This window comes from Cucumis melo, chromosome 4 (assembly GCF_025177605.1).
Source record: "Cucumis melo cultivar AY chromosome 4, USDA_Cmelo_AY_1.0, whole genome shotgun sequence".
NCBI lineage: Eukaryota > Viridiplantae > Streptophyta > Magnoliopsida > Cucurbitales > Cucurbitaceae > Cucumis > Cucumis melo.
In genome coordinates, this window is record NC_066860.1 from 10,093,148 (window position 1) to 10,165,236 (window position 72,089).

Genomic DNA, 72,089 nt, shown 5'->3' on the forward strand with positions numbered 1-72,089 from the left:
AGTGATCATCTTTTGAAAAAACATTGTGAGATAATCAAAATATCCTCTAGCTAATTCTAAAGTAAATTATTGACGTAATAGCTAGAGGGACAGCAGAAGTAAATAACACGAAAAACTTTAGTAACCTAGTTCGACAAATACCACCTTTGTTTAGGGAGCTTTGTGATGGAAAAACATCAAGAGACATGTTGCAGCGGAATAATAAGGATCATGCTTTACTTTATATGCATCTAAACGATTTAGAAGTTGACATGCATGTGCTATGCGATGGACCTAAACGAAGAGCATAAGAGGTAAATGATGAACTTACCTATTATAGTTCTAAACTTCTTCTTCGATCCAAAGCTTCTTCTTTGCCTGAATATCACGAGCAAGGACAACCACTAAGTTGACCTACTAAGCTCAGGACCAAGAACGGAGTTGTGGGACTCGGTTTTGTGAAGTAAAACTTAGAGAGAAAGGAAGGAGGTGTATCGTTTAGGTGATTTTTTTAGCAAGACATCATCCTTTCTCATTCTCTAATGAGAAGTTTATATATGAAATTTTACATGCCAATTGCATGCAAATTATTTCATACATTCTCGACACCTAATTAATCAATTAACTCTTAATGGAATTAGTGGCCACATTACCCATTAACTTTTAATTAATTAAGTAATTAGTCAAAAGGTCATTTTGGTCATTTGACCAATTAAGTCAAAGGCAAACTTTGACTTTTCATAGTCAAAACTCAACTTTTTGACTTTTTATTATTTTTCCCGTCTTGACTAATTCCAACCTCCCGAGTATGAATCCGCATTCATTTTTATAATTCAAATCATATTTGAATATAAATCCGGTCAAAGTTTTGTTTCTCAAAGTTAAAAATCAACAAGTTGACTTTTACAATTTTGACCGTTTCAAAACTTTCAAAGCTTCTGAATATGAATCTATATTCATATTTATTTAAATCATATTTAAACACAAAGCTTAAAGTTTATATCTACCGACTTATATCATATATAATTGTCGGTTTCTCTCTCTTTTCTTAATTCGAACAATTCGAGTTACTTCAACATATTGTTCTTAGTTGAATCTATATGAGCTAGTAGGGGAACCTAATGGACCAATAGATCATAGGCTCCAATGATTCGAGATTAACTGGCTAAACTCTTTTAGACCAAGCTTAATCAACATTCGTTAACTAAAGAGTCATTCCACTAAAGACTCTTAGTTACACTCCCCCCACTATAGATATATTTCTATCCACCTGATATAACCATGATGAGTAAGTTGATCCTTCACAGGTTGTTCGTAATCTTGGTTGGGTCAAAATACTGTTTTACCCCCAAGATTACATCTTGCTCATTAAGACCCACTGATCCACTATTGAACAATTGGTTTAAGATCCAACCTATAAACCTGAATCCTTCTCAGACCAATGAGAAGGTGGGGCCCCTTGTTCAAGACTTGGATTTAGTTCTTAAAGGAACAACCTATCTACTATCCCAAAAATGGGTAGGAGTGAATTTTGTCTTGCACCCTACGTTCTTAGCTATCCACTCAGTCTTATCCCTGAAATGGGAGGCTTATTGGACCAGCGATGATGAGTTGCCCTTACCTATGCGGATCTAAGAATACTACCAAATGAACAAAAGTTCATAGTTAGCTCAAGATTAAGATCAAGTTACCTAGGTCATCATAATTGAAATAGTTAGTTTATAGTTTACGGTGTTATACAAAAAGTGACTATTTCGTGGTTCCGGTCTTATGCAAACCATTTACATAGAATGCCCCCACTCCCATGTCTCTACATGAACGATTCAGGATTACATCGTTTGTACTAACTACGGAGCAGGCCACATCCATAGTGTTTATCCAAAATAAGGTGTCCAACCTTATTCATACACTATAGACTATTTGGGTTATTAACTTGAACTTAATCCATGTTTATGTCTCTACATAAAGTTCAAGTGTATTTGACAAACTCAGTAAAATAGCCTCGAGATCTTAACTTATTGGTTTTAAGATTATAGCATTCAATAATAAAATTTATTGAATCAAATAACAAAGTACAAGTTTTAGGACACAAATTCCAACACTTCGTAGCTTAGATAAGGAATATTATTAAGATTCAAGTTGTCAATCAATATAATAAGGAACATTCTTCTTATGTATATGATCATCTTTAAGTACAATATAATTTAAAGGATTCAAGCTCCCCCTGAATTTATGGATGTATCTTCTTGAAGATAAACTCAAGCTCCCCCTAAATTCATTAACCGCAGTTCAACTATTTCAATCTTCTTCATATTTTTTATCAACTCGTACATAGTAAGATCACCAGTAGATCTTCAGTAATTTGTTATCATAAAGAAGATAATTGATGTACCTTCGAAACCTTTCTCTCGAAAGAATGCTTTCAAATTGAATGTTCAGTAATACCACAACGAACCAAGCATAGAGCTTCAATATATAGCCACTCTATCAAATCTTTGAGATATTTTTTAAAAGATATAAAAGATTCCTATTTATGAGAAAGATCTTTTATCTTTTAAAACAAATATCTTTTTAACTTCTTTATTAAATAAGGAGATTTTTCATAAATGTAACAAAACACCAAACTATTTACGGTCTGTGTAACAAAGCCCACGAAGTTAGCCATTTTTTAAATATTCCAGATTTGCCCTTCCGTCTTTCTTCTCCTCCTCGCTGCGATTTCTTTCATCGTCTTCCTCCTTCATTTCTTCTTTTCCTCTTCTTTTTTAACATTGTTTAAATTTGGGTAACCAAATCTAGATCGTGTACAAAAAATAGCAAAATCTAAAAGATTGTGTATACAGAATCTTGAAAAAATCATTTAGATTGGAGTCATCAAATGTAAACGATCTTGTAAAAAAATGTAAACGATCGTGTAAAAAAAATAAATCATCGTGTAGACAAATCTAAACAATCGTGTACCAGAAGAATTAAAAAAATCGTTTAACCAAATATAAATGATCGAGTACCAAATTTTGAGTCAAATCTAAACGATCGTGTACCAAGTTTTAAAAAAGATCGTTTAGATTTAGGTTTAAATCTAAATGATCGTATAACCAAATTAAACAATTGTGTAACAAAATTAAACGATAGAATTGAAAAAATAAATTGTAGTCAAATCTAAACGACCAAATCTAAATGATCGTGTACCAAACAATAGCCAAATCTAAATGATCGTGTACCAAACAATAGCCAAATCTAAATGATCATGTACCAAATATATTACACGCGCGTTGTTGACACCATGGTTGACGGAGTATTTTTGGTATTTTCCACGGTGGGCCTGTGGGCTTTTTTCATTTTCGAAATTGTTCTATATAGTGTAAATATTTTGTCACTTTGTTATATTTTTTAAAAGACTCTATTAAATAATTCTTAAATAATAAAAAAATCTTCATATTCCTATTTATGAGGAAGATCTTTTATCTTTCAAAACAAATATCTTTTTAACCTATTTTTTAAATAATAAAAAGAATCTCATTAATTCTTTTTGACAAAAATCTCAACAAACTCCCATTTTTTGTCAAAAAGAGAAGAATTCTTTTTATGTTCAACCAGATGCTTCATAATAAAATATCATCAATAGGAAGCCAAAGGATAGATATAAAACCATCTTGAGACGCAGAGACTTTTAGAAGCATATATCAACAAGAACTCAACAAGAGCCATTAAACTGACCCAAAATAGAATAAGCACATCTACCACAAACTTCTTAATCCATCAAAAAACAAAATCTGCATAAACTCTTCTCCCCCTTTGAACATAAAAGAATGTCTATTCTTGAGATTGAGCAACTACACTGGAAGCATATGACGAAGGAAACCAGTTTGTAATGCCAATCTTATGGAGTATGGCATATTTAACAGTAAGGAATACAACAGAAATCTCATTTACCGGCCAAACTGACAATGTTCCTTGAGATAAGACAGAAGCCAATTCATCATTAGATAGATTTGAAGACTGAGAGCTTGCCACTACAGTTATTCCCAGAAATCCACGATACTCAAACATGAGTGATGTTCATCTGATACATTCACTTCATCAGCAATGCGTCTGATCTTCTTTAGATAAATGGCATGAATATTATTATTAGATACCCAGTGATAGCAATTATCAATCTGTCTGGTGCCACTCATAAGAACATTTTTATTAATATCAGTCACAATGCATTATTCCTTGCTAAAATTAACAGTATAGCCTTGATCACATAGTTGACTAACACTAATCAAATTAGCCTTGAGCCCTTCAACATACCTAACATCCTTCAGACATGACAAATCTTGTTTTGCAATATTTCCTTTTGCAAGGATTCTTCCTTTTGCACCTTCCCCGAAGGTAGTAACATGTCCAGATGTGCATTCTTCTAGTTCATAAAAGAAGGATCTATTTCCAGTCATGTGTCTAAAACAACCACTATCAAAATATCATGCATCAGTTTGATGATTGAACTGTAGTAAAGGTAATATTATATTTTCCTAAATTCTTGACTCTCCATTCCTTATAACTTCTCTCGCCTCTTGGAGTAAATAAATTTAATTTGTGCTTCTATAAATGATAAGCAGCTTTCTAATATTGAAATCTATATCTTTATAATGCATAACAAAAAGGCAAACATGACCTTTTTTACCACAGTAATGACACATCTAGTTATTCACTTTCAAGGAAGAGCTAACAACTTTTGTTTTAACTGGTTGGTTAGGCTTAATGCCCTCGGTAGTAGAAACAAATTTTATACTATTTGCTCGACTAACGCTATTTTCTGATGAGTTAAAGCCAAGACCACATCTGTTTGAATTAGACTATCCTGAATTCAGTATTTGATCTAGTTTTTCAGATCCTAAATTTAACATTTTGACAGATTTCATAGTCTGATCATATTCTGTCTGAACCTCCCTTAATTTTTGTTTTAAGGAAGATATAACTGATAATAGTTATTCATTTTCTTCCATAAGATTCTGTATTTTTCTTTTTGCACCGCTCTAGCTTCTGAATCTTCTTTTTATTTAATCTTTAATTGTTCAAAGGACAGGTTGTCTTCACTTTCTTCTTCAGAATCTTTAACTTCGTTTTTAGATAAAATACTAATAAAGGCTTTAGTACATTTACCTTCTTCATCACTTTCGTATGTACCATCATCAGATAATGTAGCACTAAAACTTTTGTTCTGTCTTCTTAAAAAATTAGGGCATTCAGCTTGATAATGACCATACCCTTTACATTCTTGCACCTTAAAGATCTGTCTATTTTGACAACAGTTTTAACAATATCCTTCCAATAAGCATCAATTGTGCTATGTAAAACTAGAGGACAAGTTGTTAATCCACCCTTCCTGATCGACACCATTAAAGACTCAATGAATCAACGTCAACCCAATCTGATACCAATTGAAAAAGTTATGAGATAATCAAAAGTCCTTTAGTTAATTCTGAAGTAAATAACATTAGGAATAGCTAAGTAAACCGCAGAAGAAAAATAACACAGAGAGCCTTGGTAACCCTGTTCGACGAATACCACCTACGTTTGAGGAGCTTCGTCTTAGATAAGAAACATTATTAAGATTCAAGTTGTCAATCAATACAATAAGGAACATTCTTCTTATGTATAGAACTATTTTTAAGTACAATATAACTTAAAGGATTTAGGCTCCCTCTGAATTCATTAACTGTAGTCTTACCATTTCAGTTTTCTTTTGTATTTCTTATCAACTTGTACATAGTAAGATCACCAGTAGATCTTCAGTAATTTGTCATCACAAATAAGGTAATTGATGTACCTTCGAAACCTTTCTCCTGAAAAAATGTTTTCAAATTGAATGTTCAGTAATGCCCACAACGAACCAAGCATAGAGCTTAAATATATAGCCACTCTATCAAATCTTCGAGATTTTCTTTGAAAGATATAGATACAAGATTCCTATTTATGAGAAAGATCTTTTATCTTTTAGAACAAATATCTTTTTACCTTTTTTTTTAAATAATCCTTAAATAATAAAAAGAATCTCATTAATTATTTTTGGCAAAAATCATAACATCTTATATTATTTCCACTAAAGAATTAAACATTTAGTTCACATGCAAAATGACATTGAACTCTGATGCATTAACTTTAATGACCTTATGTACAAGTTCTTTAACTACATTGTTTGTCAATTTGCTCAGGACTTGGACACCCTTCAAATGATTTTCTTTATAACACTACTTTTCCTCATCGCAAGTACCACCCAATTGCATGAATGTATTCTTGTCTTCAATCCTTCATTAAAAATAAAGAAAATAAATATAAAAAATGAGATATAAAAAGGAATACTTTTGAAAAGATCCTCTCTACTCGAAACTCACTACATTCTACAAGCTACTCGAGACTCGCTGTACCCTATTCGGTACAAAATACACACTAGAAACTACATGTCACACAATTCTCTATGTACCTACGTTATTCTGAATGGTAAACTACCTGTTACTCATTTCAGGTTAACGATTACCTCTACTTGTTTACTCCCTATTTACCTCTACTTGTTTGCTCTCTATTTGTCCCATACAAAGTTGACCCGTGTTGAGGATTATTCAAACGTCTCATACACAGAATAATAGAAAATGTATTTCAATGTAACTTACTTGATCGAGTTAAAACAAATCCTCAAAATTGCCTTACTATTTGTTGATTGTTTCAAAAGTTTCACCTTTGCTCTTAAAATGAATTTTGTTTTTTTTTTTGAGGGAAATTAGTTGAGTTTATGTTTTTGAACAAAAGTGTACAAATTGGTGTTGTATGCATTAAATTGATTAGACCAAATTGTGCAATTGTCAGAAATTTCTTCTTAATTGTGACTTTTGTATAGACGCATGCATGCGCGAACAAGCAAAGTTGGGACCGAGTATTGTGTAACGAATAGATGGGAATATTAAATGTCTAGGTTAAGAAGTGCAACGAGTAACGTGGGTTGAGTAGCGATCGAGGAGTGAGCGGTACTTAGACGTGCGGACTGAGTTTAAGAAAGTGGGTAATTGTAGATGATGCTGATGCAAGTAAAGAAAATGGGGCCAAATGATTTGGCCATGAAAAATCGCATCCTTACAAAACAAAACACTGCAATTTAGCCTTTTATTTTGTCGCATTGAGAACCCAGCCAAAATCGGAAGTTTCCCTCTCCGATAAACCCATAAAACCCTGCTGAGAGCGGCGTAGCTCAATTCGCCGGAGACCGGGAAGTTGCTGATCTGTTGGAGCCTGATTCTCCAATGCGTTCCAAATCCAAACAACTAAGCTCACTATTCCGCTCCGCCATTAAAGCTGCAAAGTCTTCAAAGAATCCCCAAGATGCCGCTCTTCAAAACAACGTTTCCACTATCGATCCTTTATCTCTCAGCACCTCTCTCTATAACGCCATCTATAAGCGTTCCGTCAACTCCCCGACCTTCAAGAAGCTTCCCCAGAACCCCAATTCTGACGTTCAATTTCCTGCTCTCATTCTAGAAGAGTCTTCGGATTCTGGTACGTGTATTGCATTTTAATTCTTTAGTTATGTTACATCGTGTTTTTGTTATTTTGGTTAATGGGTCTGTAGTTAATCTTCATTCCAGCTTAATTTTGCCTTAGGCTTCGTGGTTTAGTGTTTTGTTGAAGCTGAAAAGAAGTTTTATTTTAATTATATTTCATTTGCAGTGAAGAGCAGGTGAATGACATTTGATTTATCTTGTTTTTACTTCTCCCAAAAGTTCATGTTTTAATGCAGGGGATTCTGTGAAGCATCTAACCGAGGCCATATCTTCCGTTCTGTGCGGTACGTATCATTGAATGTTTGTTGTAGGCATTTAGTCTCAATTTTTTTAAGATTTATTATAACTCGTAAATTGCAATTTTCTTCTTTAAGTTGTCAATAACCTAATAAGCATATAGTAAATATCGAAGGCCAACAGCTAAAATATCTAATGAGTTTCTTTGGCTACTAAACGTAGGGTCAGACAATTGTCCAGTCCTCGAAGGTTTGGTCCAGCTCACGTATTAAAAAAAGATGATGTTTTACCTTAGAAATTTTAGAGTGTAGTCCTCATATATTTGAGCATTAGTCTCTTTTCATTTGACCAGTTTTCTTTTAAAAAACTAGCCATTTTTTGGATCTTACGTTTCAGATTTTTAGGTTGTGTATTTCATCATTACTGTTTCAGATTTTTATGTTGTCTATTTCATCACAGCGAGAATGAGGGGATGTGAGTAATCAAATTAATTTCCTGTCGGGTTATATAAGCTGATTAAATACATTCTTATATAAGTACTACGTTTTATAAATTATTATAATTTTGATGATCAGACTGTAAAATAAAAATTTGGTTTCTTACAGGGCAGGTTTCACCATCCTAAACAAGTTTTAGAGTTGCATTTACTATTCATAATTATTTGATTTGTAATTTTCATAGACATTATTTCATACGTTATCGCCTTATTTTGCCTCCAATTATGAATCTATCTTAGTGCAGTTCTCAGTTCTTCCGTTTTCTCCAAGTGAACTGCTTTAGTAATGTATTGTTTCCTTTTGCAGAAGGCTCATCTGTTAGGTCTCCTGAAGCACAAGGAAATTGTGTTGAAAAATCTTTGGAAAAATTATTAGATATACCATGGTTTTCCATCAAAACAAATCATAGCTTAACATTACATCACAAAGAAATATCCTGGGAAAGAAAGCAAAAATGGGTATTAAAAAATACCCAGAGCGATAGATTTAGACGATTAGTTAGAAGTTGTGCAGACAGGCTGGGGAGTGATGTTACTCTTGAAGTCTTTGGTAAATTGGGACGAGAAACTGGTGTGAAAGAATACGATGCACTAGTAGGTATATGTTTAGAGAAGGCTAAGGCAAGTAACGACGTGGAGGTTGTATTGGGACAGATAGGGAAGGTTTATCAGATATTTAAATCAATGAAAGAACAGGGTTTTTCTTTAGAAGATGGAACTTATGGCCCAGTGCTTGCGTGTTTAATTGACATGGACATGATGGAAGAATTTAATTTTTTCTGTGAGGCTATAAAAGATGGAAATCCAGGCTCAATATCAAGGTTGGGTTACTATAAAATGTTGTTCTATATTAAAATCAACGATGAAGAAAAAGTTCAGGAGCTTTGTTACCGTGCTACAGTTGATGATGGAGTGGACAAGTTCAGTTTACAAGGTACGCCCCAGCTGTTTAAGGATACACAAACCTCTGCTGCAACTTTTGTCTTCTTGCTTTGAAATAAACAATGGGGAAGTTCTGCTATCAGGAAACTTTAATTCTGTCTTAAGACAATTGTTAAATTGGCACCAAACCTAGAGGTTTAAGCTAATGGGTTTGGGTATAAGTTAATTATAATTTATATTAATACTTCAACCATAAGAAATAACCTGTTGATAAAAAGCATAAATAACAAGGGATCTTTTTGTGGCTGAGAAATTATTAGAAAGCTCTCCAATCAGCTATAGTAAAGAACAACAAGAAATAACTAAACGTCTTGGTTGCAGCCTAAAAGAAATGCATATAGTCAGGTGGCGAGTCTTTGATGTAACATGTAATATGTTTGAGACTTAAGGCCAATGATAGGTCTTGTTTGGTAACCATTTCATGTTTTTTGTTTTTGGCTTTTGAAAAGTAAGCCTATTTCCTTTCATTTTCTTATCGTGGAATTAATCTTACGTAGAAGAGTTGCATTCATAGTCAGACTTTAAAAACAATAATGAGATTTTTAAAAACTAATTCTTTTATTATTATTTTTAAAATTTTCAAACTTTGATTTGGTCTCTAAAAACATGGGTAAAAATTAGATATATCAAAGCAACAAATTTAGAGGTGGAAGAGGTATTTATAGGCTTAATTTGCAAAAATCTGAAACAAAAATTGAAATGGTTACCAAAATGGGCCTTAGTCATTTATTGTTTTACCACAAGTTATTTTTCAAGTTGTTTTTGCAGCAAGTTATTCAAATTTGGTTTAGTTACTTCTTAGTTAGTTATTTTAAGTTATTCTTTTAAATCTCTCAAAGGCTGGTTTGTAGCCTTGAAATAGGGATCCCTAAGTTGTAAGAGGCATTAGTTTTAAGCGAGTTCTTCAAGAATTCTCTAGATTTTGTTCAAGAAAATAGTTGTACACCAGACTCTCTCCCACCTCTTTCTATACCCTGGAATATTTTAGCTTTCCTCTAGAGAATAGGGTCAGTAATGATATAGGACAATTCTTGGAAATTATTTTGACGTTTAGAGTTCAATTTTGAAGTTGTGATAATTTTAAGGCTTTATGGACAATCAAACTTGAAACTGAATTCTTATTTAGTGTTTGCAATGAAAAATAACAAGCTAAGTGAAAGAAATTTATAATAGAAGGAACCTATAATAAACAACACCTTTGGCGTCCTCCTTGGGAAGCCAATAAAAATTCTTTGAAGTGATTAGCACAGTGTTTTCTCTGTTTAACCATTTCTGGAAAAAGGTTGTAGCTATTGTTTTAAAGATAATGCCGAGTTTATCATATTTATCAACTGGGTACATGCCAAGGGGAAGATGACCGAGTTTCCCACTTTCCCCACCTTTGTTACCTGTATAGATAAAATGATAATCTCTCTTGATACTTTCTTACACATATTATATAGTAACACACACACACACACACACTACTTTTATCCACTCATTCATCAGGTCAGTTAGTCTTACCAGTCACGATGGATATGATCTTCTACATGAGTTCTTATCCATCATGACTGGTAAGATTTCAGTACTTTCTTACACATTAATTAAGAACAAACACATCTACACACATTCACACACGACTTGTATCTAGTCCACTCATTCATCAGATCAGTTAGTCTTATTGGTCATGATGGATCTGACCTTCTACATGAGTTCAATAGGTTATGGATGTTCCATATGGCATAAGCAATTATAAAATTACAATTTACATTCCCAAACTTTTTTTATAAGCTATGGTTATGTTTTTGGTGAGGCATATATCTTACGTTGAAAAAGATACATTTCAGAGATAAACCTGTTTGGTTAAGAATTTGGAACCTTTGGTTACAGAAAATTATTTGTTGGCGCTCTGTGAAAGTGAGCAGACAAAGCAACTTTTACAGATGCTGGAGGTTATAGACATCACAAAACTTTCGACAACTGTAGTTGCACCTATCATCTTCAAATGCTTAGGGAGGCTATCACTTCACACTTTTGCAGAGAAGTTGCTTTTGGCATTTAAAACTTCTGGTATGTTGATGATTGCCTTAAACTTTTATTAACAAGGAATTTGAAGCAGTCATTTATTTGTTTTGGAGTGTATATTGAATAAGTCAGACACATTGATATTAGAAACTAAAATCAATATCTTTTTATCCTTGATTTTTGAAATGGAGAAGGATTTATCCAAGCTACTTCAGTGATGCAAGCTCACCGTTCACTATACTTACTATTGACTTTGATGACGTATGACTTCAAATGAATTGTGAAACATCGATGTGCCATAGTTCCATTTTGAAAGAAAAGTAATTTCATTGATGAAATTAAAGGAGCCTATTGAGCTCCCAACACCACTGGTGAGTTACTATAAAGCTCGCCAATTGGAAAACAAAGAAGAAAAACTACAGTTTTAAAAGGGGTGTTTATATTTACAACGATACAAAGCATGAAACAAAATTATGTCCATAAAATTATCGAAGTTTGAGAAAAAATGTCCCTGTTTTTATATTTGTGAATGTCTTAAGCCAACTTACACACACCTCGACTAATCTGACGGAACAACCTATCTGAACCTACTACATTTGTGTGTCAAGGAAAATTGTAGGAAATTAATTCTTAAGTAGGTGACCACCATGGATCAAACCTACGACTTCTTAGTCATTTTCTGAGACCATTTGTTCTCTTTTACCACTAGGCTAACCCATGATTGTCGATAAAATGTCCTTGAAATTTCTTCAATTCCTTTCACACTACATAGTCTGAAGAAAAACTTGATTAAGAACTAATCGAAAGGACTTTTTCGATACTAGGGAAGGATGACACATAAATACTAAATCAAGAATAGCGAAGATACTATTTGTCAACACCACGTTCCATTCTAAAGCATTCAACATTGTGACCTAATTCAACAATGTGACCCAATTCGATCTCTCTGTCTCTCTCTTGTGAAAGTATCCTTAAATCTTATATCGTGTGCAATGGGGGACACAAAATTTCAAAAACCAAAAGCCCCAAAAACAACATAAAACCCATAGAAAGGTATCCTCCATGCACAAGGAAGGAGTCAAACGAATGTTTCCCCATAAGCTCTCTCTCTCTTTTCTCTTCCTACCCGTTTGCTATTCCCCTTCCGTCAATGTCAACTTTTTGATGCCCTCTCTAACATTCTCTCTCCCTTCTCCTTCTTTTCCTCCATCCATCAGCGTTTGCTCTCACGAGTAGTCTTTATCAACACTCTGACAAGTAGAGCAATTTTTCGAGTTTGGGTTGTAGTCACAATGGAAGTAGAAAGTTGCTAGGCGCTAAGTTCTTTTTATTGTATTTGGTCAGAAAAAGGTTTTTTTTTTTTTCATATAGAGGATGTGGAAGCTCAAAGGTATGCATTCTCAAAAGCTCTGCTGAAATGGTTTTTGATTGCTATAGCAGACCTAACAAGTGGCTCAAAGGATCGCTTCTTCCTTAAAAATGGGGGGTGGACCATGGAAGAACAGAACTTTCGAAGTTTAGAACTGAAGAGGGATGGATTTTAAGTTGTGAAGTTGTGATTTAGGGTGGGGTGATTGGATTGGCTATGAGGTAGGGAGTCTCCCCTCTTCTTATTTGGGCCTCCCTCTTGGGAATAATCTAAAGAGCGTTTCTTTATGGGATCCAGTGGTGGATAAAGTCTGCGGGAGGTTGGCTTTGTGGAAAAAAGGCTTCTTTTTTAAGGCAGGTTGTCTCCCTTTGATTAAGTTTGTGCTAAACAGTATTTCAAACTACTTTTCCTTTTTAAAGCTCTAGGGGAGGTGTGCAAGTGCTTGAAGGGGTTAATGTGGGACTTGAAGGGATGTGTGTGAAGGAAAAGGTAAAGACTCTTATCTCATAAGGTGGGAGTTGATTGAGAAACCTTTGTCTTTAGGTGGTCTTGAAATTGGGAACCCAAGAATCCGTAACAAAGCTCTCTTAGACAAATGGCTACGATGCTTTTTCACCAAGCCCAATTCTCTTTGGGACAGGATTATTGCAAGTTAACATGGTCCCCATCCGTCCCTACGGGGACATCCGATAAAATTGGAACATGGTCCCCATTGTTTCGACTTATCAAAATCTTTGGAAAGACATTGTGAAAGAGCTCCCTGATTTTATTCCTTGGGTTTGTTGTGTGTTGGGGGAGCGAAGAGAGATGTATTTTTGAGAAGATCTGTGGGTGGGGAAAACTTTGTGTGTTATTCCCCTGGTTGTATCACTTATTGGAGGCATGGAGGTTGTATCTCTTATTGAAATACTTAAAGGGGGTTACTCTCTTTCAATCAAATGCATCACAATCGGTAAGAAAATCTGTTGGGTGGAAAACGTATATGGGGCCAATGATTACAAAGAATTGAGATTCGTGTGGTCTGAGTTATCAATTATTGCACAGAGGCTTGGTGTATTTGGGGGGGGGGGGGGGGAATTTAACATTACAAGTGAATTCCTGGGAATAGATACATCCCTTTGTTCTTCGATTGGGTGTTTCTTTGAATCAGAATGCTGTACTTACCACTCAATTTTCAGAAATTGAAATATTTTCAGCAATAAAGGGAAGAGTAAAGCTCTGGGTCCAGATGGCTTCAAGGCTGAATTCCGCATAAAGTTTTGGAACTTGGTGAAATACAGAATCAAAGCTTTGTTTATTGAATTTTATGAGAATGGAAGATATAGTACTTGTGTTCAAGATCTGTTTGATTCGAAAGAAAGAGGACACGGTTCTTGTGAAAGACTTTAGACCAATCAGCCTTACTACCTCAACTTATAAGGTAGTGTGGGCAAGTCTTTGCGGAAAGGTTGAAACAAGTTATGAACAATATTATTGGCCCTTCTCAGAATGGTTTCATAGAGGGGAGGCAAATTCTTGATCCAGTGTTAACTGCAAACGAAGTGGTGATCAGCGTAAATGCAAACAAAGTGGTGGAAGATTACCGTGCTAAGAAGAAAAAAGGGTGGATTTTAAAGCTTGATCTTAAAAAAGCATTCGATTGCATTGATTGGGGTTTCTTAGAAAATAATGCATTGATTGGGGTTTCTTAGAAAAGGTATTGCATTGCATAAAGTTTGATCCTCGTTGGATTTCTTGGATAATGGGTTGCATAAACAACCCAAGAGGGCAAATCTTTGCTTCAGGGGAATTAGACAAGGGCAGAATGTAAATTGGGAAAAATCAGCTTTATATAGAGTTGATGTGGACGAAGAGGAGCTGCTGTCTATGGCTGGTAAGCTAAATTGTAAAGCAGAAAAGTTTCCTTTTATATGCCTAGGTCTACCTTTGTGTCTGTGTCTACCGGAGGCAAGAAGTTTTTTGGCAGCCAGTGATAGACAAAGTCCACAAGAAACTTGATAGATGAAGGAGATTTAACTTGTCTAGAGGTAGCTGAGCAACATTATACAACTTCGTTTTAGCCAATTTCCCCACTGCATATCTTTATGTGCAATGCCAGGTAAGGTGGTATCTTCTCTAGAGAGACTCATGAGTAATTTTCTTTTGGAAGGGCACTTCAGTAGTAAAATTCTTTTGGTGAAGTGGGATTGGGTTACCCACTTACAACTGGGTGGAGGCCTCGGGTTGAAATATGGAACTCCTTGCCAAATGGGGATGGAGGTTTACGAAGGAGGAAGACTCTTTGCGGAGACAAGTTATAAGAAGCATCCATGGGTAAGAAACTTCTAATTGGCACACAACTGGAAAATCCGGAAATCGCTTGAGAAGTTCCTGGGTTAGCATTTCTAGAAATTGGAGAAAAGTGGAAGCTTTGGCTCTTTTCAAACTTGGGAACGGTTCTCAAATTGCGTTTTGGTCTAATCCTTGGGTTGATGTCATTTCCCTTAGTATCCGCTATCCAAGACTTTTCAAGATTGCTCTATTACCGAATGGGTTTGTAGCAGCACATTGGGACCATTCAATTTTTTCATAGTCTATAACTTTCCTCCGCTTGCTTAAAGATGATGAAATTTTGGATTTCCAAGACTTGCTGGAAAAGATCTCAGATAGGATAGTGGCAGTCACGAAAAGCTATGATAGAAGAATCTGGTCCTTGGAATCTTCTGGCAAATTTTTACGTGGAAGACCAAAAGTCCAAGGAGAGTTAATATTCTCATTTGAATGATGATTTTTGGGCTTTTAAATTGCTCTTCGGCTATGCAAAGGAAACTCCCAAACAGCTGTCTTTCACCAACCATATGTCCTCTATGCAAAAGTGACGGGGAAATTTTGTTTTTGGGCTTTTAAATTGCAACATTTGTTTTCTGACTGCATTTATTCAGCTAATTATTGGTGGATTTTTTTTTTCAATTTTTTCATGTGGCTTGGGCTTTTGGAGACACCTTCAACCTTAATGTACAGCAGCTTTTATCTCTCTTTTTTTTCTGAAAAAGAGACTGATGCTTTTATGGAGAACATGGTTAAAGCATTGCTTGAAGATTTGTGGTTCGAGAAGAACCAAAATATCTTCCATGATAAAGGAATTGAGTTGGTTAGACCGTTTTGAATGAACAGCTCGTAACGCCTCAGCTTGGTGCACCATCAGCAGGGAATTTGAAGACTTCAACATTAGATTTTGCTTTTGTTCTAGCCTTCTTTGATTGTCGATTTTTTAAAAATGGAAACGAGCCTCTTCATTAATGAAATGAAATGAGACTAATGTCAAAGTACAAGAGAATTTTACCTAGAGCTAAAATCTCTATGGGCCATCTGTATCGCAGATATTGTTTCATGAGTATAGATATTAAATATTTGGGTCTTAAATGTGTGAGATAATTAATGTCTGTGTTTGGATGTGCAAGATAATTAATGTCTGGAAGTTAAATATTTATGTTCAATTCGATAATTTGTAAAAAATAAAATCAAATAATTACTTAGCTAAATGCTAGAGATCAATTAAATTTAACATAATTAATTTACTTTTATGTTAATTAGTTATAATTTAGTTAATAAAATGAAAAATAAAAGAATACTTTTTAACTAGGGTTTTTTTTTAAAATATAATGAACCGGTAAAATATTTACACTGTATATAACAATTCTAAAATCGAAAAAGGCTAGAGGCCCAGAATGGAAAATACAAAAATGCCCCAGTGAACATTTGATTAATCAGCCACGTGTGTGCGAGTAATCTTCTAAATGATCGTATATGACAGTCTAAACGAATGGTCTACGATCGTTTAAGTCCTCATACATGATCGTGTTGACCATGCTAATCGATCGTGTTTCTATGGTAAGTGATCGTTTAGATTATATTTACATGATCGTATAATTTTTTTAAAACAATGGGAAAAAGGGCTTCAAATTTGAATGATTGCGTTGACCATATTACACGATCGTGTTGACTATGGTAAGCGATTGTTTAGATCATATCTACACAACCGTATAGTTATTTTTAAACAATGGGAAAAAAGAGCTTCAAATCTAAACGATCGTGTTGACTATGGTCGATCGTTTAGATTATGTCAACACGATCGTTTAGATATTTTTAAATGATGGAAAAAAATGCTTCAAATTTAAATAATCGTGTTGACCATCATAAACGATCGTGTTGATAATGGTAAACGTCGTTTAGATCATGTCAAAATGATATTTAAATGATCTTGATATTCTCGAATATAAGGAAGATGAAGTAGCTTCAAAAAATCTTGTTGAAAATGGAATGGTAAACGTCGTTTAGATCATGTCAAAATGATATTTAAATGATCTTGATATTCTCGAATATAAGGAAGATTAAAGTAGCTTCAAAAAATCTTGCTGAAAATGGTGAAGATGAAATAGGAGATTTAAACAGAAGAATAAATCGTTTAAAAATAGAATAAAGAAAATATGGAAGAGGAGACGACGAAATTTGGCAGAGAAAAGGAATAAATCACAAAGAAGAAGAAAGAAAAGTGGGAATCGTCCGTAAGGGCAAATCTAGAATTTATGATAATATTGTACTGGTTTCATGGGTTTTTGCTTTTTGTTATACGAGCCGTAAATATTTTTGTGTTTTGTTACCTTTATGAAAATTAACCTTTTAACTAAACATAATTAAATTAATTACTAAAAATAATTAAATTAATATAAAATTAATAGGATGTTGGTAATTAACAATATAATTTATATTAAATAGTTAAGTTAACATAAAATATCAATGGTAAAAATATTAGTTGAAATTTATCAAGTCTAGATAATATATTTATATTTAATAATTAATTAAAATTAATAGTAATAAATAATTTATACTTGTTAGATTTAGTGGGCTTGGTCCAAGGGAAGATTTGACCTAATATTTTTCCTTTTGTTTATTCCCAACTATAGTTTATTCATTTCCCCTCTTGTATCATTTGTTAATATAAGAAATTAATAGAGAGATTTGCACCATTGGTTTTCTCCCTAAACTAGGGTTTCCACATAAAACTTGTTTTTGTTCTTCGTCTCTTTTTTAATATGGTATCAGAGTGAAAGATTGATCAAACCCTAGATAAAACAACCCTTGATGGGAACCAAACCAAGGAGACAACCGCTGTTATTAGCACCACCTTCGATGCTCGGATCAGTGCTGCCATAAATGAATGGTTCCACTGTCTTTAAACAATGCTGAGAAACTTGATTCCACATTTTTCTTCCATCGTCCGCGCTGCCAGACACCACCCACGTGCCGCCACATGTGCCCTTCCATTTAGTTCAGACGTTGTTGGGTGACCTATCTTTGCCACCCTTGTCTACATTTGCGACTTGTACTGTTCCCTACGTGCTGATTCATGTGCTGCCACCTAATTCTGGTTCATGTATGCAAATGAGGAATCTTTGTATGGAGCCACCTAATCCTAAGTTTTTCACCTGATTCCCTACGTTTGGATGGGAGAGGACTCTTTTCTTCGATCCACATTGATCAATTGTATGGAGACACAGATCGGCAAACTCTTACTATACACTGCAACTGTTAAGGATATTTGGGACACAACCGAAAAACTATATTCCAAAAGTTAGAATGCCTCTCGTCTATTCACGCTAAGGAAGCAGGTTCATGTATGCAAACGAGGAATCATGGATGTCACATCCTTTTTGAACAAGCTTTCTCTTATTAGTAGGAAATGGAACTATGCAGAGAACTAGTCTGGAGCAGTCCCGGTGATGGTTTACAATATTCTAGAATTGAAGAGATTGACAGGATTTTGGACTTGTTGGTCTTAATCCTAAGTTTGATGTAGTTCAAGGCGTATATTAGACTAGAGACCGATTCCTTCTTTGATAGAAGCCTGTTTTGAAATCTGCCTCGAGGAGGATCATACAAGTTCTATAAGTATTTGAAAGAACAAGTGGAAATCAATTTTAATTAGGGAGGAAACAATAAGGCAGGGGCTTGAATACAGGACCTCTCTAGACCACCTGCTCTGATACCATATTAAACCACCAATTCACCCAAAAGCTCAAGCTATTGGTTGAAAACAAATTTAATTATATATCAGTAATAACAAGTACAATAGAAAACAAGTTCCCATCTGTGAGCATTGCAAAAAACAATGGTATACCAAGGAATAGTGTTGGAAGTTACATGGTTGGCCCCAGGAGGTAAGAAACGCTCTCCCAACGACAAACAGAACACTGGAGGAGCATATGTGAGTGAGTCTGATGGATCTTCTCAACCACCTGATCCACATGAAAACCAGACCGATCTCAGTCCCACTACATTAGGTGCCATTGTCCAATCAGGTATACCTCAGTCCTTTTGTCTTATTAGTGTTGATGGGAAGAACCCTTGGATTCTGGGTTTTGGCACCATAGATCATTTGACTGGTTCCTCTAAACATTTTGTGTCCTACATTGCATGTGCTGGCAACGAAAAAATTATAATTGCAAATGACTTCTTGGCACCCATTGCTGGGAAGGGGAAGATTTCTCCCTGTGCAAGGCTCTCCTTACTTAATTTTTTGCATGTGCCCAAAATTCTTATAATTTTCTATCTATAAGCAAGATTACTCATGAGTTAAACTCTAAAGCAATATTTTTACCCGATTCTGTTTCTTTTTAGGACTTGAGCTTGGGGAAGATGAATGGCTTTGCCTACATAGTACGGGACTCCACCTTCTTGATGACGACACCTCTTCTAGTAGAATTTCTAGGACTAGTATTTTATCTTCCTATTTTACTACTTCTAAACAAGATTGTATGATGTGCCATCATTTAGGCCACCCTAATTTTCAATCTATGAAACATTTATTTCCTCATTTTTTCTTTGAACTTGATGTGTCTACCTTATCGTGTGATGATGTATTCGGGCTAAACAACATCGAGTTTCTTTTCCTTCATAACCATACAAACCAACCCACTCTTTCACACTTATTCATAGTGATGTCTGTGGATCATACAAGATAACTACCTCATTTGGGAAACGGTGGTTTGTAACCTTTATTGATGACCATACCTGTCTTACTTGGGTCTTTCTCGTTTCTGACGAAGTTGAGGCACCTTTGTCTTTAGGGACTTTTATAACACTGTAGAAATGCAGTTCAATGCAAAGATTGCTATTTTGCTAAGTGACAATGGTTGTGAGTTCCAGAACCACACCCTCAATGAGTTTTTGTCCTCTAAAGGCATTGTCCACGAAAGTTTCTATGCCTACACCTCTCAACAAAATTGGGTAGTTGAGTGCAAAAACTGTCACCTTTTAGAAGTCACTCGTTCTCTTATGTTGTTGTTAGACCCCCATTAAGTTTGTATATAGTAGGAGAAGGAATTAGAAGTTAGAATATATCACATTGTGCACGTGTGAATTAGTGTAAGTCTGTAACCCTTAGTATAGATACTTTTCAGTTGGGCGGGAAAGGGGAGGAAAATTCTGTTAGAGTTGGTTAGGCCATTGTAACTTCTTGAGAGAGAAGTACATGGGAGAGCTGAGAGAAGGATTTGGATTTCCTCAATCCTATATGGTAATTGATTCTTAATTCAATAAAGAGAAGGAAACAGTAAGGGAAAGTAGTGTTCCATCATTTTGGTATCAGAGCCAGCGATTCGTAGAAGGAGTAGCAGCGATGGTGCAAACTCGAATCATTTTGCACAGTTTATGTAGGTTTCAGTCCCTTGCTCTGTCCTTTTGTATGCTTTTCTATGGACTTTTACCTCTTGTTTCTTTTTGTTTAGGATATTTTTAGATATGGTGAGAGCGCTAAGGGAGTGTCAACCTAGTTGAGATGTCGGGTGCACCTCTTGATTCTTAGGTTTCCTTGTTTTGGTGCTTTTTCTATAACTCTCTTGTACATTGAGCATTAATCTCGTTTTATTTCTTTATTAATATATAATATAGTGGTTAGTCTCCTTTTCCAAAAAGAAGAAAAAAACGACCCAATTCTGTGAACCATATGAACAAGAAGCAAAAACATGGAAAGGAGCTATGATTTTGAGAAACAGTCCCAGGAATGGAATGGGTGGAGTGTCTGGTAGCTAACTTAAAATATACACATAGGTTAAGCTATGTACCTAAACTTTCAAGTTTGTATCTATTTGGTCCCCAAAATTTAAAATGTGTCTAACACATCTCAGATTTTCAATTGTGTCCATTAGGGCCCTCAACTTTTAGTTTAGTGGCAGGTAGGTCCTTTCAAAAGTTTGAAAAATTAACTGAACTAATAGAACTCTGAACTCTCAATTTTTTGTCTAGTGCATGTACCGATGTACGTCCATCAGTTTGTAAAAAGAATGCTGATTAGGTGTTAGACCTCTTATTAAACATGTGTACAGTAGAAGGAAGAAATAGAATTTTAGCACGTGAGATTTAAATAGGTTAGTGGCGGGAAAGTTAGTGGAGTGACAGCTGTCCTTGAGTGGGAATTTTTGTTTAAAAGACAGTTGTCTTTTGGGGGGAAAAACATGTTCTGTTTTGTGGGTTTGTTAGCACATTCAGAATTCTTCTGGTTGAGAGAAGAACTGATTTGTTCTTGTATCCTAGGGTTGTAATTCTTACAATTCTAAAGATTGATAGAAAGAAATACAATAAAGAAAGTAATACCAATTTGCTGGAGTTCCAACATTTTGGTATCAGAGCCAAGGATTCCGAAAAACAGAGGAAACATGGTACAGACGCGGATTGAGGAGCGATTGGAATGCATTGATCAAGAAATTGCCGGAATGAAGAAGGAACTGAGCAAGGTGCCGGCGATCGAAATGAGTTTAAGCGAAATTGCGAAAAGTCTGGAATTAATGAGACTTCAGTCGGAAAAACAACAGCAATTATTGTTCACGATTGTTGAATCAAATACGAAAGAGAGATCGACGATGAGCCGACTGGAGACAGAATCAGCCGCGAAGGAGTTCGAAAAGATGAAAGGAAAGGAAGACGATGCATCTTCCAGTAAAGCGATTGAATCGGGCCGAAATTTTGGAGCAGACAGAAATGACCGAAGGATCGACAGTGACGACGGCGCTGCTGATCGAAACAAATTTAAGAAGATTGAGATGCCGGTTTTTACGGGAGAAGATCCGGACTCTTGGCTTTTCCGAGCAGAGAGGTATTTTCAAATTCATAAGCTAACTGATTCTGAGAAAATGTTAGTATCTACAATTAGTTTTGATGGACCGGCATTAAACTGGTTTCGTTCACAAGAAGAGAGAGATAAGTTCACTAGTTGGTCGAATATGAAGGAGAGGTTGCTAATTCGTTTTCGATCTAACAAGGATGGAACACTTTCTGGGCAGTTTTTGAGAATTAAACAAGAAGGTACTGTGGAGGAGTATATCAATTTGTTTGACAAAATGGTAGCCCCGGTGAATGATTTACCAGAACGAGTAATTTTAGACACATTTATGAATGGGTTATTACCGTGGGTGAGGTCTGAAGTTTTCTTCTGTCGACCGAAAAGTTTGGCAGAAATGATGGAAGCAGCCCAGATGGTTGAAAACAGAGAGATAGCAAGGGTCGAAGCTAAAATGAGTGGATATTCAGGGGGAAAGTTATCAGTGAATAATAATGTTGTGGGAAAGACATCTATTGGAGCTGTAGCAGGGGACAATAAGAACAACACTGTCTTCCCTATACGAACTATTACCTTGAGAAGTTCTGTTCCGAATGAGAACCGAAGGGAAGGGACATATAAAAGACTACCTGATGCTGAATTTCAGGCCAGAAAAGAGAAAGGATTATGTTTTCGTTGTAACGAAAAATACTCTGCTGATCATAAATGTAAACTAAGAGAACAACGGGAGCTGAGGATGTTTGTTGTGACGGCTGAAAGAGATGAATATGAAATTGTTGAAGAAGAAAATGAAAGAAGAGAATTGAATTGCATAGAGCTCAAAGAAGATGTTACTACTGTGGTTGAGTTATCAATCAACTCTGTAGTAGGCTTAAACGATCCGGGTACTATGAAAGTGAGAGGCAAATTATTTGGTGAAGAAGTGGTAATCTTGATTGATTGTGGTGCGACACATAATTTTGTGTCAGAAAAATTAGTGAAGAAACTATCCTTGTCCATTAAAGAAACATCTCATTACGGTGTGATCTTAGGATCTGGGGCTGCTGTACAGGGAAAGGGAGTTTGTGAAAAATTGGAAGTGCAGATGAGTGGTTGGAAAATAGTAGAGGATTTCCTTCCATTGGAGCTTGGTGGAGTTGATGTTATTTTGGGAATGCAATGGTTATATTCCTTGGGAGTAACCACAGTAGATTGGAAAAATCTATCAATGACTTTCATAGCTGATGGGAAAGAAGTCAAGATCAAAGGAGATCCTAGTTTAACGAAGGCAAGGATTAGTTTAAAAAAATTGATAAAAAACTGGGAAGACAAAGATACTGGATATTTGATAGAATGTAGATCGTTGCAAGTCAAGCCCTTAGAGGGAAATGAATACAGTTTGTTCAGTACAGAAGCTGTGAGCAATGCTTTGAGCGATGGACCCATCAGTTCAGTCATCAAACAATTTCCAGATGTTTTTGAATGGCCAGAGAAATTACCACCTCGAAGAGGAATAGAACATCATATCCATTTGAAGGAGGGAACTAACCCGATTAATGTGCGTCCGTATCGATATGGTTTTCACCAAAAAGAAGAGATGGAGAAACTAGTCAAAGAAATGCTGAATTCGGGGGTAATAAGGCCGAGTACTAGTCCATATTCAAGTCCTGTATTACTGGTTAAAAAAAAAGATGGGAGCTGGCGATTTTGTGTGGATTATAGAGCTGTCAATAATGCCACCATTCCAGATAAGTTTCCCATTCCGGTGGTGGAAGAGTTATTTGATGAACTTGGTGGGGCAACCTTGTTTTCTAAGATTGATTTGAAGTCCGGTTACCATCAAATCAGGATGGTCGATGAGGATGTTGAGAAAACGGCTTTTCGAACACATGAAGGTCATTATGAATTTTTAGTAATGCCCTTCGGGCTGACCAATGCTCCAGCCACTTTTCAAGCATTGATGAATAATATATTCAAGCCATTTCTCAGGAAGTTTGTGTTGGTTTTCTTTGACGACATATTAGTCTATAGTAGAAGTGAGGAAGAACATGAATTTCACATGAAAAAGGTGCTGTCACTTCTAAGGCAGAATGAGTTATATGCTAACCAGAAGAAGTGTCACTTTGCAAAGAAAAAAATTGAGTATTTGGGCCATGTGATTTCAGGGGAAGGAGTAGCTGTGGATCCGGAGAAGATTAGGTCTATTTCTAATTGGCCACAACCTACAAATGTTAAGTAGATCCGAGGTTTTTTGGGACTAACAGGATATTACCGACGCTTTGTACGAAATTATGGGACTATTGCTGCCCCATTAACTCAACAGTTAAAGAAGGGAGGATTTCATTGGAATGAGGAAGCCACGTTAGCTTTCGAACGACTAAAATCAGCAATGATAACACTGCCGGTATTAGCTTTACCTGACTTTTCTAAGCAATTCGAAATAGAAGCTGATGCTTCGGGGTATGGGGTTGGAGCTGTTCTGGTCCAAGATGGAAGACCAATAGCATTTTACAGTCACACATTAGCATTAAGGGACCGTGCTCGACCAGTGTATGAAAGGGAACTCATGGCTGTTGTTTTGGCGGTTCAAAGGTGGCGACCCTATTTGTTGATAGGGAAATTTAAGGTGAAAACAGATCAGAAAGCACTTAAATTTTTACTTGATCAGAGGATCATTCAGCCACAGTACCAAAAATGGATAGCTAAATTATTAGGCTATTCATTTGAAGTAGTTTACAAACCCGGAGTTGACAATGGTGCAGCAGATGCTTTATCCAGGAAACCAGATGGGGTGCAACTGTTTGGATTATCTATTCCAATAACTGTTGACTTAGAGGTGATAAAAAAAGAAGTGTATCAAGATCCAAAATATGAGAAGATTATAAAACAGCTAGAGCAAGGGGAGGAACTGACTGAGAATAACTACTCCATGCAGAGAGGCTTGCTGATGTATAAGAACCGTCTGGTAATTCTAAAACAATCTTCATTAATACCAGTAATTCTTGATACTTTTCATAATTCTGTAGTTGGAGGTCATTCTGGTTTCTTAAGAACTTATAAAAGAGCAGCAGCGGAATTGTTTTGGGAGGGGATGAAGGCTGATATTAAAAAACACTGTGAAGAGTGTTTAACATGTCAAAGGAGTAAGTCTTTGGCTCTGTCACCAGCTGGTTTATTAGTTCCATTGGAAATACCTCAAGCTGTTTGGAGTGATATTTCAATGGATTTTGTAGAAGGCCTACCAAAATCAAGTGGATTTGAAGTAATTCTAGTTGTGGTAGATAGATTGAGTAAGTATGGACATTTTCTACCCCTGAAACATCCGTATACTGCTAAATCAGTGGCTGAGTTATTTGTGAAGGAGATAGTGAGGTTGCATGGATTTCCATTATCCATTGTTTCGGATAGAGACAAGATTTTTCTGAGCCAATTTTGGTCTGAAATATTTCGTTTATCAGGCACAAAATTGAACAAGAGCACCGCTTACCATCCTCAATCGGATGGCCAAACTGAGGTTGTCAACAGAGGAGTGGAAACTTATTTGAGGTGCTTCTGTAATGAAAAACCTAAAGATTGGTCTAAATGGCTGCCGTGGACAGAATATTGGTATAACACTACCTTTCAGCGTTCTATTGGAATGACTCCATTTCAGGTAGTTTATGGTAGGCAGCCTCCTACGCTTTTGTCCTATGGTAGTACACTGTCTAAGAATTCCACTGTTGAAGAGATGTTGCAAGAAAGAGATCTTGTTTTGGTTTCCTTGCGGGAGCATTTACGATTGGCACAAGAACAAATGAAACTGTATGCAGATAAGAAAAGAAGAGCTGTGGAATATTCTGTGGGAGAATATGTGTTTTTACGTATTCGTCCTTATCGCCAACTGTCAGTGCGCAGTAGAAGAAATGAAAAACTTGCCCCACGTTTCTTTGGTCCATATAAAATTGTTGAAAGGATTGGGCCAGTGGCTTATCGATTACAGCTGCCAGAAAGTTCTAAGATTCATCCCGTATTTCATGTTTCACAGTTGAGGAAAATGGTGGGACATCATGAGGGATCTCAACCAACTATTCAATTTGTTGATGAGAATAATGTGTGGAAGTCTGATCCGGAAGTAGCTGTTGATTATCGTGAGACAGTGGCTGGGCAATGGGAAGTCTTAGTGTGTTGGAAAGGACTTCCTAAGCATGAAGCTTCTTGGGAATCTTATGATGAAATGCAGATTAAGTATCCAGCTTTTCACCTTGAGGACAAGGTGAATTTAAAAGGGGGGGGGGGTATTGTTAGACCTCTTATTAAACATGTGTACAGTAGAAGGAAGAAATAGAATTTTAGCACGTGAGATTTAAATAGGTTAGTGGCGGGAAAGTTAGTGGAGTGACAGCTGTCCTTGAGTGGGAATTTTTGTTTAAAAGACAGTTGTCTTTTGGGGGGAAAAACATGTTCTGTTTTGTGGGTTTGTTAGCACATTCAGAATTCTTCTGGTTGAGAGAAGAACTGATTTGTTCTTGTATCCTAGGGTTGTAATTCTTACAATTCTAAAGATTGATAGAAAGAAATACAATAAAGAAAGTAATACCAATTTGCTGGAGTTCCAACATTAGGTAGGTCATAAAATTGAAAATTCAGGGATTATTTGGGCATCAAGTTGAAAGTTCAATATTAGACACTTTTTGAAGTTTAGGTACTAAATAAACGCAAAGCTGAAAGTTGGAAGAGTGAACTTATAGTTTTACTTTTCAATAAATAATCTTAAAGCAATTTTTTTTTTCTTATATAAGGTGGAGAGAAATGTCTAAGGCTTTTAACCAGATATTTGTTAGTTGCTTCCTAGAAAAACCAGATATTAGCACGTCACTAAAACATTCTAATATATTTGCATATGTACTATTTTCTGAATTTCTTCAGCAGTATGATCTATTGTTATTTATTGTTCTCTGTTCAAATCACGCTCTTCCAGCAAGAATTGTGTTTTTGGCTCAGTAGTCAATGATAAGCACATCATCATCTGAAGGCCCATAATGTATTGCTGAATTAAAATTGCAGGGAATGGAGCAGATGATATCTCATATCTTATATGTAATTATGCTGTCAGCATTCCAAATTTAGCGGTGAGATTCCCATGAACAATGCTGGTAACGTCCTTGAGTCTACCACCTCTGCTTCTCAGGAAGTTGGAGTGTTTTTAGAAGTGGTTGCTCTTTAACTTTTCCAAACTTTTATTTTGGAAGTCATTTTGTTTTTTTGCATATTGTCACATTAACTTTTAAGATTTATAAAAATTTAATAATAAAGCTAAAGAAAAAGAGAGAATTGGTTTCAATATTAACACATTGTTTTTGATATAAATTTTAAATGAGCAAACTTTTTTTTTTTTTGTTGGGGGGGGGGGGGGGGGTCTTTCTGCATTTGTCTGGGTGCTGTTGCTGTACTTGCACGAGAGTTTTGATGGATGTTCAAGGTTTTTTCCTTTTTAAGGAATGATTTTTTTTATTCTATTATTGATTTATTTCTCATTTTGTTTCTGATAACGTGGAAGATTGAGGATGTGGTTTCAAAGTTCAAGAGCATGCACTTCGAATTAGTTATCAATCCTTCATCTGCTTCATATGACAAGCTCATCTGTTATTGCTGTGGTTTATTTAAGGTATGGTATTGGAGAAAAGACTGCTAAACAGAAATTTCTTTTGAACTTTCGTGAGACCCTTTGTTTATTTTGAATAAGACAATTTAAGTTTGTTTGCCTTATTACTTTCTCAGGTGTAGTTTGTGACATTGGCTCTTTCTTTTTAAAATCCGATGTAGGTTCACATGGCCCTTGACATAGCAAATGAAATGTGTGATGCAGATTTCACACCATCAACACATGTCTTGCACTCCATTTTACATGCTTTGGATGAAGGCTGTGAATATAATTTGGTAAGCGTTTTGTCAACTCTATCTTTTACCCAATATTTAAAGTGAACTTGATACTGAATATCACGTGGTTGCTTCTGTATCTTTGGCTTTTGCTTCTGATCCTCTTGATGTGTGCACTTCATATTTGAATTTACATATCTTCTTTTGGTAATAGAATAAGTTTTGAATCTTAATAATGTGATTTTATAGTTTACTGTATATACTAATGGTAAAAGACAATGTAGCATCGACTTGGGTTTGCCCCGTGCTTAAGGGGGTGTCCTGATATCTTTCGGGATTCCAACTTTGATCTACCTATTTAAGCTATTAACTATTCTATGAGTTACATAATACCAAATATTGTAGGCATCTGCGCCTTGTTTTTATATTCAATCCAATTTTCGGATGTTGCATTCATTTTCCAGTTATGAGGAAGTGCACGCCTGCAGAAATGGTGAACGGCAGTGAGGAGAGGTAATATTAGCAAGAAAGAAATAGAGGGGAGACGATAAGGAATAACTTGAATACCGTTTAACTCATACTTAAAAGTTTGTCATCACTAGGTCAATCTAAAATCCTCATCTTGTTTTGCAACATATCATTATTTTTTGGCCTTTTATATATTGTCAATTGTCATGGAGGATCATAATGAACTTCTGTGAGATTATATCTTTTGATCCATGTGTGTGCAACTGATGTTGCAATTATGCTTCCATGCGATTTCCTTATTTTCTTGTTTCAATTATCTTCCCTGTGTTCTTTTTAAGACACACACAAAGGTTTATTTTGTGTGTGCGGGGTTTTTTTTTTTCTCCATATTATCAATGAAATGAATCATTGTTATAACACTACATGCTTCCTCTTTCTGCTTATTGCCAAGGTTCATCAAGTGTATTCACTCATACGTCGCCATAACTTGAAGCCAGATAGTGAAACCTTGAGGGGCATGATAAGTCTGAACGTGAAGATGAAAGATGTAGTTCCTTACACAAACTTTGTTTTGTTTTCACTTTAGGCTATTTTGCATGCTCAAATCTATTGCATTTCAAAAATCTGAACGTTCATGGATACAAAATTTTAAATTTCTTTTATGCAGTTTAAAGGTGCCTATGATATGCTTAAGGAATCAGAGAAAATGAACATAATTCCTACGGCTAACTTGTACAATGCTATCATGGCAGGATACTTTCGAGAGGTACCTTACTGCTCAGTTCTATCATCTGTAGTTAGTGTATTTTCTGTTTCTCGCATTCAAGAATTTCCGCTACATGTATTTGTTCTCTTATTTACATTTGATGATGTTATGTTATGACAACAGATGGCTCTTGCTTCTTATAGATGTGTGTATAATAAACATAATTGTGTTTAGATTAAACTATTAGTCTTTTACTTTTTTAATATTTTTTCTTTTATAATCTGTTTTCTTTGGTAGAAATTTCTTGTCTTACATTTGTCCTTTATTGGGTCTTTTGTTTTATGAGAAACCAAACACTAATCAGTCCAAACTACTAAAAATTATCTAGGCATCTGAGAGGGAGCTCTTATATTCAAACTCCTTGTTAGTTAACTCAAGCTGCAAGTCTATTTTGAGTAGTTTTGAATTAGTCCAACGTTCAAATGTCTAGGAAAGTTGTTAAGTATCTATATCTAGAGCTAGTGGCCAGTTTTGTGAAGTTCAATTAGTGGATATTGTTTGATGTTAACAAGAACGGGGTTAATTGGGTAATTAGTTAATATTTTAGGTTAATTCCCTTTTTACTTCACTTGTAATAAATTTCTATCAAGAAGAGTCTTTCCCTCTTGTACGAAACATATTATTTACAATCTTTGTTCTTGGAAACTACTCCTTGAGGTTACTTAGTGCCAAAATAAAATAATTTTCTGTATATTTCACAAAGAGAGAAGTGTTTTCTTAAATAACTACGAAGACGGAAAAAATAAATTTGACAAATATATTACAACCAATTCAATAAAATGTAAGACAAGAAAGAAAATAATTTACACTCCCCCTCAAGTTGGTTTGAAGATACCAATCATTGCTAGCTTGTCAATCAATTTGTTGAATTGCCTTGGAAGGCTTTTAGTTAACACATCTACAGGTTGTTCTGTTGTCGGAAGGCAGGTTATGCATATTACTCCTGCATTGATCTTTTCCTTTAAAATGTTCATTGAGTTCAATATGTTTCGTGCTGTCATGAAGGAATGAATAGTGGCTGGAAATTGCTGCCTTGTTATTACAGTAAATGTGCATGTGTGTTGTTTGCGTGAAAATTCAAAACTTTACAAGGCATCCTATTTATCAAATAGGTAGATGTGAGTACAGTTCCCGCCATAAATACTTAGAGACATGCATAGAAAACATAATGCATGTGCAACTTCAAGTAATTGCCTATTTTTTTGTTCAACAATTCTATTTTGTTGAGGGTATCTGACAGATTGATGCAAAATCCCTTTATCCTTTACTCAAATATGCATTGAAATCCTCAGTTCCATTACGAGAGTGTAAATATTGATTTTGGTTTGAAATTAAGTTTCAACCATATTATAAAACTGTAAAAAGATCTCTCACTTCAGATTTAGTTATCAATAAATAGACCCAAGATCTGTGTTTGTGATCACCAATAAAAGTAACGAACCATTTTTTTCCACTATGAGTTGAAATCTTAGGACCCCAAACATTTCTATGAATATGTATATACATGTGTATACATATACATATACATATGTCTACATATACATATACATATGTATACATATACATATACATATGTATACATTTTGAAAAGGAAACAACCTCATTTATTAATAAATAAATAATGAGACAAAAGTTCATAGGACAAAAAAATTATACAATGAGCATTCTAACCATGGATCAGGAGGTGCACCTGTACCTCTCAACTAGGTGGACACCCTCTTAGTACCTTCATCATATCCCTACATAATAAAAACACAAAACAACTAATAGTGTCCAAGTGCAGGGCTAACCACAGCCACGTAAGAAAAAACTTCTGATAAGACTAGGAATTCAAAATACAGCCAGACAAAAAGAATCTCAAACTGTTAGAATCACCAAAGGCCGTAAGCCAAATCTGAATCATCAACAAGGAGGAAAGATAAAAGCCTGCCAGTTTAGTAAGATATCTTGCATAGGGAAGTCCTTAAATTGTTTACTTAGAGAGGTTATGTCACATAATGAAACACTTAAAAGTGGGTTATTGAAGTCTTTTAAAGAAGATTAGTTATAAAATGCATGCAATGTATGCGAAATCTTGTAGTGCTAATTTTCTTTACCATAATTCAATAATTTTTCTTCTAATGTTATTATATATCTATTGTGAAGTTAACGGAATGATGCATTGTTTCATTGTATTAATTACTACTTTCATTCAATTAAATATATTTTTTGTATTTTCTCTAAACATTGGATCTCATTATATTATTTTTTAAGTAGGTAAATGCAAGTATGTATTTTGTTTTTCTTTTACACGTGCATCTCAAATATACATCGACAGAATCAATGCACCCTACTAATTCAATGTGTGTAACCACCTCCACCCCAAGCAGATGCATCCAAATCATCTATTCCATTCTATCTCTTAACATCAATTGCACTTTAAAAGTCACAATGGACACCCACACTCGAAAAGTCACAACCATTTACGAAGCACAACACTGGAAAAGTGACAACCACTCAACGAAGGGCAATATGGGAATTCATAAGAAATGTAAGGGCAAAAGAGACATGTAGAGATTTTCCCTACATAGCGCTTTTTAATATAGTAGAGAAGAGATAAACGTGTATGGGCCTAAAACGTCGTAGGAAGAAGGTGGAAGAGAGAAGAATTGGAAAGGGAAAAAGGGAAGTGGCAAGTAGTTCAAAAATTGCGTAAAGGATGGTGAAAATGCAGGTTTCATTGAGGGCAGTTTATGCAAGCATTGTGGGAAATAGAATCATGCACACTTTAAATTATGGAGAAGGCCAAATGTGAAGTGTAGAAGGCGCCATTTAATGGGCACATTGATTGAAAAGTATTGTAAGGAAACTCAGCAGCAAGGAGGAGCACTTACTGAAGTAGCAAGAAGATCAACTCTTTGTGGGGTTTTCATTTTATATATTTAATTTTAAACAACCGTTTTAATGAAGAAAGAATAAAAGAAAACTAGGGTATATAAGAAAATAAGCCTACAAAAACCCTGCTAAAAAAGGGTTCCAAGATATTGCTTAGAGTGTAATTACAAAATGTCTTTGAAATTGAAGTCCAAAGAGAAACGTGAAACCTCACCAAGGACTAAACCTCACTAGGTCCCTCACCACATGCTAAGCACTCTCTTCTTTCTCTCTCCCCGTGATCCCACAATATAGCACACACCCCGACAAACCAAACAGTGCACCTTTCTATTTAAAAGGTAGATGAAGGAGGAACTCCTCGACTATCAACAAAACGTACCACTGGCGAGCAAGCAAAAAATCAAACTCTTGCAACAAATAGTTCTTAATGGGTCTCAGATACTAACACTCAAACTCCACCCCCTACCATTTCTAGGCTTCTCTATTATTCTCAATGTATAATTCTCTTGTACTTTGAGTTTATTATTAATAAAGAAGCTTGTCTCCTTTTCAAAGAAAAAAGATCTAAGATACTAACACTTCCAGAGAAGGCGATCCAAATTTTCCTCCCCTTCTGTCAAAGAATACAAAACAAAAAGGATCCATTAACGGAGACAACTTTCTCAAAATCCTATCAATTGTATATTGTATTCACACAGACAAGCAAAACTTGCTATGCAAAGAGCCTTACTTTATCAAAGACCAACTCGACAGTAGGAGAAGGATCCACTAAAATCCTAAAGAATGACTTATAAAAGAAGCTCTCCATAAGTTTAGGACTCCGAACACGGACATTCCTTCTCCCCAATCTAAAGTCAAATCCCTCGATCAAGGAAAGAAGAGAGACCACCTCCATGTTTCCCTATTGGACAACAGTCAACAGAATCTAAAAGAGAGAGAAACAGAATCCCTATGGGATGGGTTCATAGCTTGGGCTAGGGATTGCCTGCCTATTGGCAACGTCGAAGCGTGGGAATTTGGTAGTAAGCTTTTGGAGAAGATAGATTAACTTCAGCAGTGATCTTTTTTGAAGTGATGTAAAGCTCGAGGGGAATGTACAGTCTTGTTTTAGTTCAAAGTTGCAAGGGAATGTTTCAGATGTTTTCAGAAGCTGGGGTTGATCGACTTTTGCTTTGGCTCTCTCAATGTCTCCCCAAGGTCCCTGTTTTGACTTCAACTTTTAAGCAAGTCAATCAGAAGGTTGAATATGAGAAGCAGAAAACCTTGTGGATGTTGTAGTTGGATCAAGAAAGTCGGAGGTTCATGGGCCAGTTTCGAAAAATGGAGTATTACTCAATCAGAGATGAATATGGAAGTTGATGTTTCCATTGATTGTGTCACAATGGTGAACGTTTAAAGGGGTTGTTGTGAGGTTATGTCGTATAACATCAAAGAATGCATTCAGAAGGACTTCGAGTTTGGGCTTGTCTTGAAGTCTTTTTGCATGATATCCGTGGGTTTATGCAAAAGTAACAAGGAGAGTAGGTAAGGTTGTCAGGAGCAGAAGATGATCAGAGTCCAAGAATTTTCTATGCACAAGTGGGATTTTAACTTCGTAATCGAGGGCTGGAGATTGGGCAATCTCATAAGGATGGTTCATGAACTTGTACATTACCTTTCCTTCGAACAAAAGGTATTGTCTCTTTGCTGGTTGACTTGGACGGAGGGCTTGTTGAGTTTGAAGAAGATGGTGGAGAGGTGTTGTGGATGATGTCTTCTTTATTGGACGATACCCATTTGCTGGCACTTGGATAATTAGAGACGTGGTTCGGTGTAAAGGAAGAAGGGAAAAATGCAGTTGAATGTATAGTTGTATTTAGTTTCTAATATTAGTCTTTTATATTTTTTTATTATTTTTTTCCAATGATAATTAGTTTCCTCTAACTTATATTTACCCAGATTTTTTTTTTATTGAGAAATAATTCCCTCCAAAAGTAAGTGTTAGGTTTGGACTCCTATAGGCTATAACTAATTCTTCCAAATACTCTGCAGAAGAACACCTCTGACGGATTTATGGTTCTCAAGCAAATGGAACTTGCGGATGTAAAACCAGATTCCAAAACTTTCAGCTATTTGATCAGCAATTGTGAATGCGAGGAGGATATTATCAAGGTATCAAGGAACTCTTGAAATTTTATTTCTAATTTTACTTGTGACATTATTTGCCTAGTTTTTATTCCTGAAGTGACTGCCCAAAAATCAGTTCTTGTTATTTGTTCTTAGAATGCTATGTTGAAAACTAGTCTAATATCACTGAAGCATTTAACATGCTAAAAGCCTTTCGAAATTGTAGGGAGAATAGAATTGTAGACTACAGGAAAATGTAAGTATCAAGGATATTCATTCTAGTTTAGAATCACAACTAGCTAGCATTCCTACAAAATTCTGCAATATGGAGAATTTGAATTTTTGTTTACAGTATACCATGTCTGGTATGGAAGAAAATTTCGGAGTATTGTGATTGAGAGTTTTACTTTTATTTTTGAAGTAATTTAATTCTATTGTTGCTTGAGCATAGTCAACTGACACAAGACGTACACTCTTGACCAAAAGGTACGTTTGAATCTTCCACCTTTCAATTGTTACTCGAAAAAAAAAATGCATTGTTGTACGTTCATATACTTCAACTTGTAATTATGCATCGAGTCTCTTTCCAGTACCGGCGGATTTAGCATAGGTCTAAGGGGGCGAGCCTCCCTCAACTTTATTGTCTTTATATAATATATATAAAGAAAACTACTTATTTTTTAATATTTATAGTTACTGTCAACCCCTCTTCCAACTCAGGTTCAAATCTTACCTATGTAGTTTATTTTCCATATTTTTCTTTTAGTCCCCTGTCAATATATTTTCTAGATCCTCTACTGCTTTCCAGCATGCATAACATTTTTTATTAGCGTTTCTTTTAAGTTGATGGATATTAAATGAGACTTTATTCTTGAACTTATGCATGTGTTAACTTCAATCCTTTAATTTTATCCATAATATTCCAATACTAGTTCCAACCCGCACTTAGTAAACTCCTCTTTCACAGTTGGGACTCTGGTAAGCTGCCAACTGACCATATATTTAAATCCTTGTATTGACTATGCCGTATAACTAACCTAAATGCCTAACAAACTATGCTTTGTACCAATCACTCAGTACGTTGTTTTTTCTAATCCAATTATTATTCACTTTGCTCTTTAACCTATAAAAGCCAAACATTATATGAATTTAGAAAGAAGCCACCTTTCTTCCTGCTGCAGTATTACGAAGAACTGAAGAGTTCTGGAGTTCAAGCAACAAAGCATGTTTTTATGGCACTTATAAATGCATATGCTGCTCATGGACAATTCGAGAAGGCAAAACAGGTGCTTGATCACAGGTCCATGCTTGTATTCATATGAAGATTTTCATAAAGAATCACCTGAAGTGTGTGTAGTGCAATGTAAGATTATTTAGACGTCATTTTATCTTCTAGGTTATATCAGATGAAGGAATTCCAGTTAAGAACTGGAATGAAGTTAGATGTGTGCTAGTCTCTGCTCTTGCTTCAAATGGCCAGACAGCCGATGCCCTGAAAATTTATGATGAAATGAAACAAGCTGAATGTGATTTGGATTGCAAAGCTGTTTTCAGTCTTATTGTAAGTTGAACATTTGTTCTTGTCCTAATGGATGAGTATTTCCTCTTTAGTTTTGTAGACTAAAAAGCATTTCCTTTTGTTTCCAGGAACACTATCCATTCGATGGGCCATTGAATAGAATGCTTCAGTTACTTGGTGATTTGCATCATGATCTTAATGGCTGGATAACTTGTTGTAGCAAAATTATCTTGTTTTCTATAAAACATAACGATCTGAGGTTCATCCTGAAAAATTCCTTGCTTACTTGGATGATTTGATTTAGATTTATTATTCTCCCATGATAGAGAATTTGATATATAAAGAATCATTGCTTTTTATCATTTTGGTAGTTCAACTGTTGATCTATTGAAGCAGCTCAGTTACAGATGCACTAATGATGAAGCAATAATGGGAATGACTTTTGATGAGGTTAGTTAATTCCTTTCCCATTGTATTTGCAATACAAGACTGTCCACTGAAAGCGCCTTTTGATATTTTCGTTGAATGACCCGACTTCTCAAAAATGATTATAGGAGTGGTTTCACCCAAAACACTTTTTCAAACATCTCTTCAATGTGGCGAAGTAATGAATTTTCGTCAAGTGACTTGACCTCTTGAAAATGATTATAGGAGTGGTTTCTCCCGAAACACTTTCTCAAACATCTCCTAAATGTGACGAAGTAATGAATTTGGTTATATGCTTCTGTGCCCTTGTTACTTTCTAAGTGGCAAACACAGACGATTCAATACAATTAGCTAATTCCTTTATAAATCTCATTCAATTCTTATAACCATAATACGGGTTAATCTTGAGATAAATCTCCAAGCTTAACTTACAACTCGTTCTTATATCTCCAGGTTTTCTCCCTCATTGCAGACTCTGAGCCTACATATTTAGAAATAGGTTTACAATTGCTTAAATTTATAAAGAACGATCTTGGTCTTTCTCCACCACGGAGATGCCTCGATTTTCTCCTTGGCGCTTGTGCTAATGCCAAAGATGCAGAAAGCTCTCGCCTTATCTGGAAAGAATATGAAAATGCTGGCCTCCTTTACAACACCATTAGTTACTTACGGTAAGCACTATGATGCTGTTGCTCATGTTTCTTTCCCACGCGTCTTTGCTCTAACTTGTTCATATCAAGCTTTAACAATTCGGTTTGCCTAACCTGTCCATGGGGAATTTTTGCAGGATGTATCAAGCTCTTTTAGCATCTGGGGACTCAAAATCTGCAAAAATTTTGCTTGGTAAAATTCCAAAAGAAGATGCTGATGTTTGTTGCATAATTAAGGGATGTAAACGGGTTTATTATTCTAGAGCAAAGAAGAAAAAGCTGTTGAAAATGAGCATAAATAAGTGAGAGGCTTGAATAGGAAAGTAGGATGGGTATTAAAATTAACTTGTAGGAGTAGATAAATAGAAATAGGCAGAGATGAATGTCGAGCCTTTTTGTTTGCTGAATCTAATGCCATTTTGGACTTAATGATGGAAAAAGAATATATGACATTTGTTCATGTAGATAGAGAATTGAAAAGTTGTAATCAAATATTTGTTATCAATGAAATCATAGAGAAAAATTAATTTACAAGCCATTTTCTCTTCCCTCAGGTTTAATATTTACAGTTTTATATCAATTTGGACGCTAAATTTCAATTTCAACAAATTGGATGTCAAGTTTTAAATAGTGTTGCAATTTTATCCCCAGTTGATTTTCGAGGATTTGTCCACTACTTTTATGTATAAAGGAACAAGTATTTGATCTTATAAATTTATTAATATTAATAAAATAAAGTTTGGTTATTTTTTTAAATCAATGTCCAAATTAACAATGATAAAATTGATTATTGATTAATTTATCTAACACCATTTCACACTTTCTTCTTATGAGCAAAATTGTATGCATATTTTTATATTTTTTTAGGGTACATTTGAATTGACTCGAGAAATAACCAATTTAAAAGAAAAAATTATTTTGTCTACAATTTTTTTGGATGAAAACTATTTAAAATGTTGGTCAAACACTCCAAATCTTTCGAAATATAACACTTTGAAAAAATATTTCAAATACATCCCTGATCATGAATAATTTTTTTTTTTTTTTGATTAATTCAGTTATGGATGACTATTTTGTTGTCTCAAAAACACTATTAAATAACTTATATAATTGTTTTCAAAATATATCAAAATTAACCAAAATATTTATAAATGTAACAAAATAATACTTATAAATGTCAATGGACATCAATAGAATATTGTCATTTATCACTAATAAATGCTTATGGACAAATAAATGTTTATCTTGTCTAACATTTTGCTATATTTATAAACATTTTCGGTTAGTTTTAGTTTTGTCATTTAAAACAATATTTCTAATTTATAGCAACAAACTAATATATTATTTAAATCATATTTAAATAGTTAAATTATATTAATATGAATGCTAAACATTAATGTAAAAATAAGGTTAAAAACGTTTTTTATTTCTATTTAATTTAAGTAACCAAAAACAACATACCTAAGTTACGATACATTTTCAAGTGTTTACAACTCCTCGATATATTTACAAATATAACAAGTTTTTACGATCTGTATGTGATAGATTGATATTTTCTTATATTTTGTAAATATTTTAGTTTACTATATTTCAAAATATATAATTAAAAAATTTGATAACATTTATTTAGTTTTTGTTGAAATATCATTATGGTCATCAGATTTGTAGGGTTGTTTAATTTTAGTTATTAAATTCAAATGTAAATTTTAGTTCCTATAATTTCTATCAATCTTAATTTTAGTCGTTCAGAAGTAATTTTTAATGAAATTAGTTATATAATAATACTAATTTTCATGTAAGAAAATAAATTGTCTATATGGAGTTTCTTTTTAAAATAAAAATTCAAGAGTAGGACTAATGACTCAATTAATGATAATTGACATAAATATAACAAAACCAAAAAATATTTATGGTCCATATAAAAAAAAAATTAAAGCCCATAAAATCACCATTGTTTTATAAATTCAGGATTTGCCCTTTGTTGATTTTTTATATTGTAGGACCATTATTTATTTCACTTATTCTTCTTCTTTCTTGCGATTTATTATTCTTCTCTTCATATTATTACTACTTCTTTTTCATATTCTCACTCCTTATTTGTGATTTCTTCGTTTTCTCTTCAAAATTTCTTTCTTCTTCGTCATCTTTCATTTTTTTTTCTTCTTCGTACAAGATCTAAACGATTTGGTACAAGGTCTATACGATCATGTACCAATATCTAAAGATCGTTGTCTATCCCAGATAGATAAAGATATATAGACTACTATCTCTAATAGATCATTTAGATTTGGCACAAGTCATTTAGACTAGGTACGAGATCCTTTCAATTAGGTACAAGGGTACACAATCCTTTAGATTGGGTACAAGGGTACAAGATCATTTAAGCTGGGTACAAGGGTACAAGATTGTTTAGACTGGGTACAATGGTACAAATCGTGTACCAAGATCGTTTAGACTAGGGTACGAGATCGTTTAGGCTAGGTATGAGGGTATAAGATTGTTTAGACTGGGTACAAGAGTAGACTGCTTAGACTAGGATACAAAATCATTTAGACTGGTTATAAAATCGTTTTGCACACGTGTGTGATCGATTAATCACGGGATATTTTTATTATTTCACTTTGTGGACTTGTGGGCTTTTTCCTTTTTAAGATTGTGTTATGCACACCACAACATGAACAACCAAGGCGTGACAAAAATTTAATAATAGATGGAAAAAATAAAATAAACTAAGATAGACAAAATCATCAATGCTCGGAGTTGAAACTCAAGACTTGAAACCTCATAAGTTTGTTTTTCTCAAACAATCTCAGTCTAGATCGACCTCAAGATTCTGCACAAATTTTAGAAACTCTTTCAAGAAAATTTCTCAATCCCTTTCGACTGAGTGCGTCACTAAGATTATTGATTTTTTATTAAAAATTTGAAAATAAAGGGATATGGCAAATGACCAAAATACCTCTGGAACCCCAATCGTTTGGTATTCTCACAAAACCCTAAATCCTAAACACTTCACATTTCTTCCAAGAACTAGGCAAGAACACTCTCAAAATATTTCAAATTTCTCTAATATTTGCTTTCCCAGATTATAAGAAGCCATCCTCGAACTCAAGTCAGTCAAAATAAATTACTTTGAACGATTCAATAGTTTAGGTTTTAGTTTTTATTTTATGTTTTAGTTTTTTAGTTTAAAATCTAAGAAAGATGGGAAACTATGTAGTTTTCGTGTTCTTGTGTAGTTATTGTTGAGTTAATCTAGCTGATGCTGTTGTTTTTCCTTATCTCCTTCGATGAATCTCGATGATTTCAGGAATCTAGGTCTGTGTAGATGATGAATCTCTATCGAAATCTATGAAATTGCCTTGAGATTCATTGAACAAGTCCTAAAATCATATGAGTTTCACATGCATTTTGTAGGGTAATCTTAGGTTTGCTTTTGCCCGAGATTAATTGATAATACCACATAAAATGCATGCGAAAATCTAATCTTGTGGCACTTCGGTGCAATTTCGCTAAAGTTCTATTGTTTATTCATGTTTTACCAGTCGAGAATGCCCTAAGATTGACCTAAGAATTCATCACAGGATACTAATTTACATGTGTTTTCTTCTTCTTGTAGACGCCTCTTGTCACAAAGATCAATTCTAAGGACTTTTTCTTGGCAAACCTCACATGTTGTTCGCACTTAGCAAAAACAGTGTCGAACATAAAAATCAAGCTTACACCCAAGAAAGTGCACATGTTCAAGAAAACAATATTTGGTCATTTCCTAGACGTGAAATTTATTTTCAATGGACTGCTCTGCCACTACATCCTCTTGAGAGAGGTTAAAGATGAAAGGGACAATGTTATCTCCTTTAAACTACTCCATCAAAATGTCTCCTTTGGGAAAGAGGACTTTAATACAATCACAAGGTTGAGGGCTAGGCCGAGACGTCCCGTACAGTTTGAAGAGGGTAAAGCCTGAAGGTTAAGGCGCTTCTACCTTGACGATCAGTCCAACATGAATAGGTTGGAGTTGTGTAGTATAAATTTCAATTCGGAATCAGGGTTGTTTATATGCGTAATGAATTCTATGCAATAAGTCATTAGTTATGATCATTGTATGCGAAGTACCCACAATGTATCTCTTTATCACATAATAGCTAAGTCCTCATTGAGTGCAAATTTTCCTATTGTTTGCCCAAGTATAAGTGAAATAATAGGTTTAACTAGATGATCCAGGGTCGAACATAGGGGATTGATATCAAAGATTAGTTCTATGATTCACTCATCATTCAAGCTGTATAAAAGAATTATCTATATAGTATGATGAAGTGTAAGTTTAAACTATACCTAATTATTTACCTAGAGAATCTATAAAAGGGGATAAATCTGGAGGCGAGATAGGATTGCAAACTAACTTGTATAACAGAAAATGGAGGAATTCTTTGCGTTACTAGGCGTTTAGACTATGCTATAGCCTTGATGCGATGTGTCTCAAATAACTAGCTTATGATTAAGGCGAGCATATCTCAGTGTCTCAAACGATACATTTGCTCGCCTCTCGGAATGAAAATGACTACATTTGATTGAGCGAGATAAATCTAGAAAGTTTCACTTATAAAGCTTATAGAACTTCTATTTTAATGGTGACAACCTCTTGGCACTTAATACCCAGACTTGTTCTCCTTTTCGGATACAAATGATGGAAGTTATCTCATCAAGGTGGAGTTTGTCTCCAAACTCCTTATGCACGCGTTAGCCATATCCTTGCTACTTGTCCTTTCAGGTAGTTAGCGATAAGCATTGGCCAAGTAATGACTATAGCTCAACTAATGCGATAAGAGTTATAAGATAAGCTTCATCAAGAACTTATCACAAAAGCAAACTACAAATAACACATTAACAGATCAATAGTAAAGAATTGATAAACTGGAAAGGTATAAACATGTAATATATTAAAGATGTAGGCGTTAGGCCACATTACAATAAACAAATATATTGCAAAGAAATACAAAAATGAAAAGTGTAGAAATGAACATTACAAGTTAAAGGGAATGAAAAATGGCATCTTCTCTACTCATACTCTAAGATTTCACTTACAAATTGACTGGGGAAGAAGAATAATACTTTTACAGACGGTGGAAAGGCCCTTCTCTAGGGTTTCGTCCATTCAGGCATTGATCGGACACAATCTATGGCTCTTCACACAGCCCGCTATGTTTACTTGGTAGAGAAGGAGACTTTATAAAGGCAACTTTCGACGGAAAACTTCTATTCTTCTGATCATGTCAACACCGATTGTAGTCTTTGTTAAGTCACATCAACTCTAACTACCATTCTTGTTTTCTAGTGAACCTTGAGCAATGACGTAGATCCTCACCTAGAAGTTGTTCTCGCCAAGCGAGCTCTTCTTTTATAGCTTTTGTGCGAGATCCTCTGTGATTCAACAATTTCTTCTTTTGTTTCTATTCCTGCATTAAGATATTAAAAACGCTGTAAAACAAACATGGATACTTGTGTAAAGTGTATTTCTAAATACTTATACTTTTTCAACATAATCATGGTGTTTTGATAGACTTCTTCTACATTTTGGCCTCGTTATTCTATAAAAGAGGCTACAATAACTTGTATTTCTACAAGCTATCAAGTTGGACAAAGATTACCCAACCCTAAAATTTTAGAGTGACGAGGATGTCGTGAAGATGTTGCTCTTCTACTTCATTGTGTTGGCCATGATGTGGAAGGAGAGGAGACAACATATGAACTGAACCATGTTATGCCTCAAGAACGACCTTGAGGACTTTGTGAGCTACGATTAGGGTGAGTTGATATGGACCAAGCTTGAAAGGGGCACTGAGGAGGTGGCTAGGCATAAGAAGAAGCCCCTAAATAAGAAGATCTCGAAGTTCTATAGCTTATATAGCTTCCTGTTTGCCTTCTAGGTTAGTAACTCAATCTTGCTTATTTTGTTTTATTTAGTCATATGTCTTGTGATTGTAGTTCTTTAGTTAACGTTATTCTTGCATATTTAGGTTTGGGCATACGAGATAGTGTTGTCCATAAGTGGAGTTGCACTTACTCACCTGGGTTAAAGGTGATTGAGTCATAGGTCTTTGGGTCAAAAACGGTAAGTCCCTACTTTTTTTCTTATTCCACTGTTACATTATGGTTTAAGGTTTAATTACTGAAAGTTGTTATTTGATGTTCTAAATTTAGGCCCGTATACAAGCAATTCAGCCCACGGAAGAAGAGCTTGCGTACCTAGATCAGGTTTTCAACATCCCTTCTATTGAAGGTTACGAGGATGTCCCTGATGCTTTCCTTCAAGACGATGCTCTCCCTTCCCATCCTTATGGTCAACATCAACTTCAATTTCTCGCCCATCATCAACCTCCACTAGACGCCCATCCTCTTGAGCATAAGGATAATCTCAAGGGCTTTGCTTCTGACATTGGTGGTCCTTCTTCAACACATCCGAAGCCAGCTAAGGCAGAAGTGAGTGTGGGCCACTCTGACTCCAAGCTCGACGATATGGAGTTAAAGTTGGACCGCATGGACTTAAGATTAGATTGCATGGAGTCATCCTTTACAACTGAGTATCGACCATACAGAAGTTGCTAACAGTTTTAGTTTTTATATGTTGTTTATTATTACTGTCCCTTTTTGTTTTATTTAATCAATGTGAGGCCCTAATCTAGAGAAAGGAAGTCCTATCGAAGAAGATCCTTGCTAAGAAGGTATTTCAAATAAGTGTAAACATGAGACATCCGCAAGAAAGGATGTGAAAATAGAAAAGGCGATGCAAAGAGAAATGCTCAAGTTTATGTTATATCACGTGAGGGTAAGTGACGCGATAAGAATAACTCGCGAGGAAGAATCTTGCACTGGATTCCAAGAGTTAAGCATTTAGCTTAGTAAGTGGGAAGAAGTACCTATACCCAAGGAAATGAAGCGCGGAAGTAGGTACCTGTTGAGATGACTTAACAACTTGCTGAGAAAAGTAAATTTCTATTGCTTACCGAGAATAGAAAAAGAGAGTCAAGTGATTAAAGAGTTTAGCTTTCCCAAGAGATAAGGTGTGCGTCTCAAGGGAATGTCTAATCACCACTGACGTTTAGCCAACGTGTTGAGTTTGGATTGGTTGCATGGTGCGGTGAATCATTAAAGTGACGCGTGTAAAGCATGGGAGTGGCCCATAGGTGGAAAAGCTCACTATAAATAGGGCCAAAGGCCAAAGGAAAAAGGGGAGTTTTGTTTGAAAATGTTAGATTTTGTGATATCAAGGGGAAGTTTTGAGTGCGGAACGGTCGGTTATGAGAATTACTAGGCGAGAAGAGGAATCCAAAAGAAGAGAATGAAGGAGTTGAGGCTAAGTACTTTCGCAAGTGACAAAATAGATTTTGAACGTGATTTTAAATTATTATTGTTGGTTAAATTTTTTCTATGCTAAATACGAGTTTATGAATAAATGTTTGTGAATGATTCTTCATAAAGTAAAAGAGTATTTTCTATATAAATGATTGGTTATTGTAACGAAAACGTTGGTATTTATGATCTTTTTATTATTGGATAGATATGTTTTATGAATTTGGTGTTACATGTATTCTTTAGTAACCTTGTGATTATGTCTACTGCATGACTTTGTTATTTTTGTGATGATTTGTAATAGGAGTAAGCTATGAGCAGCTATGAGCTAATACTCCCAGCAATGAGCTAATACTCCCTTATTGTTAATCGTGCGGATTATGCATTGTGGCGTGGTATGATCTTGCAAGACGTTGGTGGAAATTTCAGGTAACTCACATGATGCTGGTTGATTGTGAATCCTAGATCTCAGCGAGGAGAGGATCCAAGGTCTAGGGGAGGTTATGTTGAGACGTTAGTTGAATGTGAATCTCAGGTTTAAGAAAGATTGAATATGACGAGATGCTGGTGGAAATCCCAGGTAACTCGCGTTGTACTAGTTGAGTGTGAATCTTAGGTCCAGACGAGGGGAGAATCCCATGTCTCAGTGATGAGCATGATTTGCGAGATGATCTAAGCCCGTTGTGCTTATGGTGCTTGTTGTACTGATGGTTGAATTGCTTGTGGCTTGATGTAATGAGATTTATATTTTGCGGTTTAAACTTATTATTGTTGAATCTGCTGTGTTTTTTCCTTAAAAAGTTTTTCTCAAAATCATCACTCACTAAGTCTGTTTGAATTACGTTTTAAGTTTTGTCCTCTCCAGGATTTCAGGCATTGAAGCCAAGTGAAAGATGAATCTCAAGCATTGTAGCCTAGTTAAGGAGGAAAGATAGAGTTACTCTGTAGTCTTATGCGGCATGATAGTCATGTCATCTTATCTCGCGTCTAAGGAGCTGGTTGGTAAGCACATTGCTCCCTAGTACAGATAACTCAGTTCAAAAGGAAGGCGAGTTCAACACCTAGGTTGGTACGACCAAAGTCAGGAAGCCAGAGAGATCAGAAAGAGCTGAGTAAGGAAAAGGAAGTCCTAAACCTTGTCTGTAAAATTGGGAGGTTGGGCGACCAAGGTGAAGGACGAAGTGACACCTATACACCTCTAGGTATCCCGTCACAAGGAGTAGCATTTAGCGGTGAAGAAACAAAAGGATTTTTATACTCATGAACATCTTGGCTCGAAGAGGAGCATTTTAGTGGAAGAAGAAGGACGGTATGAAGATTAGACTTGATTTTATTTTTATGCAAAGAAAAGTTTAAGGATTGTATTTGTAATTTATGAACTTTGTAAAATTGTTAAGTTAATAAAGAGATGAAGTTTAATTTATTATTCCGTTGTGTTTATTTTTGTGCTTATCGCCTACAAGTTGTTGAGTTTAAGTGATGAGAGTTAGGCGACGAAACGAAGTTGAAGAGTTGCTTTCCGCTGCAAGGAATCCTGAAAGTCTTTAAGGCTCAAGGAAGGAACTTCGCAAAGATATCGGTGAAACAATTGTTCCGTTTACTAGGAATTCATGCGTCATCTCGCAGAGAGATACGCGATGGATGTCTAGGTGGCACACCTTCATTTGGTCACATGAAGTGACATTTAAGGTGAGGCATGATAAAAAATTAATTAATGTTGATGTAATTTTCTTTTTCTTTCAGAGTGTCTTATAATCCTAAGTCAACATCTAGAGACATTAATGGTGATGAGGACCATGAAAAAGGAGGTGATGAGGATAGGGGTACAAACAAGAACCCCGACGTTGGTGTCGTCGATCTCGTTGTGGTTTCAGACCTAGATGCCAACAAAAATGATATTGAAGTTAGCCAAGAAGAAGAGTCGACGAACCCGACGATAACAAGAAGAAGGTAGCCATTGAAGATGTCAGAGTCCTAGTTATGCCCATGGATTGTAGCGATGTTGAAGATGGTGTGCCACCTTTTCTAATCTTTCCATCTGACGAACTACAATCTGAAGAGTTATGTTTCAATATACAAAGCCTCACCTCCTCTACGAGAAACGAACCATCGCTAGACAAGGACAAGGTATGTAAAATAATTTTATTGTTACCTTTAAGGGTTTAGGATATAGAGTTCAGGTTTTAGTATTTAGTTAGTGAACTAAAATTTGATGTAATTTAAGATAAAGAAGCACCTCAACCTTGATGTAAGAGGAAGAACCCGGTTAAATTCCCTTGCGCTGATGCAAATAAACAGAAAGAACCGACTGATGATTCCTTACAAATAGTATAGTTCCAGAAGTCATAGAAAGGGTTTAACCAACATACGACCCCCTCTGGCCAGTTGATGCAGACGTGTGGAAGGCCAACTTGTCATGCCCGCCTCGAAAGTCACTTCATGTGACCAGATGAAGGTGCGGGACCTAAACACTCAACGTGTATCACAACGCGTGATAAACGTTTAACACCAAGTATGTGAAAGAACTTCTCTACCAGTCTTAACGTAGAGCTCACACCTTGAACTCAAGAGACCTCAACTCAACGCAGCGGAAAATAACTTTAATAACCAATTAGAAACTCACTTAACTTAGCCCTCCTTAATCTTTTATACATTCAGCAACACACCCAAAATAATGCAAAGAAAAAATACATAAGCACAACATCTTTTATTACTTAGACCAAAACTTTACAATTACATTTTCCTTATTTTCTTAGTATAAAGGGAAAACTTGTCTTATCCCGCCTCGCAAACATACTTTCTTGTCATGCGAGACACAACATGACTTGAGTATCTCTGACGTGTTAAATACCTAAGGCACTCGGTCTTGAGGTTCTTAAGCTTTGCTTAATCATCTAGCCTATTAAACTTAACTTAGAAAATATGCCTTAGACGATATAAACAACTTAACACAAACAATAAGATGTAAACATTCCTTTTATTAACTTAAATCACTTGATTACGATACTTAGCCAAAAATACTTAATCAATACTTAAACTTAAAATCTAAACGCCTAGCAGCTCTTCTCGCCTAGGAAGCCTTTCGCCCTTCCTTACTTGGCCTTAACGCTTGATCACCTAAAAGTAAAACTTTAAACATAAGTCAGCAGACTTAATGGGGTTTTAAGAAAACCTTTTCACGAAATATCTTTTGTAAACATCATTTCATCAAACATCAAATCGCATAAATTCACCTTTTCATATAAACACATCATTTCGCATAAACATATATTAGTCAATAATAATTACTTTCGTCAAGAATCCCGAATCATTCTCCATACTAAGTCTCATTACTTTGCGTTTAGACTACTGTAACAACAGAATTTGAGAATATTCTGATTCCATCTTGTTGCTCAGGCCGTTAAACACAATGCAGTCCTTTTCTACATTAATCAGCTTCACTGCACCACGTAGTCCTTTTCTACATGGCTCCCTTTACTCTATATGTACTCGTAATAGTTAGCTCATTGATAGGAAGTAGACTAATGGTTTGAACACCATTTCCTTCATCATTAAAATCACATAAAACATGCTTTTAACAACATAACATAAACTTTTCAGGGAAATCTCTTGAAAAGCATGCATATTGAAATCATTATTTCAAATCAGTACACACTTTATAAAAGAAGCTTGTGATAGAAATTGAGACATTCGCAGCGGAAAAAGATTGAAAAACTACTGTAATTGCATCTAAACTATTTTAGATATTAACATGTATAAACTTACCTTAATTAAATGAAATTTGGGTTTATAGAAACCATACCCTTGTAGCTTCTCGATTCCTTGATAATCTTCTCACGAACTCGAACTAGGACCACCACTAGCATTGACCCGCTACTCTTTATACTTAGAAGAAGGTTGTGGGACTTGTAAGTGGAAGAATTAGAGAGAGATGTGGAAATTTTAAGGAAATTAGGTTGAGATTTGGGAGAGGAGAAAATAATTTGGCTATTTTGAAAAAATAAAAATACCAAAATTTCAAAAGTTTTTCAAAATTTGAAAAATGAACCAAACTATATGTAAAAATGAATGTAATTAGTTAGCCAAATCTTAAAATTAACATTCCACTAACCATTAGCGGAACTTAGTGGGCTAGGTGTCTACATCTCATGTAGCCAATATCCCACTAAGTGTTAGTGGGATTATCCACCAAAATTTTGGATTTTTCCACCAACTAATCCAAGGGCAATATAGTCATTTAACTATTTAAGTCAAAGTCAAACTTTGACTTTTCAAATCAGAAGTCAACATTTTGACTTTTTACCATTTTGTCCATCTTAACTAATTTTGACCTCCTGAGCATGAATCTGCATTTCTTTTTCTAAAATTCAAATCGTATTTGAATATAAAGTCAGTCATAATTTGACTTTTCAAAGTCAAAAGTCAACATTTTGACTTTTTACAACTTTGACCATTTCCATCAATTCTAAGCTTTCGAATATGAATTCGTATTTATATTTTTAATAGTTAAATCATATTTAGCCATAAAACTCTTTCTCGAAGCTATAATCGATGACTATATCACATATATTTATCGATTTCTCTCTTTTTACCTAATTCGAACAATTCGAATTATTCCAACATGTTATTCTAAGTTAAATCCGTATCAGCTAGCAAGAGAACCTAATGAACCTATAGATCATGGACTTCAACAATCTGAGATTAACTGGCTAAATCCTTTTAGATCGAGCTAATCAACATTCGTTAAAATGGGTCATTCCACTAAAGTCTCGTAGTTGCACTCCGCTCACTATAGATATATTTCTGTCTATTTGATATAACCATGAACAGTAAGTTAATCCTTCACAGGTTGTTCTTAATCTCAGCTAGGTCAAAATATCATTTTACCTTCAAGACTACATATTATTCCTTAAAAGTTCCACTAATCCACTATTGAACAATTGGTTTTAGGACCAACCTATAAACTGAATCCCCCTCGTGCCAATGAGAAGGTGGGACCCCTTGTTTAAGACTTGGATTCAGTCCTTAAGAGAACAACCTATCTACAAATCCTAAAACGTGGGTAGGAGTGAATTCCGTCTTGCACCCTATGTTCTTAGCCATTCAGCTGGTCTTACCCCTGAAATGGGAGGCTTGTTGGGCCCGTACCGTTGAGTTGCCCTCACCTATACAGGTCTAAAGATAATACCATTTGAACAAAAGTTCATAGTTAGCTCAGAATTAAGATTAAATTACCTAGGTCATCATAATCAAAATAGTCAATTTGATATAGTTAACGGTGATATAACTTAAAAGTGCCAATTTCATGGTTTCAGTCTTATGTAAACTCTGCACATAGGATGCCCCTACTTTCATGTCTTTACATGAACGGTTCAGGATCACCTTGTTTGTAATAATTATAAAGTGGGCCGCATCCATACCGTTTCTAGAATAAGGCACCCAACCTTATTCATACACTATAGACCGGTGGAGTATATACTCGAACTTGAATTTGATCCACGTTTATGTCTCTACATAAAGTTCAAGGTTACACTAGATAGCCTCTGAACCTTAGTTTATTGGATTCAAGATTATAATATTCTAATTTCAGTAATAAGTCCTTAATAACTACTTTAGTGAATAGAATATAATTAGGACATAAATTCCAACAGTTTGAAATTATCACTACTACCAAAAAAAAAAACTCTCTTGACGTTTTTAAAATATCAAGAATTATTATTCTTGACGGTTTTAAAATCACCATTAAAGCTAGTGTCAAGAATGTCGAAGTTCTTGACAGTAGATAAAAACGTCAAGAATAATGAACGTTGACGTTTTATAAACGTCAAGTATACAATTTTTTATGACAGTTTAAAACCGTTAAGAGTATAAGTGTTCATGACAGATTAGAATCGTCAAGAATATAAATGTTTATGACATTTAATAACCGTCAAGAGTATGAGTTTTCATGACATTTAATAACCGTCAAGAAAGTGATTGTTTATGACATTGAAAATCGTCAAGAATGCACTTATTTATGACATTTTTAAACAGTTAAGCATTTTTCAATTTTTTTTAAATTGTAATTCAATTATATTTTTGTTCTCGTATTATGGTCCAATTGGTTCTTTATAGTGGTCCAACAATTGTTCCATAAATACATATAAACGACAATATTCATCAAATATAGTTTCAAAACTCGAACATATATAAATATATAAAACCTTACACCATATCATTTCCAAAACTTTACATATATGAATATTGCACATCATTTACAAGACCAATATAAATAATTCCATCAGATTGCCAAGAATTCAACTCAACATCCTTTAATTAACTAGCTTAGCCCAAAAGTATATCTATCTATAATAAATCTAATCAACCCCCTCCATACGAACAATTCAAAAAATTCACCTATATTATCTATATACATAAATTTTCAGAATGACAACCATAACAAAAATTTTCCTGCTTTAGAATCACAAATAAGTCGCAATCATATGTACGACCCAAAAAATCCTAACTCAACCCGCACCTTGTCTAACTCGGCCTGTGAGTATGATTTTCATGTATCAATCTGTAAACATGCAAAATAAATGAATTAGTATTCATGAAAATTATTATACCCACAAAAGAAATAATTTGATACATGATTGCAAAAATTCGAATAGGATCAGCACATATGGTGTGGCTCAAAGAACTTGGTGTACCGTAGATCAATTTTTCCTCAAAGGATCAACACATATGGTGTGGCTCAAAGAACTTTCTGCCCTATATTTTACCTAAAAGTGCCTACTTTATATAAAAAGTGTGAAGAACATGTTGTACAGGCCTTCTTGAACTAAAGATAGCATGCAATACCAACTTTAGTGTACAAAACAAAATTAACATGTAAACAGCATAATATACCAACCTTAGTACCAAAAGGACCAACAAGTTTGTTTATATCAAGGATATCTCTTCCCTGCAAACATAAACCTGATTGAAATGAGACTTCACTTTAATAGTGAATTATACTTTAGATGCCAACCAATTGAAATATTTACATAAACCAGACTCAATAATTTCCCACAGTGACAAGCATACAAAATCCTCAAAATTTAAAGCATTGATTAAAATAAATGATTAAGACGATAAATTTAAACCAATCTAAAATCTAAACATTGATTAGATGTGAAAAACATACTTCATAATCTCATGATTTCAATATTTCTAAACATTGATTAACCTTGCAATTGCCTAATCAACGACAATTAATTAGCAATTCATGGATAAGTCAGGTGTATCACTACGTGTAGAGATGTTCAAAACTAACCAAAAACAAGTTATACAAATTGACAGTACCTTTTATTCATACAACCATCCCTCTGTTAAGCTTACTCAAAGAGAAACTGAGAATATAATTACATCTCTTAGAAAACCAAAAGAGAAAGCTAACTAAGTTCTTTTCTTCCAATTGCTGCAAAGTTCCCTAATCCACTTAATGTGGGATCTTTTCTTGTTAGCGTAAGGATAATACTCCTTGCCATTATCAATCCTGTAAAAGCAAAGTTACAGCATAAGTATGAAAGGAAATAAAGAGACGACCCTTGTGATATAGAAGACAATTAACTCAATCAAATGCATTAGCAAGCAATTAAATAGACTAAAATATAGGAACTAGAATAGTGAACCGTAAGTTCAGTTAAGGAATTAAAAGCTAAATTATATTTTCTATCATTAAATTGAATGAAGTAGAACGTCCATGAACACTGTTTGAATGAAGCAATCATGGATTGCGCTTTGAATTTTCTACAGCATGCTCAGAAGGGATTCGCTTCAATGTGCCAAACAAATCCCTTCTATCTCCATCATCATGTGAGAGAAACAATTCCACATTATCATCCAAGGAGGCAATATCTCCAAGATGTTCTATGTCTTCTTGAAATGGGAAATAATTAAATATTATAGTTACCGGTTTAATCAGAAATGATATTTCAGTACAAAAAAAGGATATTTTATATCTTTTTAAGAAGACATAGCCAAACATGTAAAACAATAAACATGCAAGAATACATTACCACTGCCATCACAGCTAATCCATATCTGTCACACATACATGGCCATAAGAAAGTGACTGGTATACTTTGGAATCTAAATTCTAGAACATTGGGAATTGAAAAGAAAGAAAGCTAAAAGATATTATTCTAAGTATCAAACTGATAACACATGTATACTTCACTAGCCATTAGGAATTTTAACCAAAGATCGCCAGAATTATTCTATACTAGACCGATGCATGGGTTGTGATACAAGCAAATGTTCATGTAATAGGACTGGTTAGAATTTTTGTCTCTTTGTTGACACACATTATATGTTGTTGAGGTAATAAGTTCCTTTACTAGCTGGTTTGCGGACAATGCAAGACCCCCTGTTCCATCATTCTTATACAACAACATACAAGAACATATTCTTTGGCATGCTATTAACATTCTTCATATTGGGGCAATAATAGCTTCATCACTAAGGGTGTGAGTTGATGGAGTTCATGGTTGGAAGTCAGGTCCAATGATATTCCCTGTTCCAGTACTGTTAGCAACTCCAGATGATGAAGGTCCCTTCCTTTTTTGGTACTGTGGCCCAAATTCAATAAACAATTATTAGTTTGATAATGTATGGAAAGGAAGTTAGCTGTAAAATCTAAAAGAATGCTGTAAACAATACTCATATGGATTAGCAACTCAAAGATCTATTTCCTTGAACATAAGAATTGAAAGGAAAAGAAAATAAGTTATAGCGTTGTAAGAATTGGCAAAACATGTTATACTTGCTGAGGATGCAAACCACCAACAGAGTAATGTACTTAAAAGAGACAAAAGAGGTTAAATACATTCAATTGGGTTCACAACTCCAGAAAAGAGGTTAAATACATTCAATTGGGTTCACAACTTCTGACTTGTTAAGGATCTCCCAAAATGCTTCCTCACTTTTACTTAGTACATTTTGAAATAATAAAATTCAATGTTGTAGCACATGCTACAGATATTTTTATTTAATAAGAAGTTAGCAAACATGAAAGAGAATGAGAAAGATCCAAAATAAAAAGTTTTTAATAATGCTTTTGGTATAGCACTGACCAACTTTATAGCAACATTAGCTGCTATATTTGAAGTTGCCCAATTCTTATCTTCAAGAATCCACACTAAAGAATAAACAATACCTGTGTCTTATGTTACAAATATTGAATTTTTAGAATTTTGAATATAAATCAACTAAACCAAAAATAGTTTTTGTTCAATCCAAAAAAATTTGGGTTATCCAGATAGAACAAAACTCCAACATTTTCGTAAAGTGTTGCTATTTCAAGCAAGAAAGAGTCCTGAAATATACTAGCATCAAATTAGTCAATTTCAATGGAAGCAAATATGAACAACATTTTATAACATAGAAAAAGTACCTGTTTGGTGCAACCAGGAATTTCATCGACAGGATAGAAATAGACAACCACAGGCCTCCCTTTAAATTTATAAAGACTCACATTCCTTCCATCTTGATCTTTCAAAGTGAAAGGAGAACGGGTTTGGCCCTTATTCACCTATACATCAACAAACCAAAACCAAAATGAAACAAAAAATAAATAAATAAATAAATAACCAAAATGTAACACCAAAAATCCCATAAAAAGGTAGAGGGGGGTACCTTAGAGGTGGTGGTAAATTTGAAGGAAGAAGAAGACGAAGGAAGAGATGAAGGGAGAATGTGATGAGAAATTTGAGCTCCATGCAATTGGGAAGTAGAGGATCCGAAAAGAAAAGGAAGTTTGTTAGAAAATGAGGTTTTAGGAGTCAGAGATGGGAGAAGAGAAGTGAGAGAGACCGTTTTTCGACGAAGATGAAGTTCGGCGGAAACATGACACAACCATACCACATAAGCAATGTTCGATGGAAACATGGCAGAAACACAACACGGCGAAATCGACGGAGACCGCGGAAACAAGGGTTTGCAGGGTGCGATGTGTAGGGAGGCAAAACACGCGTAAAGAAATAAAATTTAGGGCTTTTAATTTCTTTAGTTAATAGAAAATTTAATATTTTATTTATTTTAATTACTTAGTAAATCTTGACATTTTTAAAAAGTCAAGAACTTCGAAAAATGACTCCCTCCATTTTTTTATAAAAATTGTTGACGTTTTGAAACGTCAAGAATTTAATTGATATGACTTGACGTTTTTAAAACGTCAAGAATGTTGAATTTATAAATATTCTTGACGTTTTAAAAAACATCAAGAATTCAATAAATAATCCTTGACATTTTTAAAACGTCAAGGAAAAATACATATTACTTGACGTTTAAAAAATGTCAAGAAATCTGAAAATTGGCCTACCTCCACTTTTCATAAAAAATCTTGACGGTTTATCCTTCCAATCACCCATTTCTTGAAGTTTTTTTTAAGAAACATCAAGTAATAAAAACCACAACCATCAAGAAAGTCCTTTTTTCTAGTAGTGCATGTAAATCATTTTGAAGTAACACTCACCCTACTTGATTACTCAAACCTGAATTACTTTGACAGTACTTCAACACTTAGCTTTTTCTTTCTAAAATTTCTGAATAACAATTCTCATTAATCTGGCTGAGAAGACTTCTATTTATACTACTTTATAAACAAGCTTAGTCACCTTTAATCTCTTATCAGCTTGCCAGCTCCTACTCTTAGTGGGGCACGTGTAAGATTAAGGTTTAACTTAATTATGTTTAACTTAAACTCTACATGTGGCCCATTAAGCAAACTTAGAAAATTTATGGGAAGTTTCCATACTTCTTCTCACCTAGTCCTTCATCTTGCGAAAGACCTTAATCGCATAAAAATACTACTTTAAAAAATCTTGTCGCATAATCTTTCTCGCAAACTAACAAAAACACCGATCTCTTATTGCGTAGATTACTCAAAACGCCTACTTCAGAACATTTTGTCAAATTTTTACTTTCTTTCTTACCTACAGGTTTTACAACGTTTTCCCTCTTTAGGAATTTCGTCCTCAAAATTTAGATAAGAAAGACTAACTTCAAACTTTCATAGACTTTTACTTTCATTACTTAGCTTTTTGTAATTACAACTTTACACTATGCATCAATACTACTAGCAACAAAACTATGAACTTAACTATATTACACTAATCTCTTTTCTTACTTTCCTCTAAATTTTACATCTACCATCCTTTTACCCTTATCTATTATAGAATGTCCTATTCAGACTACTGAATTGAGTGGGAGGCCACTCCTGTTTGAATTGATCTTTCTTCGTCTTCACCAAACTTACTTTGGCATTCACTCTTGTAATGCCCTTTCTCGCCACATTGGAAACATGTGATGCTCTTTCTCCTACATGTTCCCGAATGCATCTTGCCACACTCATTACAACTTTGTTTTTTATTGCTACTCCAACGCGACCCTTGACTCATCATGGTTTTAGCCTTTGAATTCTCCATACTTCCTTTTTCTTCTTCTCCGTCGAATGAAAAACTTGATCTTTTTACACCCAAACTCTTCTCTACTCACAGATTTGTGTTTACTAATTACACGTAATCACTTCTTACCACCACTGGTGGATTTAGCATAGGCCTAGGGGAGCGAGCCCCCCTCAACTTTATTGTCTTTATATAATATATATAAATAAAACTACTTAATTATTAATATTTTTCATTAGTTTAGTGGTTACTCTGATTGTCGGCCCCCGTTGGTTCAAATCCTACCTATATATTTTATTTTCCATATTTTGTTTTGCCCCCCTTCCCACCTAGGTTCAAATCCTACCTATGTAGTTTATTTTCGATATTTTTCTTTTAGCCCCCGTCAATATATTTTCTAAATCCGCCACTGCTTACCATAATAGGTACAACAAAAGTTTTGATTTCTCCTCTTAGCCCATTTACAAATCTCCTACATCATTTAGTCTCTGAGTCAATTAGTGCCATTGCATATTTAGCTAACTCCGTAAATTTTTTCTCGTACTCTGCGGTAGAAAGTTCTTCTTATTCTAGATGAAGGAATTCATCGATCTTCTCATCTCTATAGGTCTCAAAAAAGTACTTGCCATTGAAAATTTCCTTAAAGTCTATTCAATTTACTCTTTCTCACCTATTCTGCTCTAGAATCTACCAATCTTCTACACCTTCTTATAATAAAAATACGCTAAGTCTACCTTTCTGTCTTATGGACATTGCATAACTCTGAAACAGTTCTCCAATGTCCTTATCCATTTCTCAGCTTCCTTTGGTTCAATCGTCCCAATGAACTTAGTAGCTCCTAACGCCTTCAATCTCTCTATTCCAAATTTTTGTGTTTTATGTCCTAAAACTCGTAGATAGTAAATGTAATCCATTGACCATTATTAATAAAGTGTTATTATTATAATTTCAATAAGTGTTAGTGATTATATTATTAGTTTTGTCTTAATAATTTAAATTCAATAAACTAACGTCCTAAGTTGTTTGATAAGTCTTGTATAGTATGTAGAGATATATAGGGATCAATGTTCGAGTTCAGCTTTAAGGGTCTATTGTATAGGGATAAGGTTGGTTACCTTATGTTGGCAAAGTTGGAATTTATGTCCTAAAACTCGTAGTTTGTAGTTAAAAATATATTCTATCTAATAAAGTGTTTATTGAGGATTTATCAGTGAAAATATATTAAATCCAATAAACTAAGGTCTAGAGGCTATCTAGTGTAGACTTGAACTTTATGTAGAGACATAAACATGGATTAAGTTCAAGTTAATAGCTCAAATAGTCTATAGTGTATGAATAAGGTTAGGCGCCTTATTCTGGAAAAACACTATGGATGTGGCCTGCTCCGTAGTGAGTACAAACGATGTAATCCTAAATCATTCATGTAGAGACATGAGAGTAGGGGCGTCCTATGTAAATAGTTTGCATAAGATTGGAACCCCGAAATAGTCACTTTTAGTTATAACATCGTAAACTATAAACTGACTATTTCAATTATGATGACCTAGGTAACTTGATGTTAATCTTGAGCTAACTATGAACTTCTGTTCATTTGGTAGTATCCTTAGATCTGCATAGGTGAGGGCAGCTCATCATCATTGGCCTAATAAGCCTCCCATTTTAGGGATAAGACCAAGTGGATAGCTAGGGACATAGGGTGCAAGATGGAATCCACTCCTACCCACTTCTGGGATAGTAGATAGGTCGTTCCCTTAAAGATTGAATCCAAGTCTCGAATAAGGGGCCCCACCTTCTCATTGGCCCGAGAAGGACTCAAGTTTATAGGTTTACCTTAAACCAAATTGTTCAATAGTGGATCAGTGGGTCTTAAGGAGCAAGATGTAATCTCGAGGGTAAAACGGTATTTTAACCCAGCCAAGATTATGAACAACCTGTGAATGATCAACTTACTCATCATGGTTATATCAGGTGGATAGAAATATATCTATAGTGAGGGGAGTGCAACTAACAGTCTTTAGTGAAATGACTATTTAATTAGTTGACGAATGTCGATTAAGCTTGATCTAAAAAAGTTTAGCTAGTTAATCTCGAATACTTGGAGCCCATGATTTATAGGTCCATTAGGTTCCCCTACTAGCTCATATGGATTCAACTAAGAACAGTATGTTAACGTAACTCGAATTGTTCGAATCAGAAAAAGAGAGAGAAACTGACATATATATATATGATATAAGTTGGTAGATATAAACTTTAAGCTTTGTGTTTAAATATGATTTAAATAAATATGAATATTGATTCATATTTAGAAGCTTGAAAAGTTTTAAAACAGTCAAAGTTGTAAAAGTCAACATGTTGACTTTTAACTTTGAAAAACAAAACTTTAACCGGAATTTATATTCAAATATGATTTGAATTTTAGAAAAATGAATATGGATTCATACTCGGGAGGGTAGAATTAGTCAAGACGGGTAAAATAGCAAAAAGTCAAAAAGTTGACTTTTGACTAAGAAAAGTCAAAGTTTGACTTTGACTTAATTGGTCAAATGACCAAATTGTCCTTTTACTAATTTCCTTATTAACTAAATGTTAGTGGGAAATGTGGTAGCTTATAATGAATTAGAAGCTACTAATTCCATTAAAAGTTAATGGATTAATTAAGTGTTGAGATTATATGAAATAAATTGCATGCATTTTGCATGTAATTTTTCTATATAAACTTCTCATTTCAGAATGAGAAAATGATGATGATTCTCATAAAAATTATCTAAACGATACATATACCTCCATCCTTCTCTCTAAAAGATTTACTTCACAAAACAAATCCCATAACTCGGTTCTTGGTCCTGAGATTAGTAGGTCAACATAGTGGTTGTCCTACGCTCGTGATCTTCATGCAGACAAGAAGCTTTGGTACGAAGAAGAAGTTGAGAACTACAAAGGTAAGGTCATCGTTTACTTTTTATATTCTTCGTTTAGGTTTATCGTTTAGTAGTTGTATGTTAATTTCTAAATTGTTTAGATGCATATAGAGTAAAGCATGATCCTAAATCTTCCGATGTGCATGCCATCTCTGATGTTTTTGTTCCATCATTTATAACAATTAATAATAATAATAATGATACTTCTTTATTATTATTATTATTCTTTACAATAGCTTCCTCGCTTAGCATCCATGTTTAGCAGCTCATCTTACCCTTCTTTACTTAACCTCAAAGCCCAAACATTTGGGAAATGGAAACTAACACATAAACCAAATACTTATGAGCCGTTTGGGCCCTGGTTTATAATAAGATGGAGTGGGTATCCACTCCTTGTTTTGGGGAAGGGTTATTATAAAATAAGTTTAGGGTTTCATAACCCTCGCCCTACACCTCCTCAACCCGTCTTACACTCCTCGTTTTTCTTCTCAATCCCTCCTCTCCCCCATAACACTACCTCTCTCTCTCTCTCTTTTGAGTCTGCCGTAATCCCTCCTAAAATTCCTTCTGAAATCCCCCTTAATCCGAACTCAATTTGTCCTTTCCTCATCGTTTTGCTTTTGTCTTTCACCGTTTAGAATGTTGGTTTTCGCCTTTCCCCCTTTGAAGGCTAGTTTTTGTCTTTCCCTCTTTCGAAGTTTGGTTTTCGTCTTTCCCCTTTTAAAATGTTGGTTTCTGTGTTACCCCATTTTGAAGGTTGGTTTCCTTCTCCCCGTTCACTGTCTTAATCCATCTTGAACTCCCAAGAGAGTAAGACTAAGCAAAACTTCCTGAGTAAAAGTTTCAAAGAGATGGATAGTAACAAAAAGAAAAGAAAAGGATTAAAAACAATTTGGGGGAAATCAATAAGGACTAAGAACTAAGGAAAACTTTAAATTGCAAGTCAATTCACAAGAAAAAGAAATTAAAGATTGAAACTCAATAAGAAAAGTGAGGAATGGACTTAGGCTATTAATCTATTCTTATCATTGAATCAAAGATGATTAAGAATTTAAACATGCTTAATTAAGAGGGGTTCTTGATTCAAGATTCTTCACAAGATCAACTTGCTTGATCTTGGAAAAATTTTGATCAAGACAAGAAAAGAGATGATTTTCATGGGGCATTAGTTTAATTCTTGCAATATTAACTTTGTTCTTGAAAGAAAAGTGAAGTTTCCTTCACAATTTTGGCAATTCAAGAATTAATTGGGAATTAATTGTGCACTCAAAAAAATATATGTAATTAATTTCAAAGAAAAATGTCAAGAACAAGGAAATTTCATCAAGCATCATTCAATTTCAAGAATTGCTGAGAGAGAATCAAGAATCACGTAAATTTTGTGTAGAGAAAAGTAATTCAATTAGTATTGCATTAATTGTCATACCTAAGGATCTTGCATACAAATATTGAATCAAAATTGAAATCAAGAATGAATTTGACAAGAGTTATTGAAATTGAGACATGGGTTTAATTCTTGATACAAAAAATTAGAGATTCCAATAAAAATTTACAATAATAATCAATATTGAATCAAACTTTAGTTACATAAAAAATTAAAGAAGAGAAATTCTAAAAAAAATAAGATAAAACCTAAGCCCACTTATCTCAAGAAATTAGCCCTCCATCATCAAGAAATCTGGAATTTAATTTGAAGAGAGGAAAAATGGCAGAAAGATGGATATGATTTTGAAAATTGGGTGAAAATTGGGAGAATTTTTTGGTTTATTTGAGAGAAAATGGTGAATTAATGATGAAATTGTGGGAAATTAAGGGTGTATATAGAAAAGAATGGAATTACTGTCGTATGGGCTGGAAATCGTGACTTTTAGGCCGTATACGCACTTCAGATTGAGGAAGGGAGGAGAAATTTTGGATAGTTGCAAAATATTTACGAGTTTGCCATTGAAAAAATCGAAAGAAATGTTTACGGGCTGGGATTCGAACCCATCTAATAATCCTTGTCTTGCTCTCTTTTTTGTTTGCAAGATATTTTATAGCTGCATGCAGGATATACAGTTACTTTTGATCCAATTATGTAGCTACGAAACTTATCAAGAGCAAAGATTATAGACAAAAACTATTTTTATGTTGTGGAGTAATTAGCTTGAGCAGAGTTCAAAGTTTGAGATGCGAAATATATAGCATGCAATTTGCTATCTACTCTTGGTCTAGCACTACACCTAATGCATAATCACTTGCATCACACATTATTTCAAATGGTAAGTTTTAATTAGGCATTTGCAAGATAGGAAAAGAAGTCAATTTATTTTTCAAAGTATCGAAAGCATGCATGCATTTATCATCAATTACAAAAGGGACATCTTTTTGAAGTAAATTTGTCAAAGGCAAAGCTATTTTAGAAAAGTCTTTTATGAATCTTCTATAAAATCTGGCACTACCCAAAAATGATCTAACATCTTTTAAATAAGTGGGGTAGGGTAAGTTTTGAATTACATCAATTTTAACTTTGTCAACTTCTATTCCCTTAGATCATACTAAGTGTCCTAGTACTATACTCTGAGAGGCAATGAAAATGACACTTTTCAAAGTTAAGCACTAAGTTAGTATCAATGAATCTCTTTAAAATCAACTCTAAATTATTCAAGCAAGAATCTAAATCGTTTCCATAAACTGTGAAATCATCCATGAACACTTCTATGCATTTTCCTATGAAATCAGTGAATATGCTTAACATGCATCTTTGAAATGTTGCAGGAACATTACATAATCAAAAGGGCATTCTTTTAAAAGTAACGTTCCAAATTCACATGTAAAGGCAGTCTTATGTTAGTCTACACATGCAATGTTTATTTGATAAAATCTAGAGAATCCATCTAGAAAACAAAAGTAAGATTTCCCTCCTATTTGTTCAATCATTTGATCTAAAAAAGGTAAAGGGAAGTGATCTTTAAGAGTTACCTCATTTAGATTTCTATAATCAATACACATGCGCCAACTATTTAAAACACGAGTAGGAACAAACTCACCTGGCTATTTTTCACAATGGTCATACCAGTCTTCTTGGTTACTACATGAATAGGACTTACCCAACCCAAGTACTATGCGGTACTGGATAGATGATACCGGCGTCTTTAAGCTTCAAGACCTCTTTCTTCACGACTTTCTTCAAGGTAGGATTAAAACACCTTTGTGGTTGAACCTTGTTCTTTGCCCTTCCTTAAGATGGATACGATGTGTACAAAAGAATGGTTTCATACCTTTCAAGGGTTCCATACCTTTCAAGTCTTCAAGACTCCAACCAATTGCATGCTTATATCTTTTTAAGGTTTCAAGCAACCTTGCTTCTTGTTCTTCAGTAAGTGACAGGATATATATTCTTTTCTCCTAAGAACACGTATTTGAGGTGGGAAGGAAGAACCTTAAGCTCTATCCCATTTTCTTGCAAAGGTAAAGTAAATTCATTAGAATTAGAATTCTCACATTCTTTATGCAAATAAACCTCACAAAAATCACTCTCTTTTTCAAAGTTTTCTATGTGGGTGCTTATGTCAAGATCATTATCAATGTCTATGCTTTTCAAAATTTGTTCATCATCATCCTTAATGTCTCTTCCTAGATCATGTTTATTACTAGATGCAAAATTATTACTTAAAGCATATTGTTCATGTGTTAACATTATCAACCAAAGCATACTCATCATTTATACTAGTAACAAAGTCAAGGAAGATAGAGAGATCATCATCACTAGGTTTCTCCTTAAAAAATTCATTATCAACATATTCTAGAGTTGCTTGATCAATAAACTCATTAAATTTATCATGCTCTTTTAATGTCTCTAATGATTCTAAAGTATCAAATGCATACAATGAAACATGATCATTAGAGGACTTTATATCATCAAAAATATTGAAAGACACAACATCGCCATCAAACCCAACACTAAGAAGGCCTTTATCTACATTAATTATGGCTTTATCGGTTTTCAAGAATGGTTTTCCTAAAAGTATGGTAGGGAGATGTACGTGCAAATTCATTGTTCATTTCAATTATGTAAAAATCGGCGGGGAATATTAGATTTCCTACTTTAACTAGGGCATCTTCGACAACCCCTAGTGGTGAAATAAAAGACCTATTGGCAAGTTGAATACAAATGCTAGTCTTGTCAAGTCCATTCAATCCTAAGTCTTTGAAAACACTAAGATGCATGACATTAATTAAAGAACCTAAATCAAGCATGAAACTAGATATGTCTCTATTTTCTATAGGAAAAATGTATTGGGTGGCACAATAAAAATCTAATTTAGCAATATTAGCACTAAATTTTTCAATTTTGCAAATATAGCAATTTTTTAATTTTAGTTGATATTTCTTATTTTATTTTTTTCATTATTCCAAAATTGCCTTTCTCTGCTGTTTTCTCTTCTTCTTTCGTTTTTCTTTATTGTTCTCCTTCATTTTTCATTTTCTTCTTCTCTTCTCTATCGTTCTTCTTTACCATTTCTCCTATTCACCTACTTCTCTTCTCCTCATCTTCTTTTGCCTCTTTTCCACCGTCCTTCTCTTCTCTCTTCAGTTTCGTTCTTTTAGATTTCTCCCTCTTCGTCGGCTTCTTTTTTTTTATCATCTTCTCCTCGTCTTCTTCTCCTATTCTCCTCATTTTTTCTTCAGGGAAAACAAGAATTATGTATGTATTTCTTCCCCTTTTTTTGAAGCCCTGATATAATTTTTGTGAATTGCTCATATATTATTTATTAAAATTTAGGCTACGATTTGTTCTTCCTCGTCTCTTTTTATTTGTTCGTAATATCTTTTATCAAAAAGGAACTTCGTAGATCAGTTTGATTTTATTTAGTTATGTTTGGTTCTATTTTTTTTTAATTTGTATCATTTTTTTATATCAGAAGTATGATATATTTATATTATATGTATTAGTTGACTGATATATTTACTACGTGTTTTTTATTTTTTTAAAATTGTTGCAGTTCATTGTAGTTATGGTTAAATTGATAGTAATTGTTTTTCAGAGTGGTCAATGGGATGAGCAACATTACTACGTGGATTACAAAACAAATTGTGTTTTGGTTGATGGAGTGATATCATCATTTGATTCTTTTGTGAACTTGATTCATTATGAAATTCAGGTTGAGTCATGTATTGAACTTTTCAGTTTTAATTTGTTGACTATAGGCGATAATGATGTTCAACAAGTTATTAAGATTGTAAACATACCATAATAACTATATCGACAATACATAAAGTGTATCATGCTTAGTGCATCAGGTGTATTTAATTAATTGAGTGTATCAATAGTTTTGCAAGTGTATCAACAACATATCAAGTGTTTCAAACTAATAATATGTATCAATGAAGTTTAGCAAGTGATTAAGTGTATTACATCTATCAAATGTATTAGCAAACAAACAAGTGTATCAACGATATATCGACAATACATAAAGTGTATCATGCTTAGTGCATCAGGTGTATTTAATTAATTGAGTGTATCAATAGTTTCGCAAGTGTATCAACAACATATCAAGTGTTTCAAACTAATAATATGTATCAATGAAGTTTAGCAAGTGATTAAGTATATTACATCTATCAAATGTATTAGCAAAGAAACAAGTGTATCAACGATATATAACGCGTATCAATGATATATAAAGTATATCATTCTTAGTACATCAAAGTGTATTTAATTGATTGAGTATATCAACAGTTGAGCAACTGTATCAACAACATATCAAGTGTATGAAACTAATAATATGTATCAATGAAGTTTAGCAAGTGATTAAGTGTATTAAATCTATCGAGTGTATCAGGAAACAATAACAAGTGTATCAACGATATACAAAGTGTATCATTCTTAGTGCTTCAAGTGTATTTAATTGATTGAGTGTATCAACAACATATCAAGTGTTTTAAACTAATAATATGCATCAGTGAAGTATTAGAGAGTAAAAAAAAAGTGTACAAGGAGTACATCAGCAAAACAAATCAGGTGTATCAACGGTATATATTGATGTATCAACAGTATATATTGGTGTATCAACTGTATATATTGGTGTATCAACCGTATATATTGGTGTATCAACCGTATATATTGATGTATCAACTGTATATATTGGTATTAGTAATGACTGAAGGGTTTAGGGTTGGGCAGGAAGTTTGCCTTTTCCTTCCGTTTTAAGAACGTGTGCTGCTAATTGATTAAGCTTATCTCCTTACTTAGAAATGGATGCTTTCATCATTTCTATGTTATTTTTCATGGCTCCAGTTGAATTAACAGTTTGCTCACTCAACTTAACTAAGTTTTTCTCAAAATCAGTTTTAAAACTATTTGAGCTAAGAGCTAACTTGGAGACGATCTCCTCTAAGTACGTACCTTGTGATGATGATGAGGAAGAAGAAGTGTTGGTAGGTTCTTGTTCTTGAGAGCCTCACCCAAGATTTGGATGGTCCCTCCAACAAAAGTTGTAGGTGTTATTCTGTGAATTATTTCTTCTGAAACCTTCCATGGCACTTACTTCTTTAATCTCATGACATTGATCATTATAATGGCTTAGCATGCCATAAATTCTGCAAGAGACAACTTTAGGAACCTCACCCTTGACAAAAGAAGCAAAAAATTTACCTAGTGAATTCACTTGTTCGTTAACAGAATTATCACCAGAAGAAGAAGAATTAGAATCAAGTGTTCTACCATAAAAATTTTGAGAATTTTTTGCCATTCTAGAGACTAACTTCCTTGCTTCGGAGGGGGTTTTATCTATCAAGACCCCTCCTAAAACGAAATCTATTAAGTCCCTAACCGATGCCAACAATCCCGAGTAAAAATATTGCACAATGTCCCTTTCGGTCAATTGATTATATGGCAACCTAGCACAAAATTCATTATACCTCTCTTAATATTCAAATCATGTTTCATTATTAGAGTACCTAACACCATAGATTTCTTTTAAAATCGTTTGAGCTCTAGTAATTGGGAAGAAGTTTTTTAAGAATCTCTTCTTAAGTTGTTCCTAAGTGGTTATGGTTTGAGGCTCTAGGTTTATAAGCCATCTTTTGGCTCTATCGGCAAGGAAAAAGAAAAATACCCTAAGGTTCAATTGTTCCTCGGTTACCCCATGAGGTTTAAGAAGATCACATGCCCAAGAAAAGTCTCTAAGGTGTTTATGTGAGTCTTTTCCATTGAATCCTTTAAAGAGAGGTAAATTTGATATCAAATCTGACCTAAGGTGAAAGTTGGTTGTGGTAGGTGGAATCATTATAGCTATTGGCCTTTGATGGACATCGGGCTCATTGAGTTCTCTAAGGGTTCTTTCGGGTGCCTCTTCTCCCATTTAATTGTTCAAATTTTTCTCTAAGGAAGGCTCTAAAGGTTCTTCAAAGGATGGTACAAACTAAAGGTTCTTCAAAGGATGGTACAAATGTGTAAATGTGAGATTCTAAAGATGAACTAACTAGCTTTTTCTTTTCTTTCCTTAGTCTTCTTTCATGCAAGGTTATGTCTTCAACAAATTCTAATCTAGATGCATTGGACAACCTAGTCATGCACTAAATAAAGCAAAAGAAAAAGAAAATAGTATGCAATTTTTTTTATATCAAAGAAAGACTAAAAATCTAATATGCTTTTCTAAAAATACTAACAAAAAATATGTACGCAAAGATTCAAGAAATATGCTATCTCGTGTCACTCCCCGACAATGGAAATATGCTATCTCGTGCCACTCCCCGACAACGATGCCATTTTTTACAAAGGCGATTTTGTATGTGTAAACAATTATACAATGCAACTAAGGTTGTTATTAAACACAAGCACGTTCGGAAATTAAAATTGTTGAAAAATGATGCTTACCTAGATTTGCTTAGACAAAAAATATTTGTAGTTTACCCTTACGTAGATAGGTGCAAGCACGGCTGTCGAACCCAAGAGAGTGAGGCTAAGTAAAATTTCTTGAATAAAAGCTTCAAAGAGAAGAGATAACAAAAAGAAAAGTAAAGCAGTAAAAACAATTTGGGGGAAATCAATAAGGACCAAAAATTAAGGGAAGCTTTAAATTCCAAGTGAACTCACAAGAAAAAGAAATTAAAGATTGAAACTCAATAAGAAAAGTGAAGAATGGACTTAGGCTATTAATCTATTCTTATCATTGAATCAAAGATGATTAAGAATTTAATCATGTTTAATTAAGAGGGGTTCTTGATTCAAGATTCTTCACAAGGTCAACTTGCTTGATCTTGGAAGAATTTTGATTAAGACAAGAAAATAGATGATTTGCATAGGGAATTAGTTTAATTCTTCCAATATTAACTAAAGAAAAAAGTACCTTCACAATTTTGGCAATTCAAGAATTAATTGGGAATTAATTGTGCACTAAAAAAAATATGCAATTAATTTCAAAGAAAAATGCCAAGAACAAGGAAAATTCATCAAGCATCATTCAATTTCAAGAATTGGTGAGAGACAATCAAGAATCAAGTAAATTTTTGTGCAGAGAAAAGTAATCCAATTAGTTTTGCGTTCATTGTCATCTTGCACACAAAAATTGAATCAAAATTGAAATCAAGAATGAATTTGACAAGAGTTATTGAAATTGAGACATGGATTTAATTTTTTATACAAAAAATTAGGGATTCCAATAAGAATTTACAACAATAATCAAGATTGAATCAAACTTTAGTTACATGAAAAATTAAAAAAGACAAATTCTCCAAGAATAGGATTAAACCTAAGTCCACTTACCTCAAGAAATTAGCCCTCCATCATCAAGAAATCTAGAATAGAGGAAAAATGGCAGAATGATGGATAGAATTTTGAAAATCGGAAGAAAATTGGGAGAATTTTGGAGTTTATTTGAGAGAAAATGGTGAATTGATGACAAAATCGTGGGAAATTAAGGGTTTATATAAAAAAGAATGGAATAACCGTCGTATGGGTTCAAAACCGTCACATCTGGGACGTATACGCGCTTCAGATTGACGGAAGATAGGAGAATTTTTTATAGTTTCAAAATATTTACGAGTTTGCCATTGAAAAAATTGAAAACAAATGTTTACAGCTGTTTGGATTAGAACCTCGGATGAGGAAGAGGCACAAGTGACAAGAAAATGAAACGTGGCGAATTCTGATAGGTGGACAGACGGAAGTAGAAATGCGTGAATGAATTTTGAATAATTCCGTATTTATTTTACTTCTGATAAAGATCGAATACTTGACGTCTAAGGTGTATGAAGAGTATCAAAACGACGTTGTTTCTTATTAGGAAAATCCTAAAAATTGGTGCTTTACTAAAATTCGAACGCGTGACGTTTAGGTTGTTTCGCGTATCTAGATGGCTGACGCGTGTCAGGACTTTTTCAATATTTACGAATTTGCCTCTGATGTTCAATTTGATCGTTCTCCTTTGTTTGAACTCCGTTTTAAGTGATTTTCATTGTGTTAGGTTCGTATCGGAGTTTTCTTTCATATTCTACGTAAAAATATCAAAATAATGAACATATTCATGATCTGAATTGAGAATAAGTTATCTTTAAACGAGTCAATATTTGCCTCAACAAGTCTAATGAGAGATCTTTCAAGACACAAGTTCTTAACGCCACTCTCGCTACATCTAACCACCTCATGATGCAATACAAAAGTTAAGTATATACGTAAAAGAAATGAAAATCCACAAATGGTGATGAGGACCTAAACCAATGCTTGGTCCTTAACTGCTACTTAGGAAGGGGGAGAAAACATTGAAAATGTGAGCTAAAACCTCAATGAGTTGCAAGTTTCTAGAAGTAAAAATTTGTAAAACATGCTCTCAAGAATGTTTAAATATGCATCAGTAGTGAAATAATAATTAAAACGTTATCTTTGCATATTACTATGAATCACATGTATCGCCAACAAACTTGTACCATATAAGAGTCTACCATAGCAAAGTGCCTAAATATATGGCCAAGAATAGTTTGCATATGATCAAGAAATTATGCGGCTAGACTAAGCTTACGTATATTTGGTACCCTCCACGATGGCAACCTACATCCAATCTAACCATGGTAGAATACTAAATACATGACGAAGAATAGCTCAGATGCGATACATATCCACAAGTAAACACGCGGCCAGACAGAGCTCACGTATATTTAGTACCTGCCACAGTAGCAACCTCTATCCAATCCAACCATGATAGAATACTAAGTACAGGATCGAGAATAGCTCACACACGATCCATATCCACAAGGAAACACCCAACCAAACTATGTTCATGCATATTTAGCACCTACCACAGTAGCAACCTTCATATCCGCTACTATGTGCACATAGAGGCACCCATCATGGGTTAAACTAGGCCTGAAGCCAAATCACATCCTCCATCCATGTCCTCACCTACGTTTAGGTTTCCAGATCTTCGATCACGGTCTTTTTCAGCCCCGGAACCCCTTGACAACCATAAGTGGCACTACGAAAACACATTCACGTAGCCTTAGGAAAATCACCTTCTCGCTTATCATAAACATCAGATAGTCATGTTTTAAAATCAAGTACAATCAGAAATTTGAAACACACTTTATAAAATCCAAGTCATACACATTCATAAAATCATGATGAATAAACACATCATTTAAGCATAAATGAAAACGTAGTCATAAAAAGTTTAAGTCATGGTAGTTTCCAAGCGATATCATAAAATAACGTGTATAAGTACAAAGAAAGCTTGAAAATGAACCACTCATTGTCAAAAACTCGATCTCCTAGGATTATACGCTTTCCCCACTCCAGTTTAACCTGATACAAAGATTAAAGTCACATCAATAGTCTTCACAAGGAAAGATGACACAACAATCTTCAAAAAACTTCATTATGACAACTCAAACTATTTTATGGTTCAATGGCTCGGATTCATCACTTCCAAGATTCGGATTGAAATATTTTCCAAAAGTCTTGCTTTAGGCCTAAGTTCCATTTTTGGACCTTTAAACTCCCAATTTAAACTCTTAATTCAGTGAGTATCTAGACTTGAGTCAATCTTAATGGATCCCTCATTTAAATACACCCTTAAACCCAATATTAATAAATTAAAAGATTTAGATCCATTGACTATCTCAACATTGAACTAACAAGTCTACAATTTAGGAACTTACCGAAACTTGTCTAAAACGACCTTAAATATATTGATATATGCTTCCAACTTCTCCAAATCTTCAATCTCTCATACAAAATAACATGGGTAACATAAATTTCATGCTAAAACTAAATGGGTATTCAAAGACTCTAGGAAAACTTACTAAAATTTTCCAAAATCTTACCAAAGACTTACAAATAACCTCAACTTCGATGGAAAACACTCTAATGACTTTCTAAACTCGAGTCTAGCACTACAAAAGATCAGAGATCTATCGATGCTAAAAAAGGTGTTGGGCATAGGGACGTCGTAAGAAGAACCTTTTCCCGCCTTGAAGAAGGCATCGACAATATGGAGCTCTAGTGATATCGCATAAATAACGTCGATAGAGGGTGAGGCTTCTACGATGCCAAGCGAGGAGACGTAACGAAAATGTTTAATTTAAATAATAATATAGACTTTTCACGACGTCATGCATGTGCACGTTGACGTTGCTCCAATAACTGTTGATGTTGCACGCAAGGCGTCGTGAGAGGTCGACCTTTTATCGACGTTGCTTTGACCGTGTCGACAAAGGTTGAACATTTAAAAAAATTTGACAACCATATCACGATGCTAGATTGCACGGCATCGTGGGAGGTTGAACCTCTGTCGACGTGTGTAGGTAATGTCATAAATATGTGATGTTTTGATTGCTTTTGACAAGATTCTCACGATGCCATAAGTGACTATGTCGTGAGTGTGGGATCTTAAGTCGACGTCATAAGTAATACATCAAAAGTTCCTCTATAAAAAAACCAACTTCACGTTCTATAATTCACAAAACTGAAAAGGAGAAGGTTGAGAGAGAACTGAAAAGGAGAGGAGGCCGAGAGAGTTGAGAGAGGCCGAGAAGGAGAGCAATCATCGTCGTTCCATTTCGTTCATCGTCATCTTTCGTCGCTGCTCTTCATTTTGGTAAGTGATTTACTTTGTTTTACATTTGTTTTAGTTAATTAGTTTTAGTATTTAAATTTAAAATTAGTTTTAGATTTTAAATTAGTTTTATTATTTAGATTTTGATTTAGTTGTAGGTTATAGTATTGCATTCGAATTTAGTGTTGTTAGGATGTAAGATTGAAGTTGAGATTGAAGTTGAATTTGAGATTGAATTTCAAATTTTCAATTTGAATTCCAATTTCAATTTGGGAGTTATATAAGTTTGAAATTTGCTTCAAAAGAATTCAAGGGCGTTTATTGTTATATTTGTAAATAGAAAATCATGTTTGTGCTTTATGATATTTGACATAATCTGATAGTGGGTCTAAGAAATTTAACTTTCGACTCCATAATTATTTGGCAAAATGTATATTGCATATATGTTTAATATTAAATTTATTGTATATTTCATAATTACAATCTGCTATATTGAAGCAGTGAAGAAAGAAAGGAATAGTATGAGAAGACTATAGAGGATCTTAGGTGCAATGGAGGAGCTCAAAGAAAGTCAAATAGGAGCAGTCAAGAGTTTAACATGGAGTGTAGCTAGTATGATCATAGGAACATGGGCAGAATGTGCAAAGAGGAAAGTTGAACATTATTACAAGGTGCGTCAAGAAAAATACGAGGTTGCTTCAAATAGAAACAACCCTTACTCTAGTGGGTTGGAAAATTGATTTGAAAGAGAGAAGTAGAAAATGACAAGATTGAGAACCAAACAGATAAGCCATAGAAAGTTCCCCATCTGCATATTACGTAAATATGATTGATTGTTAAAAAGGTTATCAATCATATTTACTTAATATGCAAGTGAAAAACTTTTCATGGCTTACCTGATTCTCAATCTTATCATTTGCTCCTCCCTTTCCAATTAATTTTTTGGAAACACTAGAGCAAGTGTCGTTTCTATTTGAAGCAACCTCATATTTCCTTCGACGAAGCTCGTAATAATGTTCAACTCCCTTCTTTACACATTCTGCTCATGTCCCTATGATCATACTAGTTATAGTCATGCTAAGGCAATGTGCAAAAGTTGGAAAACTGGCGTCAGCACTTAGAATTATGTTTTTAGTTTTTAGTTTTTAGTTTTTATTATTTATGTAATTTCTAAACCTACAAATGTGTACTTTTTTAACATTTCAATTAATTTTAATATAAATTCGATTTGGTATTTTAATAAAAAAAAATTAATTTTACGTTAATTGTAATTCGATTTGGAATTTTAGTAGTTTTTTCATTAATTTTATGTTAATTGTTTTTAGAATTTTATTGAATTTAAATCAGATAACACTGTCAACAACATGTCAATGGTTCATGTACGTCGACGTACTAGACGACGTCGACAATCAGGTATTTGCGACACCGTTACCAAATGTCAGTACTTCCCCACTGCCAACGTGTTGACCATATCAATGAACAATGTGTCGGCAGTAACCCTTTACCAATGTCGTCCCGTTTGCACGTCGAGAGTGCCTTTGATAATGCGTCTCTTACGACGCTTTTGCTGACGGCCATTTCTGTGTCGACGTAGCCTCTCCCGACCTGATCTGACATCAGTCAATACATTTCTACATCGGCAAAACCCCTTCTTCTTGTATTGTAGCATTCAAAATTGTGGGTAAATTGATTTTGCTACAAACACTTAATAGGTAACACTAATTTGAAGCCAAAAACATCAACATGTGTTCAAAAATTCCATGGAAAATAAACTATCAATGAAATCTTACGAAACATTTCTCATAGTAGGCTTAATTCTAATAGATAGTACCCTAACGACCTTCAATATTAGCACTAGAATTAAATATAATGGGTATTCAAAACTCACTCCATAAAGTTTAGAATCTTACACAATTTATGCGAAAAGACCCAATTTCGAGCTTCCTAAAGGCTGAACAGTGGCTAAAAACACCGAAGAAATCAAATCTAACAACGAAATGTACTAGGTATTGTTAAACTCAAACTTAAACTTAATAGGCAATAAAAAAAAATCACCTTAAACA

General features: G+C 34.4%; 2 protein-coding genes across 2 annotated transcripts; one reads left to right on the forward strand and one right to left on the reverse strand.

The window, feature by feature from the left end:
• Window positions 1–6,893: 6,893 nt before the first annotated feature.
• LOC103494956 (pentatricopeptide repeat-containing protein At4g04790, mitochondrial-like) lies at window positions 6,894–36,834 on the forward strand. The gene is made up of 16 exons (XM_008456342.3): window positions 6,894–7,509; window positions 7,751–7,798; window positions 8,555–9,181; window positions 11,059–11,238; window positions 26,679–26,743; window positions 27,172–27,279; window positions 27,438–27,551; window positions 28,411–28,506; window positions 28,627–28,725; window positions 33,631–33,750; window positions 34,887–34,991; window positions 35,102–35,266; window positions 35,353–35,483; window positions 35,596–35,674; window positions 36,104–36,321; window positions 36,438–36,834. Exons 1-16 carry the CDS (start codon window positions 7,257–7,259, stop codon window positions 36,604–36,606), a joined length of 2,577 nt encoding a protein of 858 aa, XP_008454564.2. The 5' UTR covers window positions 6,894–7,256; the 3' UTR covers window positions 36,607–36,834.
• Window positions 36,835–51,787: 14,953 nt separating this feature from the next.
• Window positions 51,788–53,663, reverse strand: LOC103494954 (peroxiredoxin Q, chloroplastic-like). Its single transcript, XM_017046120.2, has 3 exons — window positions 53,311–53,663; window positions 53,069–53,206; window positions 51,788–52,244 (listed from the first exon to the last, which is right to left on the reverse strand). The coding sequence occupies exons 1-3, from the start codon at window positions 53,560–53,562 to the stop codon at window positions 52,158–52,160; spliced, it is 477 nt and encodes a 158-aa protein (XP_016901609.2). The 5' UTR covers window positions 53,563–53,663; the 3' UTR covers window positions 51,788–52,157.
• Window positions 53,664–72,089: the final 18,426 nt, after the last annotated feature.

Excerpts from the sequence above, each read along its gene's own strand:
- LOC103494956 (XM_008456342.3), top strand. The coding sequence starts at position 7,257 with ATGCGTTCCAAATCCAAACAACTAAGCTCACTATTCCGCTCCGCCATT. Across the intron at positions 7,510-7,750 it reads AGAAGAGTCTTCGGATTCTG|GGGATTCTGTGAAGCATCTA; the intron begins GTACGTGTATTG and ends GTTTTAATGCAG. Across the intron at positions 11,239-26,678 it reads TTTGGCATTTAAAACTTCTG|GGAATGGAGCAGATGATATC; the intron begins GTATGTTGATGA and ends TTAAAATTGCAG.
- LOC103494954 (XM_017046120.2), bottom strand. The coding sequence starts at position 53,562 with ATGTTTCCATCGAACATTGCTTATGTGGTATGGTTGTGTCATGTTTCC. Across the intron at positions 53,207-53,310 it reads AATTTACCACCACCTCTAAG|GTGAATAAGGGCCAAACCCG; the intron begins GTACCCCCCTCT and ends GTTGATGTATAG. Across the intron at positions 52,245-53,068 it reads TTCCTGGTTGCACCAAACAG|TACCAAAAAAGGAAGGGACC; the intron begins GTACTTTTTCTA and ends TTTGGGCCACAG.